The 72,089-nt window shown below is 41.5% G+C and overlaps 2 protein-coding genes across 2 annotated transcripts; both read left to right on the forward strand.

Moving 5' to 3' along the window:
- Nucleotides 1–11,967: 11,967 nt before the first annotated feature.
- Nucleotides 11,968–17,508, forward strand: LOC138895823 (uncharacterized). Its single transcript, XM_070180560.1, has 4 exons — nucleotides 11,968–11,976; nucleotides 12,117–12,308; nucleotides 12,371–12,676; nucleotides 17,356–17,508. The coding sequence occupies exons 1-4, from the start codon at nucleotides 11,968–11,970 to the stop codon at nucleotides 17,506–17,508; spliced, it is 660 nt and encodes a 219-aa protein (XP_070036661.1).
- Nucleotides 17,509–20,032: 2,524 nt separating this feature from the next.
- LOC104105803 (neutral ceramidase 2-like) lies at nucleotides 20,033–38,350 on the forward strand. The gene is made up of 10 exons (XM_009614196.4): nucleotides 20,033–20,237; nucleotides 20,724–21,128; nucleotides 21,284–21,492; nucleotides 22,039–22,383; nucleotides 33,619–33,883; nucleotides 33,984–34,254; nucleotides 34,349–34,474; nucleotides 35,216–35,279; nucleotides 36,843–37,012; nucleotides 37,700–38,350. The coding sequence occupies exons 2-10, from the start codon at nucleotides 20,779–20,781 to the stop codon at nucleotides 38,246–38,248; spliced, it is 2,349 nt and encodes a 782-aa protein (XP_009612491.1). The 5' UTR covers nucleotides 20,033–20,237; nucleotides 20,724–20,778; the 3' UTR covers nucleotides 38,249–38,350.
- The last annotated feature ends 33,739 nt before the right edge of the window (nucleotides 38,351–72,089 follow it).

Genomic DNA, 72,089 nt, shown 5'->3' on the forward strand with positions numbered 1-72,089 from the left:
ATAGCAAACGAGTCAATAGAATTAAGAGGTAGATTTCTATACTATATCATAGCTCCCTTGGACAGAGATTCCCCGAACTTTTTCAGCATGACATACTCGATCTCGTCATCCTCCAAGTTGTTCCCTTTGATGGCGCATGTATAGGAAGTCACATACTTATTTGGGTCGGTCGTTCTATTGTACTTAGGAATCTCGGGCATGCAGAACTTCTTTGGGATCGCCTTCGGCGTACGCTCGGAGGAAACGGTTTTTGAACAAACTTCTTGGAATGCAGGCCCTTCAATATCGGAGGTGCTCTTGGGATTTGGTCGACCCTGGAATTGTAGGTTTTCACCTTTTTGTCATTGGCTTCGATTTTCTTCTCCCCCGATTCTATCAGTTTTGTCATTTCCTCGAGCATTTTTATGTTCTCAGGGTTAGTCCCCGATTCATTTTTATTCCGCCTCTCCGTGATCGGTTTATTTCTGCGGGTGACTTCCTGGGATGGCTCGGGCTCAACCCTGCTTGGCGCTCGGCTTTGGTTCTGCAACTGGGATATCGCTGCCTGTTGAGCCTGTAACATTTTGAAGATAACCCACAAATTGATCACATCATTTTCACCGCTGTGCGTATTCTGGGAAACTGATCGGACTTCCCTACGCTCGCTGTTCTCGGGATCGGTAGGTAAATTTGTGTTGATGGCCACATGCGAACTGGCGTCGATAGGGTCCGCAATCGGAACTCCGCTGTGATCGACTGGGGGCACCTCGTTACTGGGTGCTACATCGTTGTTCTCGCCATGGTGGCCGGATTCCGCATCCATGTTTAGAGGGGCAGACTGGGGGTTTGACATTTCGATTTTAACCTGGAATCAAAGTCACTTCAAAGAACAAGTGTAAAATAGGGTGTGTTACGGGAATTTGTATCAAATTGCATCTATTATCCTTAGCTCCACAGTGGGCGCCAAACTGTTTAACCTCAAAATCGGATAACAATTAAATTTGTAAGTGGTTTTAAGGATACGCGGATTAATTGGATACAAGCGATAAATTACTGTTTACCCTCAAAATCGGATAACAATTAAATTTGTAAGTGGTTTTAAGGATACGCGGATTAATTTGATACAAAGCAATAAATTAAGTAGCTATTGAATAAACAAAGACAAAATAAATTCTAACCACACGAGTTGGATAGTCTCAGCCTTAATGAAATAGCCACTCTCAAACCGAGCTCACTGAGACCAGTATAGACAAAAAAGAACAAGAGCTGGAGACAAAGAAAATAATAATATAATTGCTTTAGAGTTGTGTTACAGTGTGTTTCATGAATTATCTGACCCCCTTTATATAGTAGGAGAGTCCTATTTTAGGTACAACTCTATAAAAGGTAAAGAATCTTTTGATTCACTGATTGCCGGTTCCTTACCGATACGTGCCGAGACCCCGCCGTAATATTCAGCCGGTTACGGATATTTTGGCCTTCTGTTGGCTATGCTGGATTGTCTGACAATGTCTTTCGAAGTTGATCGAGGCTAAGACTGATTCCGAGACCATGGCCGCTATATTCTGGAAGGCAGGTGTCATGCCCCCGGGTTCTGGCCCGGTGAGACTTTGGCTCGATTTCGGTCTCGTGTTACCATATCTCGAGCCTGACTTATTTTGTCGGAGGTTAGGATGCACGATGAGCTCGATTTAACTAGTATACAGCTTTCTATGAAATAAATATAAGTATAATTTTAAGGTTGTTTAGGAATGGATTCCAGCAAACCTAGGGACCCGGATCTGATTAAGAAGACACGTCACATTCCCAGTAGCAGGAAATTAAATGCAAACCAAAAAGTATATGCAACTCATACTTCACTCCTCCGCAACTGCCGTTCTGTTTTTTCCTCCCCCTTCGTATATATAATACATACAAATTTCCCACTCTGCTTCATCATATATATCTCTCGGACTAGCTGAGAATTGCTATTATTAGCACCGCCTCTTCCTTAGATTCTCCTAATGAGGTGGAAGGAAGATCTTCTTTCTTCTCCAATTTGCTGGGTAACTTCTTAGCTTAGTTTTAAATAAGGGTTTTTGGATGTCCGATTTTTTTGCTTTCAGTTGTACCATTTGATTGATTTCATGTGTTGAACTGATTAAGCTGCAAGCCAGTGTCGTTAACTTGATGTGAGTATCTGATTGTCTCAAAATTGAGTTTTGGAGATCCACAGGAGGGATGATTTGGTTGGCTCTGTTGGTGTTGCTATTATCACAAGTGAATGGAAAGGGAGCAGCGGAAGCTTCTAATTACTTAGTCAGGCTTGGAAGCTATGATATTACTGGGTCGGTAGCTGATGTCAACATGATGGGATATGCTAACACGGAACAGATTGCATCAGGCATCCACTTCAGATTGTGAGCTCGTACCTTCATTATAGCTGAACCTCAGGGGAGGCGTGTTGCTTTTGTGAACCTTGATGCTTGCATGGCCTCGCAGCTTGTAACCATCAAAGTTCTTGAGAGATTGAAGGCTAGGTACTCATGCCCTCCTTAACTGAATCTGTCAAGCATGACAAGATGCAATGCTGGGTACCCCAAGATGCGGAAGGGTGTTCTATAGTTTTAGTTCAGTATCTGTAATTTCTATGGTTTTGAGGCTATGCACAGGTTGCTATGATGTTCATGCGTTGTTATCGCACAATGTTGGTGTAATGGTAAGGTGCTCATTTATGTGTTGAGGTAGTGAATGGCTTGAAGAAAGGATTTCTCAGTGCATGATTAAGGGGTTCAACATTTAATTCATGCGGATGAAAGGCAATTGAACTATAGATGTCCAGGTTTGGTTGATAAAGTAATGAGACTTGATATTTTCAAGCGTGGTGGACTTTTCATTGTGATGCGGTGTCACCGTCCTTGTTTGAACGTATTACGGTTGGCCGGTGTTATGGTCTTCTTGGATTTTGCCTTCAAGGCAGGGTGTTATGAAATGGTGCCTGAGGGGCGATTGTCAGAGTTAACGGTGTGCAGTGGTTCAGAATCGAATTGGTATTTCTTATGTTGATGGCTCGAGGAAGATGATCTTCTAGGAGGTTTAGAGTTGGTAGCAATTCCTTAGTTCCGCTGCTATATGTATGGATTTGATTTGAGGCAACATTTGGGTGGCAAAGTATGAGGAAGGACATGGCGGGAGGTATCTCGCGGCGGATGAATTTCTAGCAAGTCAAGCATGAGAAGCGGAGATCAAGAAGTTGCTTAAATGAGATGGTTTGACCGAAGTGGGAGTGGCAGAGTAGCATATGGATTCTGTGGTAGGATAGCCACGTACCTTGAGGAAGATTAGAGCGATTTGGGAGGCATGGTGGAAAGTGACTAGGTCCACAGATTATAATTGGAATGGTGGTTACTGTACTGAGAAAGATTGAATATGGCAGAAAGGAGTTTGCTTGAAATAAAGAGGGATGTGAAGATTTGATTATCGTTTCCGATGCAACATGGCTTCGAGTTGGAATGTGTTATCGCACTTTTAGTTGATGTCAATGGGGAATGAACAGAATGGTATAGTTGGTGGGCGAGCTTGGGCTCAGGAGAGTTTACTAATTTCGTGGTGGTTGTACCTAGTGCATCATCGTTGGAAAAGGTCGATAAGAAATTCCACAGGTGGGTTATCTCCTATGAGCAGGTTAGCGGTTGCGTAATGTTGATAAAGCTTCTACGATGAATACTACTTGCTACCCAGTAAGAGGTCGAATATGTGATTGTGACTGATGATTCAGAATGTTCATGAAAAGCTTAACAAAAGACTTGGAGAAATCTGGCAGATTAACGGTACGAGATCATGGTAAATAAGAAAGAGGAATCGTTGTGGGCTCTACATTATGTTATGGTAGCTTAAACCTAAGTAGGGGAGCCCCACCGTCTATGAGTGGATCGCGTGGTTGTCTGCTTGTGCGGTTTCTGGTTATCAATGCGTTGGTGGATTATTTATGACTAAGAAAAGGAACCATCAGGGGTAATTCAGCAAAGAACTTGATGAATGTATGCTATACTTCGCCTTATCGATTGAGGTGTAGGTTTCGGGAAGACCTATAATTTATGCTTCTTATGGATGTAATGTATAAGGAAAAGAATTCAGCTGGTTGCTTCTTTGAGGGGGGTGTTCATGTGCTAGCAGAGCATTGAAGTTTGGTTATATTCGGGATCAGGTCAGAGTGGGTGACTCTCAACAACGGTCCTAGTGGGCTCCAGAATTTAAATTGCAGTGCTTAAGGATTTCAGGCATGTTGTGTCGTTAAGGATCGAGTTTTCACACTGGATTACGACTGGGACTTGGAATGTTCTATATTATCAGTGGGTATGCGGTGCAGTATTGGAGGAAGTGAAGAGATAGCTTCGGATTCGCGGAAGGTCTTGCAGAATGGGTGTACAAGTTGAAGATTATATTGTGCGCGTAAAGAGGTATGAGATGATTCATGGATATTGAGACGATGTGGTCTCACGATTCGGGTCACTCGGGATGAGTGCATATTGAGTTCGTTATGTTGTGAATAGAGCTATTATATTTCTAAGTCAGGTCAAAGGTAAATTGAAAGAAGTTGGGTCGATTAGTAATGGTTGAGTCGGCGTGATTGTGGCAACGATCAGTTCCTTCGGCATGTGAAGTCATACATGTGGTTGTGGTTGTACGTGCGAGCTTGACAGCCACCATAACTTGATTGATTTAGGAGGTACTTGATTTAAATGGCCTTGTTGTGTAAATGGATTTCGGAAGAGTCATGGCGGTTAAGATCATGTCTTGAGGTGGTATTTTCTGTGGTTTGGGAATTCAGTTACGTGTTGCATGGGCTTTTTGGAAATGAGCTAAGTGAAAGGTTTATAGCCAATGAAGTGTTATTCTACTGGTAGTTCATAGGTTATGATGTATTCTTGCGTAGCGGCATGATAGGTGTAGTGAGCGGCATGTGAATTTGAAAGTTGAGGACCAAGGTTGCAGTTCGGTGTTGACAAGAATGTCACGAGCTCGGATGAGCCGGGAAGAATTTAATGCTTAGAGTAAGCTGACATTATCCTAGTGTCGCCTGAGAATGGTGTTCTGTGGAAGGAGCATTGTGTATTGATTTGCGGATTCTTGATGTGCTTTACAGAATTTGTACAGTTGGTGGTACGGATGTGCGAACTTGGATACCTGGGCGGAAGGTCATGGGAGCGTACCCCACGGGGAAATTGTATGAGTGTGGCACGCTAGTCACTTGATTGTTAAATATCGAAACCAAGTACGAAGTCTTTTGGTACTATCGTTAATGTGAGAGTTTATGCTTGGAAGGCGCTCTATTCCTTTGGTTGTGAACTGCGGGGGGTTGTGCCGGATTGAGACGTCTTGATTATTCGTACATATGTTGAGGTACCGTGTAGCTTGTGGTGTTATATGAGCTGGATGGCTCTCGAGATGCATGTCATTTATCGCACCTTAGTCATGCTTAGGTTTTGTGGCGTATTGCGCTATCTGTCTCCCCAAAGTTGTATCTTTTTTGCACTTGGCGTGCTTGTAGCCGATATTCGGTATTCCGTAGGTATATGCATTATGACTTGATGGGTACATCCTTATTTATTGTTATCTGTGGATCGGGTGGCACGCCTCCACGGGTATATTATTTGGATCGGGTTGCACGCCGCAACGGTATCATATTTGGATCGGGTTGCATGACGCAACAATGAGATGTTGAGTACTGTCCCCTATTCTTATTTTGTGTATTTGTTTCTCATTCTCTGAGAAAGATTCATAGCATCTCTTCGGCCATTTTATTCATTACGCGGGTCGGGTAGTTCTTTTTCCAGAGTTCGTTTTTCCTTATGTATCACATTCGAGTTTGTAGCTTATTGGCGTGGTGGTGGTATCATATGAGATTCTAGATGGTGTTTGAGGTGGCTTATTGCCCGAGCAGCTTGTACTGGGTAAGACGAGATTATTGGGCCTGAAATTAGTGCAATCAGATTTATATAAGGTACATTAAAGAGAAAATATCATTATTCAGTTCAGAATGAGGTAATGGTTCTGGTCAGGGGGAGAGACTCCATGATCTATTGATTCGGCAGGTGGTTATGAGTTTCTACACGTCTCTTTCATCGTGGCAATATTGCGAGAATTTGGAACAGGGCTCACATGAGATATAAGGTGTATTGTAGGCATCGAATTCGTGGAATTTCAGCCATTGTGGTCGGGGATGTTATTATGGACAACCGACTTATGTGGTGCATGGTGTGATTTCAGCATAGATGCGTAATCATGTTTTGGTACAGCGTGTGGTGATTGGTACGGTGTCCGTGTGTTAGAATCAGGCCTTGTAAAGAAATTCGGAAGTCGGAACTTGGTTCTAAAGCTTGATTAGCTAAGGTTATAGGGAGGATTTTCAGTCTGGATCGAGCTAATGTGTTCAACTAGAATGTGGTGGCATGGGTGGGTGCACAAGGTGTTGCACAGTGATTTTGGACAACTCCGGAGCAGTTCTTAGCATGTTCGAGGATGAACGTATGTTTAAGTGGGGGAGAATGTAACGACCCGACCGGTCATTTTGAGCTTTAGCACATCATTCAGGGGTTTAAGGCCTTGAGTAGCTTCACTTCAGGTATTATGACTTGTACATGTGGTCGGAATTTAATTTCGGAAAGTTTGGATTTGATTTGGAAAGAAAATTCTAATTTCGGAAGATTTAAGTTAGAAGAATTGACTAAGATTTGACTTTTGAGTAAACAACCCAGAAATCGGGATTCGAAGGTTCCAATAGGTTCGTATGATGATTTTGGACTTGGGCGTATGTTCGAGTTGAGTATCGGGTCGCCCGGGAGCATTTCGGAGCTTATTGTGGAAAGTTGCCATTTGGAAGGTTTTAGAATTTCCTAAGTTTGGTTTGAAGTAGGTTTGGTGTTATCGATGTCCGTTTGGGATTTCGAGCATTGGAATGGGTTCATATTGTGATTCATACTTGTACGCAAAGTTTGGCGTCATTCCGGAATGTTTTGGTATGGTTCGGATGCGTTCGTCGAAGTTTAGAAGATTGAAAAATTTTAAAAAGGATTTTGGTCGTAGATTTGTAGTTTTGATGTTGTTTGATGTGATTTGAGGCCTCGAGCAGGTTCGAGTCATGTATTGGGACTGGTTGGTGTGATTGGACGGGGTCCCGGAGGCCTCGGGTGAGTTTCGGATTGGAATCGGATCGAAATTTGAAGTTGAGGAATGCTGGTTTTGGCCAATTGCTGGTGCAATCGTACCTGCGGAAACAGGGCCGCAGATGCGACTCCGCAGAAGTGGCAAGGAAAGCACAGATGCGGATTTTGCTGGGGGAAGGCTAGACCGCAAATGCGGTCGAGTGTTCGTAGAAGCGGAACTGCACCTGCGAGTAAGGCGTCACAGAAGCAACCTCGCAAAAGCGAGGAAGTGAGTCGCAGAAGCGACTGGAGGTGATCAGTGTAGAGGCCGCAGGTGCGAAGCATTTCCCACACCTGCGGGAGCACAGAAGCGGGCAGGGCTGTTGGGCATGACTTCGCAGAAGTGTGGACTTCGCCGCAGAAGCGGAAGGTCGTCTAGGCAGAGGTGTTTTTATAAAAAATGGGATTTGGCCCATTTTCTTCCATTTTCACTTGGTTGGGGCGATTTTGGAGAGCGTCAAGGGGAGATGTTCATCAAGTAACACAAGGTAAGTGACTCCAACCTATTACAAGTTAAATACATAGTTTGTATATGGATTTAGAGATGGAAATTAGTAGGAATGTGAGATTTTGGTAGAAAACCTAGAAATTGGTATTTTCTGATTTTGACCGCAAAATTGGACATGGAATTTGGAATAAATTACATATTTGAGTTAGTAATGTTATGGGTAATGTTTATCTTCGAAAATTTTCGGAATCCGGGCACGTGGGCCCAATGGCTGATTTTATAGACTTTTCGAGCGGGGTTGGGAATTATTATGAATTGAATTATTATGAGCATTGGAGTATATTTTGATTGGTTTGCACCTTGTTTGACTAGTTTTGGATCGACGGGCTTTGGTTTGAGGTGTTAGAGAGGCTTTGGAGCCGGTTATGGAACTTCGGAGCAAGGTAAGTCTCTTGTCTAACTCTATGAGGGGGAAACTACCCCTAGATGATGTATTTGTTATGTGCTACTTGTTTCGGAGGCTACGTACGCACAAGGTGACGAGAGTCCGTGCGTAACTAGATTCATGTTATGTCCGGGTAGACTTAGGTTCCCGCCATGTTATAACTGTACTATTTGAATTGTCTCTTGCCTATTAAATTCCTTTATTTTATATTGCGACTTGAGACTAGACTTGTGTAGAGTGATAGACTTGCTATTGTAGAGATTCGATGGGCTTCATGATTTGCCGCAAAATGGTTGTACTCCTCTTACGAATTTCTCCCGCATTATGTGTTCTCATCGAAAGGTTTCCCTAAAAATTTATAACTTACACGTCTATTCGTGAGTGGGGTCAAGGACCCGTCAAGCTTCTTATTCTAATGGGATCGGGCCGTTCTCCTTGGCGGGATAGATACATTTATGGTTCGTGCCGTTCGACCCTCGGCAGTGCGCACAGTATGATGGATCGGGTCGTACGCCTCGACAGGATTATGTACCACACTCTCATGGGAGCAGATCATTCGCCTCGGCAATAAAATAGATGTATCTATGGTTCGGCAATGTTATGATGGATCGGACAGTACGCCTCGGTATTTCTATAAAATATTCTTATGAAATCATGCATAATAATTGGCAAGAAGCCAGCATATCTATGAGCTTTTCCTGATTGGACTGTGACGACCTATTTGGTAAGGTCCAAAATATATATATACTCCGATTGAGGAGGTAACTACTAGCTGAGAGTTTGAGTTATTGCTGAGAGGAGGATTGTGCCATGTATTATACTTGATACTTCGGTTATTTACTCTGACTCACACCTGTTTACTTCTACTGTATCTGTCTTATTGGACCACTAGTAAGTGTTGATGTCGATCCCTCGTCACTACTTCTCTAGGGTTAGGCTAGATACTTACCGGGTACGCATTGATTTACGTACTCATGCTACACTTGCTGCACTTTTTGTGCTGGTACATATATGTCTGGCGCTCTTTTGGGTGCCGAGGCGTGACTATTGCGGGGACTTTATCGTGAGCTGTATTTCATGTTACGATCCGCAGCCTGCAGAGTCTCCATCAGGGTTATTTATATTCTCCTGTCTAATTTGTATTCCAAACATATGTTGTATTTTATTATATTTCCTAGTTGATGCTCATGCACTTGTAACACCGGATTTTGAGGGTTCCTACGGGTTGTTCATTATTGTAGTTTGTGTAAATATTACCCTTTACCCTGTAAATTCTATTTCATACTATTTAATTAATGAAAATTATGATTCCAAAACACTAAAATGGGTAATTATTTGATCAATTACCGTTGACTTGCCTAATGTCGATGTTAGGCACCATCACGATCTTTAGCGGATTATGGGTCATAACAGTAGGGGAGTCCTATTTTAGGTACAACTCTATAAAAGGTAAAAAATCTTCTGATTCACTAATTGCCAGTTCCTCACTGATACGTGCCGAGACCCCCGCAGTAATATTCGGCCGGTTACAGATATTTTGGCCTTCTATTGGCTATGTTGGATTGTTCGACAATGTCCTTCAAAGTCGATCGAGGCTAAGACCGATTCCGGGACCATGGCTTCGATATTCTCGAAGGCAGGCGTCATGCCCCCGGTTTCTGGCCCGATGGGACTTTGGCTCGATTTCGATCTCTTGTTGCCATGTCTCGAGTCTGGCTTATTTTGTCAGAGGCTAGGATGCACCATGAGCTCGATTTCACCCGTATACAGATAGTCCCCTCATTTTTTGGTGAGTAAAAGACGAGAAACGACATGAGCTTCCGATTCTTATTTCGATACATCGTGACAGAAACGACAAAACAATCGAAACGTCTCGTTAATCAAGTCATAATGGCATTAAATGCATGTCAGCCGTAGGTCAGCCATCCCTGGAAGCGAAAAGCCGCTGAACTACTATAAATACCCCCTCATTTGTTCATTTTAACTTTACATCCAAACCTTCTACCCTCGTACCTTTATGATTTCAATACTCTTTAGCACTTTTACCCCGGTTATTCGAGGTCCTTTGCAAGAGTTTTTACCCATCTTCATTCTCAAGCCAAAAAGTCTAATCCTTCAACTTCCTTTATTTCTTCTCCTTTCTCAGATTTTCCTCCATTTTCATTCTCTAAAGAAATGGCAAAAACTTCCAAAACCGCTCCCCAGAAAGAAACTCCTTCATCTTCGCGGCCGGCTATTGAGGCCGAGGAGACCGCTTCGCATGCGGCCGTCGACGAACCAGTACCCGAACCCCCTTTGAAAATGTTCATCCCCGGGGGACGCTCAGTGAACGTCAATTTCAAGGTCAAAAAGCCTTCCTTGGTACAGGGCCAGTGTGAGGAGGTCTCGAGATACATCTGCTCGATCACCGAAGAGGTCCTCCCTACGGTCCAAAAAGATTGCAACTAGGTCGATAAAGACATAGTTATCCCCGATCCCGATGAGGCCATTACCACTTATGTCGAGGGATACTTAATTGTTTACATTGGGCCCGGTGGACCCGGTCATTATAGATTTCTATAAGCGATATGAGGTATGCCTCGATCAGATTCATCCTTCACTGTGGAGGATTGTGATCCTCCTTCGATTCTTTGTGAATAAAATTGATGAGTGCTTGTTCACCATCGACCATCTTCTTCGCTTATACAATCCCTGAATCTTCCGGGGGGGACTGATAAAGCTCATGTGCCAGGCCAGTAAATCCCCGTTCTCAAGTATTAATGAGGACCGGGATCGGGGCTGATAAAGCCGTTTTGTCCGAGTGAGGACTTCGGACTTGATCCCAGCTGAGTGTGGGCCATTCCCCGAGAAGTGGAATACATCACGTAAGTATAACTTACTTTCGAAGCTCGATTTCATACTTACTTCTTTTTTCCTTATCGGTGCTTTGTGGTGGTGTAGCCGTCACTCAGCTCCCAAATGTTGTCCCTCGACTCAAGGAGTGGGTCGAGTTTATCGTATCACAGATGCCCTACTCCGAATGCCCGTGGCGCAAACTCTCGAAGGGCCGTTGGGAGGATCGTTCCCATGGGGAGACTTCTTTCCCGAGTAGGTAGTATTAGGATTCTCCTTTCTACGTTAAGTCCTTACTCCCTTTACTTCTTTTTGCAGGTTTATCTAAGGATGTCGAGCTGAAGCCTCCAGTCGATGGCGAGGACTTTCTTGCTGAGTCCACTGTTCCGAGACAGGTAGAAGAGAAGAAGAGGAAGAGGGCACCGAGTTCCCCAAGCTCGGATAAAAAGAAAACAAGGAGAAGGCTGGTGCGCAAGTCAAGAGAAAAACCAGTGCCCGAGCACTAGCTTCGCATTCGCTCTATCAGCTGAGGGACGAATCCGAAGAAGAAGAACCTTTTGTTCTAGTGGCCCGCGATCCGTCGCAGCTTGAAAAGTAGGGGGCCTCCGAACCAGAGATTCGTGAGGCAGATCTGCCTCAAGCCAGGGAGGTCGATCAGGAGATCAAGGCCGAGGCTTCCCAGGATGCGGGCAGTACCCCGAAGGAAGCACTAAGTGTGATAGACATCACCGAATCACCTCGATCACCGAGTCCATGTACAACAAGGCCCAAACGATGAAAGAGCGCCCCAACAAGGGCCCCACGGAGCAGACGACCCCTTCCGCTGCCCGTGGATTCCACCGCCACCGAAGACATCACCGGATTGGGTGACATAGAGGTATCGAGGAAGAGTCCGACATTGGGGGCAGGCGGGCCTAACTCGATCCCGAAATTGGTCAACTGGTTCCTTGCCTTGAGTGTGGATCCTGATCGGAAGGTGTCATTGTCATTACCATTCTGAAGGATTCCCAGGTTCTTTCCGCCTCGTAGGGGTGGCTAGTTACCTCCGGTGCCTGGTGACCGAAGAAGTCCAGGCCAAAATGAACGAGGTTGACGTGCCCTGCCTGTTCAACGAATCACAATAGGCGCTAAACCGGGTAACTTTAGATAAATCTCGATGATTTCAATTTCTCCTTTTATACTTGAATTGATTCATTAATAATTCTAATATTTTTCTTCGTATTTGTAGGCCTCGGTGCTTCACCATGAAACTTTCCTCCGGTACCGGGATGAGCTGAACCAACTCGAAGCCGAAGTCAGAGAGCTTACTGAGAAGAGAGACACGTACAAATTTCTCAGCGAGCAGCGTGAAGGAGAGGCTAAGAGCCTTCGAGCTGAGTTGGAAGCGGCTCAGAAAGATCATGCCGACCTGGTTGAACAGGTAAAATATTTAAAGTTAGTGACGATGAGCTGGACACGATGTCTAATGGTCAGAACCCATAGGTTCAACAGAAGATTGATCAGATCAACCAACTCCGAGCCGAGATGGATGCAGTCAAGGTCGAGGCCGAAAAGTGGAGAGGCACGATGGACTGCCTGGCCTTGGAAAAGGAGACTACCCAGGCGCAGTTGACCTCGGCGGAGGTCCAGCTTCGAGCGACGAGGGAGAAGGCTGAGGCATGGTCCCAAAAGATTGAGGAGCTCAAGTCTCAGCTAAGCTCGGTTGTTTCTGATCGAGAGACCCTTTCCAAGGAGCTCAAGGCGGCCAAGTCGGTGGTTAAAGTAACCAAAGACGATGTCGACGAGATGGTAGCCCAGTATAAAGCCAATGCCGAGGCAGCCCAGGACCGCCCAAAATATATTGTCGAGTATGTGAAGTGGCAGTCCCGAAGGGAGGCCCTCGAGGAAGTTCATGCTCGGGGTTTTGATTTTTCGGTCGAGGTCGAAAATGCTAAGGGGCTCGAAGCCGAGAGGACGAAGAAGACTCCGATGGTCTCGGCGACGAGGCGAGCTCCGGTGGAGATCAAGCCGTCTAAGTACCTTGAAGATTTTATCTTATTTTTGTACTTTTGTACTTTTTTGTCAAGGTCGTTTGGCCTTTGTAAAGATCTTTTCATATATATATATATATATATATATATATATATATATATATATATATATATATATATATATATATATAAGGCTCTTTTTCCCTTCGATAGGTTTTAAGCTCGTTTCCTTTCGCTTTTTTCCTTGTGATTGTAAAGATATCGAATGCCTTAGCTCGTAGTAATTAGGTCTTGTTCGGAGGTTCGAACAGGCCTTACTCTCGATATTATTTTGTTTAAAACTCATGGGGGGCTCAGTATGGCTGAAAACTTTCCCTAACGTACTTAGAATTTTTTAGATTATAATTCGCCGAGGGTAGCCTTTTGAACCAGTTTAGAAATTACGGGCCTCAGACGTCTCCGGGCCATTTTATGACGGTTGTAGCCTTTCTAGTTCGGGTGTTGCCCAGTGGGCTTGTTACCCCGAGTTATCCGTGCTTAACCGAGATAACTGTTCTCGAATGAGGGTGACCGTAGCCTTTAAAGTTCGGGCACTACCAAATAAGCTTTGTGCCCTCGGGCTTCATTATACCGGGCTATCCGAATCTGCCTTGGGCAGCAGTCCCCGAGTGAGGTGGCCCTTGGGTTCGATGTCTTTAGGGATCAAATGTAAGAAAGCAAATTTTTTAAAGGGCAAATTATTTATCCGCAAGGTAGAAACTTCCTTTCAATTTTGTGCGTAATATACAAAGTTACATATGTGTTCAAGCTTTGTGTCCGGGCTCGGGCAGTCTATGGGCACGATTCATTCGACCGCTTGACCCTTACAGTAAATCCTATCGATCGAGCCTAGACTATTTGAGCACAAAGTTTCTTTCCTTGCCATAATCGTTATCTGAGGGTGATGCCCCCTAGTGTTCGAGGTCGATCATAGAGAAGCCTTGGATACTGTTGACAACCGATCTTCGATCCTAAGTTAGCACGATCCACTGTTGTATCGTTAAAAACCTTGCCGGAAAACCCATTTGGGACAAAACCGGTTCAAGGGAAAATGAGTGCAACGTGTGCTTTCAGGCCTAAAAAATTGTATCGTACTTTGACGGTTACCTGCAAGTGTTAGTCCAAAATATAAATAAATAAAAGAAGTAAACGGGGTCGTACCTCAGTAGTAATATCGTTTCAAGTGAGTTATGTTCCAGTTGTTCGGTAGTCGCTCACCGTTCATTGCCTCGAGTTTGTACGACCCCTTTTCGGTGATCTCGATAATTTGATATGGACCTTCCCAGTTCGGACCAAGCTTCCCTTCGTTCGGGTTCCGGGTGTTTAATGTGACCTTCCTCAACACTAAGTCCCCGACATTGAAGTTTCGAAGGTTGGCTCTTCGATTGTAATACCTCTCGATCCATTGTTTTTGGGCGGCCATTCGGATGAGGGCGGCTTCGTGCCTTTCATCTAACAGTTCCAGCTTGTATTCATGGTCTCGTTGTTTGATTATTCGGGTTCATGTCGGAACCTGAGACTTGGTTCTCCGACTTCGACCGGTATTAGAGCTTCGTCGCCATAAAATAAAGAGAATGGGGTGACCCCGGCTGTGATTATTTTCTAAACTAATGATTCGGTGCACGAATGATTTCCGTATGTGCCTTCGTGGATTTCCCTTAGAACATACTCGTTGTCTCCGGGTACTAGACATATTGTGAGTGGGCCATCGAACGTTCTCCAGAACAATGTACCATCTTCGGACAGGCTGTACCGGGCCGCCTTCGTACGCAGAGTCCTCGATTCCTTAGGGTCCGAAGGCAGTTTTCTGGTCTTCAGATATTCTACATATTTGTTTTTGCAGTCCCAAGTTAGGTTTATTGAGTTTATCTCGGCGTGACCTTCTTCCACTACTGATATCATGAGTTGTACGACCGCTCCCGAGTTGAACTCATCGTCATCGACCGACGATCCCAAGTTAGCAAGGGAATCGACCTCACTGTTTTGATCCCGAGGCACATGTTGTAGAGTCCACTCCTTGAATCGATGTAATGTTACTTGCAGTTTATCCAGGTATCTTTGCATTCGTTCCTCTCTGACTTCGAACGTCCCATTAACTTGGTTCACCACAAGGAGGGAGTCGCACTTAGCTTCGATCACCTCTGCCCCAAGCTTTTGGCCAGTTCGTGACCTGCAATCATGGCCTCATACTCTGCCTCATTGTTTATTAATTTTACAGTCCTAAGAGATTGTCTAATTATATTACCTGCGGGTGGTTTCAAGACAATTCCAAGTCTGGACCCCTTCGCATTCGAGGCGCCGTCCATAAAGATGGTCTAGATTCCCGAAGAAGTCCTCGAGTTCAACAACAACTCTCTTCATACCCACTGATCTCTACGGCCCATTTGGCCAACCGTCCCGAGAGCCCGGGTTTATGCATTACATTCCTCAATGGGTAAGTGGTTATGACACATATGTGGTGACATTGAAAGTACGGTTTTAGCTTCCTAGAGGCGCTTAGCAAAGCGAGCGCAAGCTTTTCTAGGTGAGGGTACCTAGTTTCGGACTCGCCAAGAGCCCTGCTAACATAGTAAATTGGAAATTGCGTACCTTTCTCTTCGCGGACCGGGACTCCACTTACCGCTATCTCCGATACTGCCAAATACAGGTATAGCTATTCGTCTATCTTCGGTGTGTGAAGCAGCGGTGGGCTCGATAGATATCGCTTGAGCTCCTCCAAGGCCCGTTGGCACTCCGGGGTCCATGAGAAGTTATTCTTTTTCTTCAACAGTAAGAAGAAACAGTGGCTCTTGTCGGATGACCTCGAAATAAATCGTCCTAAGGCGGCTATGCGTCCAGTTAACCTTTGTATGGCCTTTACGTTGTCCACAACAGTGATATCTTCGATGGCTTTAATCTTATCGGGGTTGATCTCGATTCTCCGGTTGGATACCATGAATCCGAGAAATTTACCGAACCCGACTCCGAATGTACATTTCTCCGGGTTCAGCTTCATATTGTATTTCTTCAATTTGCTGAAGGTTTCTTGCAAATGTTTCAAATGGTTCTCTGCTCGCAGGGACTTAACCAACATATCGTCAATGTAAACCTCCATTGATTTTCCTATTTGTTCTTCGAACATCCGATTTACTAGGTGTTGTTAAGTGGCGCCGACATTTTTTAGTCCGAATGACATCACATTATAGTAGTAGGTGTCGTACTTGGTGATGAAGGAAGTTTTTTCCTGATCACCCGGGTCCATCCGAATTTGGTTGTACCCGGAATAAGCATCGAGAAAACTAAGGATCTCGTGGCCGGCCGTTGCATCGATCATGCGATCGATGCTAGGCAAAGGGAAAGAGTCCTTGGGACCCGCTTTATTCAAGTCTTTATAGTCCACACACATTCTTAATCTGTTCCCCTTTTTGGGGACTACTACTACGTTTGCTAACCAGTCCGGGTATTTAACCTCCCGGATGGACCCTATTTTAAGGAGTTTATATACCTCGTCCTTGATGAAAGCATGTTTGACCTCACACTGGGGTCTCCTCTTCTGATTTAGCGGGTGAAACTTCGGGTCCAGGCTTAGCCTGTGAATGGTTATTTCCAGCGGGATCCCTGTCATATCAATGTGGGACCAAGCGAAACAATCTTCGTTAGCTATAAGAAATTGAATGAGTTTTTTCCTGAGCTCGGGATTCAACCTTGTGCCCAGGTATACCTTGCAATCGGGCAAGTGTTCGATCAGTACGACTTGCTCCAGTTCCTCAACCGTTGATTTGGTAGCGTCGGAATCGTCGGGAGCTATGAAAGACCAGGGAACCCCGTAGTCGTCGTCCTCATCCATCTCCTCCTTCTCCGGTTGGGATAGAGTCGGTGTCAGTAGTTGCTATTTGGTTTCTCCCTTGGTGACCGGACCCATCTCCTTCGGTGTCAAAAGTGTGGATATCGGGACCACCTCGTCGACCATAAATATCTCTTTTGCGGCTGTTTGTACTCCATAAACTGTTTTTATTCCTTCCGGCATCGGGAACTTCAACACCTGGTGCAGAGTCGAGGGTACCGCCCTCATATTGTGAATCCATGTTCTCTCGAACAAAGTATTGTACCTCATGTCCCCTTCGATCACATAGAACTTTGTTTCCTGAACGGTCCCCGCGGTGTTCATCGGTAACGTTATCTCCCCATTAGTGGTGTCACATGCCATGTTGAACCCGTTTAAAACTCGGACCACATGCACGATCTGATCTTGTAGGCTGAGCTGTTCCACGACCCTCGATCTGATGATGTTGGCCGAGCTACCTGAATCAATTAACACACGCTTAACTCGAGATTTATTCATAAGTACTAATATTACCAGTGCATCATTGTGGGGTTGCACGATGCCCTCAGCGTCTTCGTTGTTGAAGGACAAGTTCCCTCCGGCACATAATCCCGAGTCCATTTTTCCCTTGTGATAGATACTTTGGTACGCTTCAGCATCGGCCCCTGGGGAATGTTGACCCCACCGATGATCATGTTAATGACGTGCTGAGGTTTGTCTTATTCAATCTGTTTACCAGAATCTCTGTTCCTAAAGTGGTTCTTGGCTCAATCGCTCAGGAACTCTCGGAGATGCCCGTTATTGAATAGTCGGGCTACTTCCTCTCTTAATTGTCAGCAATCTTCTATCCTGTGACCATGGGTGCCATGATTTTTGCACATTAAGTTAGGATCCCTTAGGGCTGGATCGGACTATAGGGGTCGAGGCCATTTGGTGTCTTTGATACGTCCAATGGCGGATACGATGGCGGCGGCATCGTCGTTAAAATTGTATTCCGATAGCCTTGGTGCTTCTTTCGGCCCGATGGGCCTGTTGAAACTATTTTTGCTCATGAGTCCCTGGTTGTTTTGACCTCGATCACTTCTTCTTTCACTTTTCACGGGGTTTCGCCCAGATCCACTACCCCTTCGGTCTCCAATGTATGGCCGATATCGATCCCTGTTCGTTCTTGGTTCACGATCAACGTCTCTCCTGACTCTGTCAACTGTTCTGACGGGATAAACGGACCCGAAAGGGGCCCCGAGTTGATCGTCTTTGACCCTGATTTTTGATTGATACTGATTATGCACGTCGGCCTAAGTGACGACCGGGTACTCCACTAGATTTTGTTTCAACTGATGTGAAACCAACGGGCTCCGAGCATTGAGTCCCTGGGTGAAGGCTTGAACGGCCCAATTGCCTGCGACCAAAAGCAAGTCCATCCGTTCCATTTGAAATCGGGACTCGAATTCCTTAAGCATCTCATTATCCCTCTACTTCACTTTGAAAAGGTCTGACTTTCTGGTCTCGACATTGATAGCCCCGGCGTGTGCTTTTACGAAGGAATCTGCGAGCATAGCAAACGAGTCAATAGAATTAGGAGGTAGATTTTTATACTATATCATAGCTCCCTTGGACAGAGTTTCCCCAAACTTTTTCAGCACGACATACTCGATCTCGTCATCCTCCAAGTCGTTCCCTTTGATGGCGCATGTGTAGGAAGTCACATGCTCATTTAGGTCGGTCGTTCCATTGTACTTAGAAATCTCGGGCATGTACAACTTCTTTGGGATCGGCTTCGGCGCTACGCTCGGAGGAAACGATTTTTGAACAAACTTCTTGGAATACAGGCCCTTCAATATCGGAGGTGCTCCTGGGATTTGGTCGACCCTGGAATTGTAGGTTTTCACCTTTTTGTCATTGGCTTCGATTTTCTTCTCCCCCGATTCTATCCGTTTTGTCAATTCCTCGAGCATTTTTATGATCTCAGGGTTAGTCCCCGATTCATTTTTATTCGGCCTCTCTATGATCGGTTCATTTCTGCGGGTGACTTCCCGGGATGGCTCGGGCTCAACCCTGCTCGGTGCTCGGCTTTGGTTCTGCAACTGGGATATTGCTGCCTGTTGAGCCTATAACATTTTGAAGATCACCCACAAATTGATCCCATCATTTTCACCGCTGTGCGTATTCTGGGAAATTGATCGGACTTCCTTACGCTCGTTGTTCTCGGGATCGGTAGGTAAATTTGTGTTGATGGCCACATGCGAACTGGCGTCGATAGGGTCCGCAATCGGAACTCCGCTGAGATCGACTGGGGGCACCTCGTTACCGGGTGCTACATCGTTGTTCTCACCATGGTGGCCGGACTCCGCATCCATGTTTAGAGGGGCAGACTGGGGGTTTGACGTTTCGATTTTAACCTGGAATCAAAGACACTTCAAAGAACAAGTGTAAAATAGGGTGTGTTACGAGAATTTGTATCAAATTGCCGCTATTATCCTTAGCTCCACGGTGGGCGCCAAACTGTTTACCCTCAAAATCGGATAATAATTAAATTTGTAAGTGGTTTTAAGGATACGCGGATTAATTTGATACAAAGCGATAAATTAAGTTGCTATTGAATAAACAAAGACAAAATAAATTCTAACCACACGAGTTGGATAGTCTCAGCTTTAATGAAATAGCCACTCTCGAACCGAGCTCACTGAGACCAGTATAGACGAAAAAGAACAAGAGCTGGAAACGAAGAAAATAATAATATAATTGCTTTTGAGTTGTGTTACAGTGTGTTTCATGAATTATCATACCTCCTTTATATAGTAGGAGAGTCCTATTTTAGGTACAACTCTATAAAAGGTAAAAAATCTTCTGATTCACTGATTGTCGGTTCCTTACCGATACGTGCCGAGATCCCGCCGTAATATTCAGCCGGTTACGGATATTTTGGCCTTCTGTTGGCTATGCTGGATTGTCCGACAATGTCTTTCGAAGTCGATCGAGGCTAAGACCGATTCCGAGACCATGTCCGCTATATTCTCGAAGGCAGGCGTCATGCCCCCGGGTTCTGGCCCGGTGAGTCTTTGGCTCGATTTTGGTCTCTTGTTGTCATATCTCGAGCCTGACTTATTTTGTCGGAGGTTAGGATGCACGATGAACTCGATTTAACCAGTATACAGCTTTCTATGAAATAAATATAAGTATAATTTTAAGGTTGTTTGGGAATGGATTACAGCAAACCTAGGGACCCGGATCTGATTAAGAAGACACGTCACATTCCCAGTAGCAGGAAATTGAAGGAAGCTTCGTAAAATTATATTTTGTAGGATAAATACGTGTAAATGCAAACCAAAAAGTATATGCAACTCATACTTCACTCCTCCGCAACTGCCGTTCTGTTTTTTTCTCCCCCTTCGTATATATAATACATACAAATTTCCCACTCTGCTTCATCATATATATCTCTCGGACTAGCTGAGAATTGCTATTATTAGCACCGCCTCTTCCTCAGATTCTCCTATTGAGGTGGAAGGAAGATCTTCTTTCTTCTCCAATTTGCTGGGTAACTTCTTAGCTCAGTTTTAAATAAGGGTTTTTGGATGTCCGGTTTTTTTGCTTTCAGTTGTACCATTTGATTGATTTCATGTGATAAATCATATACTTTCAGTAGTCGGCTTCAAACCTTTATTTATGTCATCTCAATTAAATTTAACTTTTACACTTCACTTTTAAATGCTGGCATCTTGCTATTGGTATTACTAATATCCTGTATGGTGGTTGGTAATTGCCCGTGGGCCCGGCCCGAGTGTGTTGATATTACTTGTAAAACTTGCATTTTTATGGAATGTTTTGGTTTTTTTTGTCTTCCTAACTACTTGTTCATCGCTAACAGGATTTGAATTTTACTTCTAAAGCTTGTAACTGCTTAGTGTGAAGTTTTCCTTCTATCTTGGAGGATTTCCCATTCCTCCAGCTGATAATGGATAGATCTTTAGCTGCAATCAATTATTTTGTATGTTGAATCTTCAAAAGCTTGTTATTTTGTCATAGGATTAGGAGGATGTGTTGAACTGATTAAGCTGCAAGCCAGTGTCGTTAACTTGATGGGAGTATCTGATTGTCTCAAAATTGAGTTTTGGAGATCCACAGGAGGGATGATTTGGTTGGCTCTGTTGGTGTTGCTATTATCACAAGTGAATGGAAAGGGAGCAGCGGAAGCTTCTAATTACTTAGTCGGGCTTGGAAGCTATGATATTACTGGGCCGGCTGCTGATGTCAACATGATGGGATATGCTAACATGGAACAGATTGCATCAGGCATCCACTTCAGATTGCGAGCCCGTACCTTCATTGTAGCTGAACCTCAGGGGAGGCGTGTTGCTTTTGTGAACCTTGATGCTTGCATGGCCTCGCAGCTTGTAACCATCAAAGTTCTTGAGAGATTGAAGGCTAGGTACTCATGCCCTCCTTAACTGGATCTGTCAAGCATGACAAGATGCAAAAACTTAACATCTTGTTATGTTAACTGGATTCAGTTTCATGGTTGATAGTGTAATAAGCACTATTCTTGTTTGATTACAAATTTTGTGGTATCTGCTGCTTTTGCAGGTATGGGAACCTTTACACAGAACAAAATGTTGCTATTAGTGGGATTCACACCCATGCTGGCCCTGGTGGTTATCTACAATACGTAGTGTATATTGTAACATCTCTTGGTTTTGTCCGTCAATCATTTGATGCTCTAGTTGATGGGATTGAGCAAAGTATCATACAAGCTCATGAAAACCTCCGACCTGGATCAATATTTGTCAATAAAGGTAAGATGATGTTGATTTCTTCTGTATCTTTTGCTGGATAATGAGACATAGGGTTGCAGCTTTAGTTTTCTCCTATTACATCTTAAAAATTGTTCATCATGTGTCATTTTACTTTTTGTTCTGATGGTTGTTTGCCGTCCTCTTAGTTGTTTATTGCATTCTGTTTATGCTATTATGTAACCGAATTGCTAAGTGCTGCCAGGAGAAAGTATATTGGGTAAACATACTGTTTACCTACTTGAATTAGCATGCTGATATTTAGTCTTTTCTTTGATCTTATCCGTCTGGACTATGGTGTTTTTTTTTTTAAGAATATCTGTTACTGTTATATTTATTACTAGTATTATTTAATCAGCTTTTTTTAGTGGATGGGTTGTGTGCATTTGACTAAATTGCTCAAATACTGGTGTTTTTGCTTCTGCTTGTGTTCTTTTCAAGTTTTACAACAGTAAAAAAAACTATATATTCCATGGCAGAAACTTTAACAGTTCTTGGGTTATTAACAAGTTCTTCTCAGCATTATACTAATTCAGTTTTGGCTGTCAGGGGAGCTACTGGATGCTGGTGTGAATCGTAGCCCTAGTGCTTATTTGAATAACCCTGCTGGGGAACGTAGTAAATATAAGTATGATGTTGACAAAGAAATGACCCTTTTAAAGTTTGTTGATGATGAATGGGGTCCAGTAGGCAGCTTTAATTGGTTTGCAACTCATGGAACTTCTATGAGTCGAACTAACTCTTTGATTAGTGGGGATAACAAAGGAGCTGCTGCCCGGTTTATGGAAGATTGGTTCAATCAGAAAAGTACTGAAACGTCAAACTTTAACATATCTCAAGTGCGTGAACTTCCCCGAAGAGTCTCAAACATCATACCAACTGTTCATGGAAAGCGTAAGTGATCTTTTCCTTTTCCATATTACGAATTATCACAGTAGAGCTAAAGTGCTGAATTGTAATTACTAGTAATTATACTTACATTGCACTTTCCTCTGCGAATTTTGCACCTTTTATGTGAATCGATTGGGTTTGATTTCCTTTAAACCTCAATATTATCTGGATTAACATTAACCTTGGACTTGTTTGACTTGTGCTATTCTAGTCCCGTTATTGAAGTAACCAAACACATTGTAACACGATTTAACTAAGTTTCCTGTCCTTAGCTGCTTCTTTTTTTTGATAGGTAAAAGGAAATTTTATTGGTAACGTTCTTACATCCGAATCATTTTCAAAAACAGCAGTGCACCAACTTTTCAAATAATGGATACATCTGTTTTTAACTAAATAAACGTTTTCCTCCTTTCTGTCAAAGCATCTTCGGTTCTTCAAGCCAAATGCTCCACGCTATGCACAATGGAATGGTCATCCATATCTTTTTTTGTCGCTTCCTCATTCTTTAGTTCTTCCAGCTACAGGGAACTTGTCTGACGTTTGCTTGCGTAACCCATTGAACTTTGTACAGGTTAAATCTGCCACACAATACTTGCAATGTAGTAATAAATGGTTCACTGATCCCCTTCCTCTTTGCACAAATAGCAACTGTGACATACATTAAATCCTCTTGTCTGCAGCTTATCCTGCGTCAACAGGCCTCATGTGCAGCCACCCAGCCAAAACAAGGAACTTTCACTGGAGCCTTTGTCTTCCAAATCATTTTCCATGGCCATTCCACACTACTTCCATAAATGCCAGTCATACTCCTTACCAATATTTGGTAGCTTAACTTAACGGTAAATTTCCAGTCTCTGGTGCCTTTCCACACCAAAGAACCATACTGCAGGCTATCCAAAGCAATGCTGTCAGCAATCTTCAGTAACATCTCCACCCTTTCTATCTCCCAGTCGTTAAAATTCCTTCTGAATTCAAATACCCATGAGCTACCATTCCAGTAGTTAGCTCAGCGGTCGTGCCGTTTTTGTTAATACTGTCCTTAGTTGCTTTACCAGACTCCCAATCCTCGTGGAGGTTGGGGAGAACAGTTGTGGTGGTTGAAGTAGAGAGATAGGGTGTTTTTAGGTGTTCGGGAGGGAATGTGGGGGTTGGAGGAAGAGGTAATTGCAGAAGGTTGAGGTGCCAAAGCTAATAGGTTTATTGAATTTGATGGACTTTGCTGGAAAAGACCTGAACTCAAAAGTCTTGCGAAACATGTCGGTTGATTAACATAGGACTCTGAATCATATCTATGAGAACTGGAAGGTTTTTTCCCCAACATGTATGACTTTTATCAAGTAGTCGTGTCTAACTGTAAACATAATTATCAATGCTTCGTTAGAAATTCCCAGGATTGACTATTTACCTAGACATTGGAGTTAATGCTCGGGTTGTTTGAATTGACAGGAGAGAAAAAATCAAAGGGGCAAAAGTTGAAAAAAAATGGAAAGGTTGTTTAGCTATTTTGTACGGAAGAGTTAGGAAATAGAAGTACATTCCAACTACCACAAAATTGGACAAAATAGGAACTTAAACTCTTTATGCTTTACTAAATACTTCTAGGCAAAAAGTAATTGCTGAGTTTGTCTCCCCTTTGCAGGACTTAACATAGTTTATAAGAATAGTTGTACCCCTCGACTTCCATCCTATTTATCATCAAAAGAAAATAAAATACCCCTTTTATTCTAAAATATTTGACCCTTTTCGTCTTCGGTTCTTTCAAAGTTCTTGATGTCATTTCTTAAATGGAATATTTTTCCTTCATAAAAAGTTCATATTACTTCTTCTATTCCATATGAATTTATATGACATAGTTCATATTACTTCCTCTATTCCATATGAATTCATATGACATTCTTTCCATTTAGGGACGTCCTAAAATGTCTCGATAAGAATCGGGTTAGTCGGTTAGAGAACCAAGACTTGGATAAAGAACTTAAAGAAATGCTGATAGCAAAAACAAAGATTGAACAAGAAACAGAAAACAATAAATAAAGGATATGTGGAAATTCTAGAAAAGACTTCAAGAACAGAAGAAAGGGTGGAAAGTGAGGAAGAAACAGATGTAGAAATAGAAACAACTTCAGAAATGAAGTTGACTAAACAGGAACAAGAGGGATCCACTGAAGAAGAATGCAGCTGAGGTATCCTAACAGATCGGTAGACTTGAACCTTGTTCCTACATGACCTGATCAATTCGATCAGGCACTCACCATCTATTTTCATTGTTCAAATCTTTGACCACACGAAAACACCGCTGTTCAACTCTTTGACAGCATGAAAAAACCAAAAGCTATGCCCTCCCTCTCTATCTATCCAAGAGATGGAAGGGCAGAGGCCTTTGGTGTCCCCTCTAGTCAAGAATTGGGGCCTCACAATTACTAATAAACCTAACTCTATCGCTTTTCTTGAATACCTTGAAATGATCTAAGTATTCGAAAATAATTTATTCTTACCACCTTATGTTGAGTCTTGAAGGTTAAAAGAATAAATCCAAGAGTATCCACAAACAAGAGTGCAAGAAGAATCTCTATAATAAATCTAAGTCTAAAAACAAATAAGACACCCTATATATAGGTAGGAGAGATCACGAAATTAAGGCTAAAAAAGCAAGAAAATAAAGTCTTAAACTACTTTGGACAACAAGTCCAACTACTTTAGGAAAAGGAAAAACACTAAAATACAAAAACCAAGTCAATCTTGCAAAGTAATTTCAACAATCTTAAGAAAACGAAAACATAACCTTAACTACCTAGGAAAGCAATAAATCTTGTACCAAAATATATGGAAATAAGTTAAAGCCAAATCTAGGATAGGATCTTGAAAGTCCCAAATCAATCTTGGATAGGATTTTGAAAATCTTGGAAATCTTGAAGGCAACTTGCAAGCAACTTGGCACTGAATTTCTAACACGCCTATTGTATCCTTCTTGGGCAGCAAGTAAGTCCTTTTTAAGTTATAAAAACGTGAATTCATGTAGGACTTCATGGGCTGCAAGTTTTGATACATTTTAGGTGCGAAATTGGTCCAAAAATGGACTGATTTGGACCTTCTTCAAAGAATGTCTCTTGAGCTCCAATCCACCTCTTCTTGGACATTAATTTGGGCCATAAAATAATTGTAGCACCTTGCTGATTTATATCATTTATCCCGGAGCTCTTACTCCCAATTAACAACTTCTTTATTTGCAGTTGAAGTCCAATGACATTGTTTTGCAACTCTTTTAACTTGAGATCTTGGCAAAGGCCCTCTTTGAGATTCCAAAGCTTTATCCTTGTCCTTGAATAGAGTTGAGGTTCCTAGGATGCTATCATTTCCCTCTTCTTGAAGAAAATTCGTCCTCGAAATTTCGGCCTTGCAAGAAAAAGAAGACATGCCCTAGTAAATGGCATCCACTAATCTAAAAAATTGTAGGAATAAAACAAGATAATGACCATGTGTCCACTTAACTCAATTAAGCATGATAGGTATAAATACTCCCCTATGAAGCATATGGACAACATCATCCCAATAAAAATATACCAACTCAGATAAATATAACAAAAATCTCTCTTAGATGCACTAAGGAATGAGACTTGTATGTCCAATTGAATTTTGCCAATAAGTAGTCCAAAATTGTGTATGACAAAGAAATTACAAAAAATTGGCCAAGCATCCATTTAACCAAGTATCTCTACAACTTGTATCAAATAAGACACTTTTATGATATAGCATGTAAGCTATTTAAAGAAGCACATAAATTCTCAAGAAGGCTAGAAGAACCCATAAATCCAAATAGAAATTTCATTACATTACGATCATAACTTTTCCCAATAATATTCCCAACATCAGTGGATTCTAAACAATTTCTCAAACTGTCACAAAATGAGTCATAGATAGGTTCAAGAAAGAGTATTTGATCACTAGCGTCACAATAATCATGTATATCCTCTTTACTAGTAGCAAACACTTTTACAAGTTCATAATCAATATGACTTGAAGAATGACTCCCCATCACATAACAAAAATCATATTCTAGCAATTTATCACATGAAAATCGTTAGACACTTGAATAAGAGATGAAGAAACATTTAACGCATTCGCAAGCCTCTTCTCATATATTTCATGCCTCTTTCCACCAAGTTGGAATACATAATCATTTATGTCATACTCAATTTCAAAAGGAAGCAAATTACTCTTGCACTTGAATTTAGATATTACAGTTAAGGACTTGATATGCATCAAAATATCATCATCCTCAAAAATAATAAAGTCACCAACATAAGAAATAAGAGTACAGTTCATTACCTCCAAAGATACCTTACGTGTTCTAGAAAGCCCAAGAATGCGAATAAACCAATTATACATACTATACTTGGGCTTATTTACCAATGTAACATCATCACCTTGTATTCTTTTATGCATCGGTCCAACTTAGCAATTGTCACGACCCCAAATCCACTATAGGTCGTGATGGCGCCTAACGCCGCCGTCAGGCAAGCCAACGATGATTGATCCACTTAATTACTTATTTTTATTCCTTTTGAGCTCATATTTTTCATTAATTAAATAGTATGAAATAGAATTTACAGGATGAAACAATGATAATTACGTGAACTACCATACTAAACATCCAGTAGGAACCCCCAAAACCCGGTGTCACAAGTGCATGAGCATCAACTAGGAAATATGATAAAATACAACATTTGTCTGGAATACAAATTAGACAGGCGAATGTAAATAACTCTGATGGAGACTCTTTGTGCTGCGAACTCGTAACATGGGATGCAACTCACCTAAGTCCCCGCAATAGTCGCGCCTCTGCGCCCACAAGACCACTAGACATATATGTACCTGCACAAAATGTGCACCAAGTGTAGCATGAGTACGTAAAACACGTGTACCCAATAAGTATCTAGTCTAACCTCGAAGAAGTAGTGACGATGGGGTCGACTTCGACACTTACTATGGGCTAACAATAAAATACCGAAATTATAATTAAGCATGGATTATGTAAATACAGCTGAAAACTCAATAACAAGAAATAGATAAACAATTCTTTCACTGATAGTAAATCCCAAATTAATTTCCATCATTTAACAAATTAATCTCTCAAGCCAATGAAACAATATCAATTATAATTGGACTCCAAGAATTATTACGCACGAATTATGCCGAGGTCGTACGGCCCAATCCAACATACAAATATATAAACTGTGCACTGCCGAGGGTCGAACGACACGAACCATAGATGCATCTATCTGCTACCGAGGCGTTCAGCCCGCTCCACGAGAAGAGAAAATACTTTATAAGCAACCGATTCAAGATTATTAAGAGGCTAATATTCAAAGAAACACCAATTCTCATAACGGTCAAGTGACCCGTCCAAAACTCAAGGAAATGAAATTTAACCTTTTACAATTCCTTTATCAAGTTCCAATATGATTTAAGTGATTAAATTAACAAGTAGGGTGCAAACATCGCAAGTATAGCATGATTTGGGTCCTAGACTACCCGGACATAAGCATAATTAGTAGTTACGTACGGACTCTCGTCACCTCGTGCGTACGCAGCCCCCACAAATAGAAGCACATATTAAATCAATTCACTTATGGGGTTAATTCCCTTTTACAAGGTTAGAAAAGATACTTACCTCACTCCGCAGTTCCATAACCGGCTCCAAAGCTTTTCTAACAACTCAAACCGGCGCCCGTCGCTCCAAAACTAGGAAATAAATGTGAAATTCCATGAACATATACTCCAATACTCATAATAAATCAATTTATAACAATTTCTAACTCCGCTCAGAAAATTGATAAACTCACCCTCGGGCCCACGTGCCCGGATTCCGAAAATTTCCGAAGATAATCATTACCCATAACACTACGAACCCAAATATATGATTTATGCTCAATTCCATGTCCAATTTCGTTGTCAAAATCCAAAAATACCAATTTCTAAGTTTTCCTATAAAATCCCAAATTTTTACTAATTTCTATGTTTAAATCCATATATAAACCAAGTATTTAACTTGTAATAGGTGGGAATCACTTACCTTGTGATGGGTGACGAAGAAGCTCCTCCAAAATCGCCCCTAGTTTGGCTCCCATGGAAGATTGAGATAAAATGAGCCAAAACCCGTTTTGGCAAACTTATACACTGCCCAGGCGACCCTTCTTCGCGTTCGCGTGAAACGTCTCGCGTTCGCGAAGGCCAAATGCCACTGCCTCAAAATTCCTCTTCGTGTTCGCGTCACCTACGCCACGTTCGCGAAGCCTCAGACCCCTGCCCCTTCGCGTTCGCGGTCCAAGAGCCGCGTTCGCGAACGGCAACCTGCTCCAGGCCCAGCTCCCCCTTTCCTTCTACGCGTTCGCGATCGCCCCTTCGCGTTCGCGTAGGTTCCTCAGGCCCTTCTCCGCGTTCGCGACCCCTGTGTCGTGTTTGCGATGAACAAAAATCAACCGCCCAAAAACCCTTCTTCGCGAACGCGGGACTCCCTTCGCGTTCGCGAAGGACAAAACCAGAACTAGCAACAACAACAGCCAAAACATCCAGAATTGGTCCGAAACCACTCCGAATCACACCCGAGGCCCCCGGGACCCCGTCCAATCACACCAACAAGTCCCAAAACATAACACGAACCTGCTCGAGGCCTCAAATCATATCAAACAACGCTAAAACCACGAATCGCATCCTAATTCAAGCTTAGTGAACTTTAGAACTTCAAGCTTCTACATTCGACGCTGAAACCCATCAAATCAAGTCCGATTGACCTCAAATTTTGCACACAAGTCATAATTGACATAACAGTACTCCCACTTCTGGAATCGGAATCCGACCTCGATATCAAAAAGTCCATTCCCGGTCAAATTTTCCCAAAAATCATCCAATTTCCAACTTTCGCCAATTGACGCCGAAACGACCTACGGACTTCCAAATCAACGTCCGGGCACGCTCCTAAGACCAAAATCACCATACGGTCGGGTCGTTACAACAATGACTTTAGGGAACTCCATGTCATAAACCTGTAAATAAGAATCAAAATAGTCAAAAGGTTCAATAATAAAGAATTTAACCAAGCTTTTATCTTCTACCGTCTAACAAGAATTGACTTCACCAAATTCATGTTGGAATCCAATTGGATCCTTTGCCACCATCTTTTGCGATTCACCTCCCTTTTCAAAAGGTCTTTCAATACTTGGCTGCACAAAAACACACGAACTAAAACAAGAGATTTAATGGGTTAGGTAGTAAACAATTTCCTCACTTATACTCCCTTTTGATTTTATCACAAGACTAATTCTTTTCTCACTCTTAGCCTCTTTTCTCTCACCAAAGTTTTTTCCTTTTTCTTCACTCAAATCCTCTTGTTTTTCTCTCTCTACCTCACAACCTTTTTCTATCTCATGTCCTTCTCTCTTTTCTTCTCTGAAGCTCACTTTTTTCCTTACTTGACAGCCCAATCTCTTCACTCAACACAACCTCTCATTTTTCCTCTATTAGGGATATCAACATGCACTCTCTTACTCCACTCCTTGGATTCCAATTTGCTCTTGGCCTTGTCTTTATGGAATTTGGGAGTAGGTTTCTCCTTAGATTTCGGCCCTTGCTTCTTTGGAGTAGTAGTAGGCCGGCTTCTCCATGAGCTAGATTGCTATCTCCTTTTGTTTTGTCTTTCTATCTTTACATCCAATTCAACTAACTTATCTAATTTGCATATTGTTGTAACTCCACTACATCAACAATATCTCTATTTAAACCATTAAGAAATCTAGCCATAGTAGCCTCCTCCTCCATGCGATGAGCTTGGATTATAGCCATACATGGACTCTTGCTTCAAAGTTTGAAGATGCTGTTGTAGCTCTCTCTGAAAGTGTGATGGCTTAAATCTCTTCCTCATCACCCTCTTCATCTAAGTCCAAGTAGCAATGCGTGCTTGTTCCTTTTGCAATCTGTCCCTAGTAAGCTTTTACCACCAAACATCAGCCATAGTAGCCTCCTCCTCCATACAATGAGCTTGGATCATAGCCATACATGGACTCTTGCTTCAAAGTTTGAAGATGCTGTTGTATCTCTCTCTGAAAGTGTGATGGCTTAAATCTCTTCCTCATCACCCTCTTCATCTAAGTCCAAGTAGCAATGCGTGCTTGTTCCTCTTGCAATCTGTCCCTAGTAAGCTTTTACCACCAAACATCAGCCATAGTAGCCTCCTCCTCCTTACAATGAGCTTGGATCATAGCCATACATGGACTCTTGCTTCAAAGTTTGAAGATGCTGTTGTATCTCTCTCTGAAAATGTGATGGCTTAAATCTCTTTCTCATCACCCTCTTCATCTAAGTCCAAGTAGCAATGCGTGCTTGTTCCTCTTGCAATCTGTCCCTAGTAAGCTTTTACCACCAAACATCAGCATAGTTAGAAAACTCAACAACAACAAGTTTAACCTTCTTACCCTCAGAATAGTTGTGGCAGTTAAAGAGGCTTCAATTTTTCTCTCCTAATTAAGGTATAACTCTGGATCTCTTGTTTCCTTGAAAGATGGTATCTTCATCTTGATGCTACTAATGTTGTCATCCTCAACTCTAGCTCGTGGTTCCCTTCTTTCTTCTTTGATGAATTTCTTCAAACTCATCCTCAAAGTCGCCAAACTGATCCTCCTCTTGTTGGACATTAGGAGCTCGAACAACTTGTCTCCTAACTTGAGACCTCGAGTTTCGATTGACCCTCCTTAAGTCATCTATATTAACGGGGTTTGCCCTCCTTAGCTCAGCTATGGTGGCGTTCATCTCTGCCATTTTATGTGGACATCATTCGGAATTGATGGACCATGTTATTCAAGTTACATTGTTTCCCCCCTTAATTCCGCCAACACGTAGGGTCAATCTCTCATCTTCGCTACCATCTTCTTCTTTCCATTCGGCATACTGTAAGTTCGACTTTTCAAGTTGTTGAGTCATAGCTCGCCTCCTTTCTTCATAACTACCTATCTGTTTGAGGCATCTTGAACAAAGATTAGAAGAAATATGTATCTCTCAAGTTTGGCTTTTTCTCAAATATGTATCTCACATCTCTTGCCTTTTTTCACTCAAAGCAATTCTTTGTTGTTAATCTTTAGATTTATTAATGAACATTACTAGTCATAACCCGTAGTGATAAAAATAAGGAGTTAGAAAAACAAAAAGTAAAGGAAAGTGAAAGACCAAACCTAGAAAGAATAGGAATTGGTTAGTAGGAAAAGAAAAAGGAAAGAATTTAAGCCAAAAGAATAAGGAAAAAGTTACTTTAATCTTCAAGAATTAGGATCCCATCTTCTTGTTTCCTTTCTTGACTTGGAAACCAAATGACATTTGAACTCTGAAACTAATTGAGCAATAACACTTTTGATTTTCTTTTTTTTTTGGCAGATATTTTCGTTTTTTTGTTTTTTTTTTGTTCAAGAACCTCCCAAGATTATCAAGGTTGAAATCTTGGTTACCCGATGCTCTGATACCACTTGATAACATCTCGTTAGGGGTCCAAGAATTACTAAAGGAAAAATCAAGAAAATCATGAAACGTGCAGAAGCTAGAAGAAAATAAAGAAACGAAAATTAAAGATAGATTGAATTCAAGAAAGAGTTTCTAAAATTTAAGAGATCTATTCTTGTTGTTGAATCCTAACAACACCAATTAGCCAACGAAGAACTAACCGCCTTTGATAGAAAATTAAAGACGAGTAGATTGTAAAACCCGATCTTTTAGAATAACAAGAACAACAATAAACCTAAATCTATCGCCTTTCTTGAGTACCTAGAAGTGATCTAAGATTTCAGAAAGAGTTTAATTTTGCCACCTGAAGTTGAGTCTTGAAGGCTGAAGAATAAATCCAAGAGTAGCGACACACAAGAGTGCAAGAAGAATCTCACAATTTTTATTGATGATAGTCTGTAATAATCTAATTTTAAAAACAATCTATGTCTAAAAACAAAGAAGACACCTCTTATATAGGTAGGAGGGGGTCATGAAAATAAGTCTAAAAAAATAAGGAAATACAGTCCTAAACTACTTTGGACAACAAGTCCAACTACCTTAAGAAAAGGAAAAACACTAGGAAACAAAAACCAAGTCAATCTTGCAAAGTAATTCCAACAATCTTAGGAAAATGAAAACATGACCTTAACTACCTAGGATAGCAATAAAGCTAGTAACAAAATATATGGAAATAAGTTAAAATCAATCTAGGATATGATCTTGAAAGTCCCAAACCAATCTTGGATAGGATCTTGAAAATCTTGAAAATCTTCAAGACAACTTGCAAGCAACTTGGCACCAACTTCTAGCACGCTCATTGTACCCTTCTTGTGCAGCAAGTAAGTCCTTTTTAAGTTCTAAAAACGTGGCTTCAGTTAAGACTTCTTGGGCTGCAAGTTTGGACACATTTTAGGTACTAAATTGATCCAAAAGTGGACTGATTTGGATCTTCTTCAAAGGATGTCTCTTGGGCTCCAATCCACCTCTTCATGGACATGAATTTGGGACATAAAATAATTGTAACACCTAGCTGATTCATATCCTTTATCCTTGAGCTCTTCCTCCCAATTAACAACTTCTTTATTTGCACTTGAAGTCCAGTGACCTTGTTTTGGAACTCTTTAGCTTGAGATCTTATTAAAGGCCCTATTTGAGATTCCAAAGCTTCGTCCTTGTCCTTGAATAGAGTTGAGATTTCTAGGATGCTTCATTTTCTTCCATTATATCCTTTCTCTAGCTAAGTCTGCATTAGTTTCAAGAATTTGTAGATCTTTCAATACAAATTCTTTTCACGTAATTTTAGGTCTACTCCTTCCCCTTTTAACACCTTCTATCACCATACTTTCACACCTATGGACCTGTGCATATGTAGGCCAAGGCAGGATATGACCAAAACCATCTCAAGCGACCTTCTCTCATTTTATCCTCAATTCGTACTACTTGCACCTTCATCTTATTTAATCTTGTATGACCGCACATCCATCTTAGCATCCGCATCTTTGCAACACTCATCTTATGAATATGTTGGATTTTAACGGCCCAACATTCAATACCATATAACATTGTAGGTCTTATTGCTATTTGGGATAAATAGAATAATGTAAATAAGAGCAAGCCCAGAAGCAAAAAATACTATATTGCTGGTGAAGAAGTTGAGAAAGTTAATCGTTTCATAACTAAGACACTCGTTAATCAGATTTTAACAACATGCAGATCATGAGCTACTAGAACTTGCTGCTTCTTTCCAGTCTTCTCCAGGTAAGCCAGTCACCAGGTTGATGAGTGTCGCCAGACGTGTCAGGAGTGCCTTCAGGTTGGCTGATAGGCCGAGATTTGTTTCTGCTTTTTGTCAAACCAACTGTGGTGATGTCAGTCCCAATGTGCTCGGTGCGTTCTGCATAGACACAGGGCTGCCTTGTGACTTCAATCATAGTACTTGTGGTGGAAAGAACGAGTTATGTTATGGTCGAGGACCAGGGTATGTGTTAATCTATTACTTTTGTTTAGGAAAATTTCCATCTTTGCGTAGTCCTATTTTGGTATTTTGAGCATAATGCCATCCTTTGCTTATGTGGCAGATACCCAGATGAATTTGAGAGCACACGCATCATTGGGGAGAGACAATTTAAAAGAGCTGTGGAGCTTTTCAATAAAGTAACAGAGCAAGTAAAAGGGAAGGTTGACTTTCGTCACACCTATGTGGACTTCTCCAATCTCGAGGTGACAATTCCAAAAGAGGGTGCGGGTATTGAGACGGCTAAAACCTGTCCTGCTGCAATGGGGTTTGCATTTGCTGCCGGTACAACTGATGGACCTGGAGCATTTGATTTTCAGCAGGGAGATGACAAGGTATTGAAAAGAATTCTCTTCTTTATTTGACCTATATCAATCAGAGTGAATGATCTTATTTTATGTTTGCTCATCTTCTGGAAAAAATTTTCAGGGAAATGTTTTTTGGAGGTTGGTGCGAAACTTGCTTAAAACACCAGGCAGTGAACAAATAAAGTGTCAACATCCCAAGCCCATTTTGCTTGATACGGGTGAAATGAAGGAGCCCTATGATTGGGCAGTAAGCAGCTTTCTTCTTCTGTCCCATACTTTGTAAAATATTTAACAAATATCTGTTCTTCTGCCTCAAGTTTCTATGGGTAAAATACTTGTGTGCTTGTGGTTTGAAGCTAAATTGAATACTTGATCTTTTTGTCAGGAAGGGTTTCCTATTAAGTTGCTAAACCAGTGCCTGATTCAAAAAACATTGTTCAGAATCTCAAATATGTTAAAATACTTTAGCATTATTGAACACATATTGCTTGCTCTATTGTTCACATTTCAAAATTTGAGGGCAGAAGTAGAAATTTGTTTATTATCCTACCACTATCAGTTGACAACTTAGCCTGTACAACTTGAAATCCATAAACTGTGTTACTTTACCATTTTAATCTCACTCTAACCATATGCACGTGCACATATAAGAGGAGAGGGAGAAATAATTGTGCTGTCTGTATTTCGTGCTAATGATGAGAAGGTTTGGACTCAGTACTGTTGCTAAGTGAGTAAAAGAAACATTTGGAGTTTGATAAAAGAAAGAGAGTGATGGGCTGTCCTGCTCAACAATATGGTATTTTATGAATTGCTGGTAACATATGATTCATTTGTCTTGCTAATTACTTGCCATACTTGGCCTTTTGGCTTCAACACTTGGAACAATTGCTAAATGAGAAAACCACCTACTACAATACCAGAAGCCTTCTACATGATTTCCTGTTCATAATGTTCAATGATCAGTTCCTTTGTCCTTTTTTTTTTGCAGCCTTCAATACTTCCTGTTCAGATTCTAAGAATAGGGCAGCTGGTTATTCTCAGTGTACCTGGAGGTATCAACCAATGATTCGAATCTCTTTTCTCATTGGGTTTTCTTTAGACATAACTCGAACTAGCAAGAATGCTTATATGGTTTAGTTTCCCAGTTCCTTACCTTGAACTGATTACATACTGTACATGTTTTTCCGCTTCGTTTTGGTTCCATCAGCTACCATATAATAATTTATTGTATATTGAATGAGTAACCCTTACAAGTGATCTTTAGTAGGTTCCTCTGACCTTAATTCTGTCCTTTCCATTAAATGCTGACTCTCTGTGGGCGCTGCATACTGTAATGAAGTAATTAATATCACGGAAAAGGGTCATATTTAGCCCTCTACTATCGAAAATAAGCTATATTGACCCTCCGTTTCTGTTTCTTAGTATAACTATCCCTACCGTTATACTTTTGGATCATATTTGCCCCCACCCGTTAAATCTTGCATCTAAACATATATTTAACACGTGGCACACCTACAATGAGTTAAAAAGACTCGCCCAAATTTAAATTAAAACTCACTCAGCCCTAATTATTAACCCAGCCCCATCCAAATACCCCTCTCACTTAAATTCCTTCCCTTCTTCTTTGTTCATCTACTTAAGTTCAGATGCAGCAATTTGTCTACCATTAGAATTATCAGCAAGTCTATGAACTCCAGTTTACTAAACAACACCATTGATGTACTCAACACAAAAATAGAAAAGCAACCCTATACCGACTTTTTCTTCTTGATGACTCACATCTCTATGAACAATATCCCCACTAAAGAATAAAATCTCACCATGGGAGAAAATGAAAAGTAATAAAATGAAAACTAGAAAATTGATGATAGTAATATTATCAATCTTCAAAGAGAAGGAACTCTGCGGCTCATGCTTATCCTCGGAAGAACAGCCCTCACTGTGTAGATGCTTGGGATCCTCTTGTGGTTGCCGCTTCATGACATTATCGAAGTCTATAAAAGGAAAAGAAAGCAGCATTTTCACGCTTAATGAAATTCCATAAGTTGAAGCTACGTGGTGGCGGCACTGAAACGGAAGATGATAACTCTGGAGTATTTCTATTTGTATTTGTATTTGTTTTTTTTGTTGGGGGGGTTGTTGTGGGGGGGGGGGGGCAAAGAGGTGGATCATTAGTATGGGTTGGGTGGGTTTAAATTAGAACTGGGGTGGGTCCTTTTTATCCAAAAAGGGCCAGCCACGTGTCTTTTTTAAGATGGAACCAAGCCATTTAATGGGTTGGGGGGCAAATATGATCCAAAAGTATGACGGTAGGGGTAGTTATACTAATAAATTGAAAAGAAGGGTAGATATAGCTTATTTCCGACAGTAGAGGGGGTGTCATCTAAGAAATTGAAACGAAAGATAGATATAGCTTATTTCCGACAGTAGAGAGGTAAATGTGACATCTTTCCATTAAAATAATGCATTTATCATCCTTGAAATTTCTGCCAAATTGTTCAGTATCACCTAGGGCATCTAGAAAGAAAGATGTTTTTTCTGGTGATTTCTTATGCAGAAGATTCTTAGATTTCTTCTCACACTTCACATAAATCTTCTTTTTATGCACAAAACAGAATTCAGTACCATGGCGGGAAGACGTCTGCGAGATGCTGTGAAGATGGTGCTCGCAAGTGGGGGTACCAAGGAGTTTGATAGCAATATTCATGTTGTGATAGCTGGGTTGACTAATACATATTCGCAATATATAACGACCTTTGAGGAGTACCAGATACAGAGATATGAGGTCAGTTGATTAGATAATACAGTGCATTATATTATAAATGTTCAGAGGAAGTCTTATATAATTGCACATTAGTACAGCCTTCTATACTCGTTGTACATTACTAAACCTAAAGCAATTAAACCCTCTATCCCCATCCAATTTGAAGAATCAAGGAAAAAATAAAAGGAATTGGTATCCCATAAAGTAAGGTTGTAAATACAGTCAACAATAAAACTGACTCCAGTGATATCTATTCACAATGAGATTAAGCATAAGGAAAATGGATTTTCTTGTGTGGGAAATAAAACGTCTATGATTCTCATTTCATAAAAAAGTTTCTTTATACGGCACACTCCTATGACTACACCTTGATGCTCTTCAAACTCTGAAATCTAGGTTCGTCATTTTAGTTGCAATCGCTCTCTGCTGCTAGCTTATTTTCCCCCGGTCTTATTAGGCAGTCTGTCAATATATCTGGAGAAGATCTCTGAGGAGTTGATTTGTTATCAGAATGTTTGTGGTTTTAGCAACACCAAAAATTTGTTTTTCTGCTTTTCTCTTCTGAAATTAGGACATTATGGCTAAAAATTAAAGAATCTCTTTTGGCATGTTAATATCATCGGTTGGTTGTCCCTTGGAACTAGCATTTCAAATGTTCAATAAGTTGCTGTACTGTTGATCTAAACTTTCTTTGTGAAATTTTTTTAGGGTGCGTCTACACTGTATGGTCCACATACACTTAGCGCTTACATCCAACAGTTCAAGACGCTAGCAGCTGCTCTCATCACAGGACAGACCTTGCAAGCAGGCCCTCAACCCCCTAATTTGCTAGGAAAGCAGATAAGCTTGTTGCCGCCAGTTGTAATGGATGCGACACCACTTGGTTCCAAATTTGGGGATTTAATTACCGATGTTCCTCAAAGTTCTGCCTTCAAGAGGGGTGACCTTGTCACTGTTTCTTTTTGGTCAGCATGCCCCAGAAATGATCTCATGACTGAGGGTACATTTGCTCTTGTTGAGATTCTTCAAGGAAAGGACACTTGGGTTCCTGCTTATGATGATGATGACTTCTGCCTTCGCTTTATATGGTCAAGACCTGCTAAACTCAGCACTCGAAGTAAGGCGACAATCGAATGGAGAATACCGGATTTAGCTGCTTCAGGTGTATATAAAATCAGACATTTTGGTGCTGCAAAGGCTCTTTTGGGTTCAGTTAAGCATTTTACAGGTTCATCTAGTGCTTTTGTGGTTGCCTGAAAAGAACCTTGGGGAATTTTCTACGTCATCCAAATTATGTGGTTTCAAATATATTACTACTATATAATTATAATAAGAGACGAATCATTCGTTGTCTTCCAACCATTTCCATTGGTTTTCATAAACCAGCTTGCTAGTTTCGACTTACTTCTACTATATCTTCAGTACAATAAAAGACGGTGATTTAAGCGAAACGTAATCTGACAAGTACTAGGAGTTTTTACCATTTTGTCTCTTGTTTTTTTTTTTTATCTTGAGGAGAAATTAAGCAACCCGACTCTTTTAACCAAAATTCTCTTTTGCACTTCGTCCTCCACCTGTTACCGAAGAAGTTGTATGGACCATGTGAAGCTTGAAAATGCTATATTGATGGCTACAATGATGAGAAAGGCAATGTAGTATTTAACCTATAAATACTAGCTAGGAGACTTACGAGTTTTTCTCGCGGAAGCTGATCGTCTGTTTCAACCACGTCTTAAATTACCGGTCAATTCAAAGTGAAAAATTCATTGGTTTCGACAACCTAGATATCCCCTCAGAGATGCAAAGAGTTTTTTTTCATAAACCCTAGCCGTCGTCATATAGAATGGAAAAGCGTTGTCTTTTCCAATACCTATAATGCTGTTATATATAAGTTTTAGGAGGAGCACTAGCTAATGGGCTAAGGGGCCAATTAGCACCCTTTTGGGTGGATCCGGCCCAATAGCTTTTTCCAACATCTCCTACTAACACACAAGAGAGTGCGCTAACTCCACCAAGCTAAGGAAAACATACTCTCCTTTAAATTCTTTTGCATCATTTCATACTAGATAAATAGACTGTGCAACCAACATACTATGAGAGCACGTCTATACATCTATTAGGAATATATAGCTTCTCGTTGTCATGAAAATCTTCAAGTAGATCATACAAAGTGTGCTCAGTTCCCTAGATCACTTGAATTACATCGATACCTTCTCGAAATCTCATGTATCACAGTTTCTTGTGTTCACAATCATGACCCGTAAGTCATAAACCGGTACCAGCAAACACTACGAAATGAGATTCCATCAGTGATCTTCCTCTTCTCACGAGTCTGTTAACTTGAATTCAAGTCGCTTTTCTTGTCATGCTCCGCTAAACCGAATCTCTCATGGTCATTTGGTAGTATGCTAAGATAGCGAACATCGAATCAAGCTTTCAACCACTGATAGGAGTCGTGAGGGTACTCAATTTGGGGTCTCACACAACAATAAGTCGAGATAAAACTTATGTTAACCGTTTTGGTCGACATTTACACACATTGTATGAAAACATGTGCTACAACATTTTCTCCTTTCCCATGGAGTGTATGTCTTTATCTTACAAGATAATGTTGTACAGATGATATTCATATACCATATTGTTTACCCGTAAAATGGTACAGTTGAATTTATATGTGGTTTCTAGACAAATGAATTAATTTGATCCTGAAATAATAAAATAATCGAAGAATTATGCAATACTTAGCCTTAGGATATAGACGAAACAACAGAAGCAACAGTTCCGGGAACAAGGTTTCCGGGCACAACAACAACGAAATCAAAAAGTAAGAAGATAAGATTGTATTGAGCTTTGTATAGAATGTAGCGTAAGTTTGCCAGAAAATTCGTGTCCTTTATAATGACAATTGAGCTCACTATTTATAGCTATGAAGGAGGTCCTATGATCGTGACCTTCTTTAATGTCAATTATGAGGGGCATTGATGAAATTGTGTAACGATGAACATAAATGCCAAATTCCCTGTAACGGGTAATTGCTCTTAATGCCATGGAATATTCTCTACTAAATGCTACCGGGCGAAGAGCATTTATCACACCTTTATGAGTGTTATTCTTTCCGGTGACAAACGAAACGGTTGCCTTCGGTCTTTGGCCATCCCCCCGTCTTGGGTTCCACGTGTCCCTTTTTTGGACGGCCACGTGCCATAGCATATTTTACCATATACAAATAGTCTCCCTACTTTCCGGTGACATAACTTTGTGTTACCGGAAAGTTGGTAGAAACACTCTTTTGGCGGGAATTATTATAATTCTCTCTAAAGGCTTCTGACGGTTGATTAGACGCACGTCTCTTCGCATTTAATGTCCGAACACGCGTCATCCCATGATTCAACACAACTTTTACCGATTATCGAGGTAATCATGGCCATGAATTTAGCCGCCAAAACTTTTACTTATACGTATCAACTTTCTCCCTTATACTTCATAATTTTTCAAGCTTCCCTTATCTAACTTGCATCTTGCTCTTCATTTTTTTTTCTAATTCTCTTCAAACGAAAAACCTTCTCCTTCTTCCATACAATGGCTTCTTCCTCAAAGCGTACCGGTTTTTTAAAAAGCAAGAACAAGGCCGAGGACTCTGCTCCTCCAACAGTGGGCTCCATCATCCCTAGAAGTCTTATTACCACAAAAGACTTCGAAGAGAAATTCCCTACTGCTAACTCTCATACATGGGTCGTCAGTAGGTATCCTTCTTCCATACGTCCTTTTAGCATTCCTGCTATGATGGAAGATTGCCGTTGCCATGACTTGGATATTACTGCTCCTGATCTATCAGAGCGAGTCACCCTACCCAAGGAGGTTTTTACATATTTTTACACGTATCCCTTTACTTTGGGTGCGTTCTCTTTGAGCGGAGAGCTAGACACCGTAAGTAAGTCCTTATGTGGGGAGGACAGTTGCTTGCCTTCGGCGTTTGTGCCAGGAGACTGGAGAGGAGCTAACCTTAGCTCATATGATGAATCTCTATTCTCCCAAAATCTTCCGCGGGGGAATGATAAACCTCTCCAAGCGTTGCCACTATGCTCTGTTGTCTAGCATGGATGATGACAACGACCGTAGGTGGATGGAACGGTTTGTTGCAGCTGCCACCAACGACATCATTCCGGCAATAGCTCCATCCTTTCCGGGCGCTTGGAACCACACTTGTAAGCTCTTTGTTTAGTATTTCCTTTTACTAAATATTTTTCTATAGCCGTATTGATCCTCCATCCTTCTCCTATTTCAACAACTCGATGGATCCCACCGGTGGTTGAAGGTTTGGACTGGTGGGTACAAAAGATCTTGGACGTTACGACGCCTGAGACTCGCTTGTGAAAAGAACTGGCCCCTAAATACGGGTGGAAGGCCAAGAATCATGGTAATTCAAACTCACCTTGTTTCAATTTTTCATGTGAAGAACTTGATTGATCCATTCTAACCTGTCTATGAAATTAGGTCTACCCGCGGGCTCTGTTGCTGTTCCCGAGGAGGATGTCTTGGTTGATCCCGTTGATGCAACGAGGCTGCTTCAGGAGGCGCTTACTCGAACAGGTGGCTCCGGGCCTGCTTCGGGAGCAAATGTTTCTTTACGGAGTCCCCGACTGGAAGATAAACAACCAAAAAGAAGACGCTTCTCTGCAGCCGGGGAAAAGAATAAGAGGGCGAGGACCGATGCCCCCGAGTCATCTCCGGTAGCGATGTGACTGGCCCTCCTTCCGGGCCGGTCATAGACACCGTGACTATCGACGATGATGAAGAAGCTAGTGATGAGGGAGCTTCTCTACATAGAAGACGACGATCCTTATCGTCTCAAATGGATGCTCGACCTGTTGAGAGAGTTACACCAACCGAGGATGATGCCTCAGCACTTTGGGGAGAGTTTGATTTGGTAGATAATGTCAATTCCCGTTTTCAGGCCCCAATTGTTGTGCCCGATACTGTGGGGCTGAGTACCGGGTCCATGCCGTCTTTGGTTGGCGAGCATCCAACAACTAGCATTGCATTTGATGCTGCTGCTTCTCACTCTTCAACTCCATCAGCTTCATCTCTATCTTCACCAACACCAGCAACTGCTACATCGCTTCCATCTTCATCCACTCTTCCACCAGCAATTGCTACATCATCTCCACCGGCCGCACCTGACCATGAAGAAGGTGTTCCTATTCCACAATCCCCAGTTCATGGGAATTTGGGGCAAAATTATGCTGCCTCTTCTGAAGATCCACAATGGAGGAGGAATGTTACTTTTTCGGTCTCTACCGGATGCAACTTGCTATCCCGGCCGGTGGAGCTTGCTAATTATCTGAAGCCTTTGGCTTCAGAGAAAGATTGGGAAAAGATTCAGGCACTCTCGGGAGAGTGTTTGTTGAACAACGCCATGCACAACGCCGCAACGGTACGTTCCTTTCTTCCTTTATTACTCCTTCTATTTTTGGGTGTGAACATATCCTGAATTTTACCCTTCTTACTGTGTAGGCCAACTTTCTTGCTTCCGAGGGATTTCAAAGGTTGATTCGTGAAAAGGAAGAGATTACCTCTGCACGGGATCAACTTTTGGCAGAGCAGGAGCAACATGTTGCTCGCCTTTCGGAACTAGAAGCCAAAGTTGTTGAAGCTGTTGTATTGGAAGCTCGTTTGTTGCAAAGTGAGGAAGAAGTGGTAACCCTTAGCCAAGAAATTGGCCCGCTGAGGGTTAGATTTGACGAAGCCAGGGCCAAATGGGTTGAAGTCCATAACGTCATTCTTGCTGCAACCGAATGCGAGGCTGCCTCCGCTGAAAGAGTGATCAACTAACTTAGAGGCAGCCTTGAACTCCAAAATTGAAGAGATTGCTACTACGGGGGCGAAACATGCCCAGCTGAAAGAGAAGTATAGGAAAACTATCGAGCATAATAGGCTTTTTAGTTCAACTATCCGCGACCTTGATGTTAGCCTCAAATCTGCTAGGTCCGCCCGGGAAAACCTTTCTGCCGAGGTAACCCAACTCAAAGAAGAACTTAAGCGCCGAGCGGCTTCCCTTGTTGTTGAGAAAACTTAAGCGATGTACAGCATGAGGAGAAAAGACTTGGAAGAGGCCAAAGCTGGTGTCATTTATTTTGATGCCTAAATTCCTAAGGCCCGTGAACTTTAGTTAGCTGCTAAAAGTGGACTCCGAGCGAGGTCTGATGCACCTGGTCCTTCTGGTTCCGGTTCCGAGTTCTCAGGAACTGAAGAAGAATCGGAGGATGATGATGCTGAAGGCCAAAATGGTGAAAATGTTGAGCCATCGTTGGGTCTGTCTACTTCTCCCGGGGGCGCGGATACTGCAGTTTAGCTTTTCTTTTCTTTTTCCAATTCTTGTACCTGTGCCATTTTGACATGTTTTTATAAATAAAAATATCTTTTGCTCAAGTATTGTTTGAGTCTTCCTTTCATTTGAATATTCATGCAAGTCTTTAATCTTTGCATTTTCTTCCTTTTAAGAATTTTGCGCAAGCTGTTTTGCGCCTTATTATGTGAAGCTTTAGGTGTATTCTCCCCGAAAGCATTTTTGGCTCTGGGCATCAGCCCTTTTTCGTGAGGGCTTTGATAAGTATTTGCGCAAGTTTACTCTTTGCGTCCTTTTGTATACGACTTCAGGTGTATCTTTCCCCGAAAGCATTTTTGATTCCGGACATAAATTCTTCTGGAACCAACCCTTTAACATGAGTGTTTTTATAAGAGAGGGCCCTCTTATATTTATAATGCTCTTGAAGAGGACGTCTCATGTTCATTACGACACTAGCATTTGAAGTACTTGTTTAACTTTCAAATGACAAAGTTAATTCATCGTTCAGACAAGAAACAAGATAAAAACAAAAGGATTTTATTTTATTCCTTCTATTTTCATAAAGTACATACATAAGCATTTGCTATGCTGAAAAGAAATTGCCATTACTTGTGGCTAACTTGTACAACTTGTTTTACGGGGCTGGCCGCGTAGTCCCCGATCCCCGATGATGCAATTGTATTTCCGATTTTTCATTTTTCGGTCGACGTGGCAGTCATTATTGCCGTATTCTCATATTATTTCCCCCAGTGTTCGAATGTGAAGAGTGCAAATTAGAACACTGGAAGTCTTTTATCTTCGAAGATTCCACTAATGCATTGCTAGATAATCCTTAACTTGGTAACACACTTTACTTCCCTTTAGGAATTTATGCTATCGTACGAAGGACTATCTAACAATACTCTAGTGGTTTGTGCTCGTGAACGATCATGTAACCTTTGCTCAATAACAAACTTAACTTCCCGGTGGGAATTTTCTTTAGAGCAAAAGATTATCTAACCATCCCCGAGTGGATATTTGCTTGTGTGCCTTGCTATTAAAAGTCTTATTGCTGCTGTCTTCGTAGTATGCTTTCTGTTGCTGCCTCGTTAAAAACCTTGCCAGAAAAACCCAATTGGGAAAAAAACTGAACGAAGGAAAAAATAGTGCAACGCATACTTTCTAATCGGATAATGTTCATCAGCAATAATATCTTTTGAGGTATGCCACATTCCAATTGCTGGGCAACTTTTCTCCATTTTGGTTTTCCAACTCGTATGAACCTTTCCCGGTGATAGCTGAAACCAGGTAAGGGCTTTCCCACGTTGGACCTAGCTTCCCCGCATTGAGCTCCCGGGTGTTTTGAGTTACTTTCCTTAGGACCAAGTCTCCTACTTTCAAATAACAGAGGTTGGCTCTTCGATTATAAAACCTCCCCATTCTCTGCTTTTGAGCTACCATTCTTACATGCGCCAAGTCCCTGCGTTCATCGAGCAGTTCCAAGTTGTCTAACATTGCTTCGTTGTTCGATTCTTCATCTGCCTAGAAATATCTCAAGGTAGGTTCCCTTACTTCCACCGAGATTAAAGCTTCTGCACCGTACACGAGGGAGAAAGGGGTTTCCCCTGTGCTCTACTTGGCCATAGTTCGATATGCCCATTGAACTCCAGGTAATTCGTCGGGCCAGTTACCCTTAGCCGTTTCCAACCATTCCTTGAGGTTTTGAATAATCACTTTGTTTGTCGACTCCGCTTGACCGTTTGCACTCGGATGGTAGGGTGAAGATGTGATCCTCTTTATTTTTAAATCTTGGAGGAACTTTGTAATTTTTGCGCCGATAAACTGTGGCCCATTGTCGCATGCTATCTCTTTTGGTATTCTGAACCTGCAAATTATATTTTCCCACAAGAAATCCACCACTTCGCATTCTCCGATTTTCTGATAAGGACCTACTTCCACCCATTTAAAAAAATAATCAGTCAAAATTAATAGAAATCTTACCTTTCCGGGAGCCGGTGGCAGTGGTCCGACGATGTCCATCCCCCATTTCATGAATAGCCACGGGGACAGAATCGAATGTAAGGGTTCTGCCAGTTGATGCACCAGTGGTGTGTAACGTTGACACTTATCACATGATCGTACGAAGTCTTTGGCGTCTTGTTCCATATGGGGCCAATAATATCCTGCCCTTACCAACTTCAGCACTAAGAAATCTGCGCCCTAGTGGTTGCCGCATATCCCTTTGTGAACTTCTCTCATGACATAATTAGCTTTGGATGCCCTTAAACATCGGGCCAACGGGCCTTGAAAAGATTTTCTATACAATTGGCCTCTCTTGAAGCTATATCGCGCTGCTTTGGCGTGCAACGCCCGGGGTAGTTTGGGTTCTTCAGGTAACTTCCCGTGTTCGAGATAATCGATGATTTCATTCTTTCAGTCCCACACCAGATTAGTCGAATTTACCTCATAGTAACTATCTGTATCCAGGACTGAGTTCATCAGTTGTACTACCGCCCAGGACTCCGATCCCTTTATTTTTGTCGATGATCCTAGGTTTGCCAATGCGTCTACTTCTGCGTTATCTTCCCTTGGGATATGAGTAATTGACCACTCCCGGAATTGCGCTAACAGAGCTTGAACCTTTACCACGTATTGTTGCATGCGCTCCTCTTTGGTCTCGAAGATCCCGTAGACCTGATTTACCACCAGTTATGAGTCGCATTTGATTTCGATGACCTCGGAGTCAAGTCCCCGAGCCAATTCAAGCCCTGCAATCAAAGCTTCATACTCTGCTTCATTGTTAGTTAAATGGACCGTCTGATGACTTGCCTTAGGTTTTCCCTGAAGGTGTGATTAAGACTATACCGAGCCCAGACCCTTTTAAAATGGAAGCTCCATCCGTAAATAAGGTCCAAACCTCTGATGTCAATTCCGACACCATTACTGCTTCCTTGGTTGCCAGAGGCTATAATCCTGGACTGAAATCGGTCACGAAGTCAGCCAAGACTTGCGACTTAATTGCAGTCCTTGGTTTATATTCTATTTCGACGGCCCATTTGGCCAATCTACCCGAGAGCTCGGGTTTATGGAGGATGTTCCACAAAGGGAAAGTAGTCACCACGACTATCGAGTGGCATTGGAAGTAGGGCCTCAGCTTTCGAGCAGCGACTACGAGAGCTAAAGCCAGTTTCTTCAAATGTGGGTAACGAGTTTCTACTCCCATTAAAATTTTACTAACATAATAAATGGGAGATTGCGTACCTTCGTTCTCTTGGACTAAAACCGCACTTACGTGACTTCCGAGACCGCGAGATAAACCGGCAACGTTTCACCTTCTTTTGGTTTTGAAAGCAATGGAGGGCTTGGAAAGTATTTCTTTAAATCCTTAAAAGCCTGCTGGCACTCCGGGGTCCATTCGAAATTATTTTTCTTTTTGAGAAGTGCGAAGAAACGATGACACTTTTTCGATGATCGGGAAATGAACCCGCTCAAAGCTTCCAATCTCCCAGTAAGCCTTTGGACTTCCTTCACGTTTGATAGTTGGTCCAGGATATCTTCTGTGGCCTTGATCTTATCGAGGTCTACCTTAATTTCCCTTTGTGATACCAGAAATCCCAGAAACTTACCAGAGCTGACCCCGAACGCACATTTCTTGGGATTAAGTTTCATATTATGCTTCCTTAGGATGTCGAAAGTTTCTAGCAGATGTTTAAGATGATCACCTGTATTTAAAGACTTAACGAGCATATCATCTATATAAACTTCCATAGTTTTTCCTTTTTGATTTTCAAATATTTTGTTCACGAGCCGTTGATAAGTGGCTCCGGCGTTTTCCAACCCGAAGGGCATCACATTATAGCAATATATACCAAAATTTGTTATAAACGAAGTTTTTTCTTGATCCTCCGAGTTCATCTTAGTTTGGTTGTACCCGGAATAAGCATCGAGGAAACTCATTAACTCATGCCTGGCTGTGGCATCAATCATTTGATCGATGTTTGGAAGTGGGAACGAGTCTTTCGGGAACGCCTTGTTAAGATCTTTATAATCTACACACATGCGAAACTTATTGTTCTTCTTAGGAACTACTACTACATTGGCTATTCAGTCTGGATATCTTACCTCTCGGATCGAACCGATATTAAGTAAGCGGATTACCGCTTCTTTGATGAATTTATTGCTGGCTTTGGCAATCGGGCATTTCTTTTGTCTTACCAGAGGTATGTTGGGATCCAAGCTTAACTTGTGTACGACTACCTCTATCGGGATGGCTATCATATCTTCATGCCACCATGCAAAACAATCGGCGTTAGATTTAAGGAATTTAATGAAGTCAGACCTGAGTTCCGGGTGCAGTTCTATCCCCAAGTGGAATTTCCTTTCTAGGAATTCTTCGAACAATGCCACTTGCTCCAGCTCTTCCGCTGTGGACTTCATTGCATCGGTCTCTTCTGGAACATGGAAATATCTCGGCACCTGACAATATTCTGATGCCTGGCTAACTTCATCTAGTTCGGGAGTAGGTTCTGGTCCATGTAATTATTATGCAACGTGTTCCTTTCCTTTGCTACTGGAGACCGAAATTATATTCATCTCCCTTGCCGCCAATTGATCACCCCTTATCTGCTTAATTCCTTCGGCCGCTGGAAATTTCAACAATTGATGATACGTTGACGGTACAACTTTCATCTCGTGCAACCATGGCCTTCCCATAATGATGTTGTATCCCATATCACCATCTACTACTTCGAAAAGAGTTATTTTTATTACTCCTTCAGCGTTCGTGAGTAATAAATTATGGTCGGAATAATGCTTCTAGTGAGTTTAGCTTGCTCCAATACTCTCTATTGTATGATATTAGCCGAACTTTCTGGATCCACTAGAACATGTTTAATCTTAAAATCTAGCACATTTAAAGAAATTACCAGTGCGTCGTTGTGTGGTAGCAACAATCCGTCTGCGTCCTCCTCCCTAAAAGTGATATCGTCTTCCCGAAGCCTTTTGCTATGCATTATTGATACTTTCATCTTCTTTGATGCTGAAAAGGTGACCTCGTTAATCTCGTTCCCTCCGAAGATCATGTTGATTGTTTGTCGCAGGGGATCTTCTCTTGCTTTCGAGGATTCCGCGTTGTCCCGGTTACGACCATAATTGTTCTTAGCTCGGTTACTCAAGAATTCTCTAAGGTGACCATTCTTTAATAATATTTCCACTTCTTCTCGTAGGTGTCGACAATCCCCTGTCCGGTGGCCATTCGCCCGTGATATTCGCACCACAAGTTGGGATCCCTCTGGCTGGGATTAGATCTCATCGGTTTTGGGAACCGTGCTTCTTTGATGTTTCTCATGGCTGACATCAATTCCACTATATTGACGTTGAGGTTGTATTCCAATAACTTGGGGTAAGAAGGATCCTGCGATCCCGACACTTGTTTATCCTGCAGTGATCGATTGTTCCGACCGCGATCAGTCCTCCTGTCATCGACGAACCTGTCCGCTGTCCGAAAACCTTTGCTGCGGCCTTTGATTTTTCTCTATTCTTTTCTCGTCCTTTGGTTGATGATGGAAAACCAACCTGATCATCTTCGATCTTTATTTTTGATTCGTACCGGTTGTGGACATCCGCCCAGGTCGTTGCTTGAAACTCGAGTAGGCTTTCCTTCAATTTCATGAAAGCGTCTGAACTCCTTGTATTCAATCCCTTGGTGAATGCTTCAGCCGCCCATTTATCCGGGATAGCCGGGAGCAACATTCTCTCCTTCTGGATTCGGGTAACGAACTCTCGTAGCAGCTCGGACTCTCCTTGCGCAATCCTGAATATGTCGGCCTTTCGGGCCTGTATTTTTCTAGCCCCGACATGAGCCTTGATGAAAGAATCCGCGAGCATTTCAAAGGAGTCTATGGAATGCTCCATAACAGCAAATACCACGTCAAGGCTCCCCTCGTAAGGGTTTCTCCAAACTTCTTTAGCAACACAGATTCAATTTCCTGAGGAGCTAAATCATTTCCCTTTACCGCCGTTGTGTAGGTGGTAATATGCTCTTGGGGGTCTGAAATTCCGTCATACTTTGGCACTTCAGGCATTTTGAACCGCTTCGGGATTAACTCTGGTGCCACACTTAGCTTGTATGGCAATTGAGTATACTTTTTCGAGTCCGGACTTTTCAGCACTAGTGGTGCGCCCGGATCTGGTCCATGCGGGCGTTCACTTCCTTCATAAACCTTAAAAGTTCATTCTTGAAAGGATCATTCTCGTTGTTGAGGCCAGATCCGTTCCCCCCTACCCCATCAGAGCCAATTTCACCCCTGGGAGTGTTGTTGTCGACCCTATGCGTTGTTTGATTCCTGGGAACCCCGGGAGGAATCGGATCTCGTATGTTTGCATTATTTGAAGCTCCCGACAACGCCTGCTTCAACTCCGTCATAACCTTAGACGAAACAACAGAAGCAACAATTTCGATAACAGGGTTTTCGGGCACAACAACAACGAAATCAAAAAGTAAAAAGATAAGATTGCATTGAGCTTTGTATAGAATGTATTTGAACTGAGTTCCTTGATCTTCTACTCAATAAATGCGAAATCACATCCGGCCTCTTAATAAGATAGATTAGGTGAAATCTATTTTCACCATTAAAATACTATAATGATCCTTTGTCATTACTTGTGCGATGCTAACTATCTTTAAGACATGTGCTCTCAAATTATCCATTTGATAATTTGCTTAAGATCTTGTCTCATCTCCCATCAACACTACCCGGCATACTAAAAGTGAGAACAATCATATCATCCTATTATACTAAAAGTAAGAATAATCTACTTTCAAAGTCAATTTACTAAAATGTCCTTAAAAAACTGAGTGATCATTTTATCCTTGAGCCATTCCATCAATTTTTGTAAGAATAATTAAGTTAATTAATTATGTTGCCTTGATTGTTGGTTTCTTTATCTTCCACGGTTATAATTTTTTTGCATTGCAGCTTTCTGACCCATAGTAATTGTAGTCTGTCAGTTTTCTAAGTTTAAACTTCTTAATTATTCAGCCTTCACTGCATTTGTCTATTCTATAGCTCAATATAGACCAAATTCAAGTGGTGGCATATTTCAATAGTCAATCTTTTTTAATGTATTCATTGATGCGTTAAAAAGGAGTTTCAAAAACGTGTAGGACTTTCTTTATCAGAAGCACAAAGGAATACCTTAACAAATAGAATCTAAAGCGACTCTCTTTATAAACGAAATTAGACCACAAATCGGTACTTTATTGGTTAACACAAAGCACAGATACAAAACTGCCCAACCAATTGAATGTTTGATTTGGTGCATAGAAGAATTGTTGGTTTCCATGAACAGTAATATGGGCAAGCTGTTACAGTCTTTTCCTCTATCCAAGCTTGAATAATCACGTGTAGATTTTTTTCCATATATTTGAAACTATTCATATGTTATCTTCTGTTATTTTTGTTTTGGGTTATGTTTTTTCGTATTTTGAAATGTCGATAGTATTTTTTGGTTACTTCAATTGATTCTGTTAATATCTATATCTCTCTGCTTTTCTTTTCAAGTTCGAGCAATGGATGAAGTAGTTTGTCGCTCTTAGGGTCCTTGGTGCTTAAAATAGCAACTTGACTACAATAATATATAGTAATATTACTTTTATTTTTAAAAGGACAATAAATTGATAGAATATCCCGTTATTTGAAAAATAAGACAATATCAATAAATTATTTTAAGATTAAAAAAAATGTCCAAAAGTAGTGGTATTTAACTAATTGCAATAAAATGATAAAAATTCTTATATTTTGTGATTATGAATAATTTTCAATAAATTACATTTAAAGCTAAATAATATGCTAAAATGCTATATTTTATTATTTAATGACTAGGAAGCCTGCAAAAATTAATTTTAAATACGAAGGGTCAAAATTGAGTGTCAACACACATTAACTCAACTACGAGACATTAGTACAGAGAAAAGTACTCTGACTATATCAATATTAATTGATGTACCAACAAATAGTCTAAGGCCCTTTTTTTAACCAAACAATTGCTACGCTACTGAGGAGAGAGCCACAAACTTAGCTCCCATCAAAGATAAAGCTACATTGACTACTTTTCATCCTCTCTATGATATGGCGCCATTACAAAGCAGAAAATACATTTGGAGGTGGACCTAATCTTATTCATAACTCCTCCACAATCAGCATTAGTGTATCCCCTCAGTTCATGTTATGCCCTTATGGCAAAATGCATAATGAGAAGTTCCCCTGTGGTACCTCATGATTCTCTTAACTGCTTTGTGATGCGCTAGTTCTAGGTTGGTTTCATATTTGTTTACAAGCCAATTAAAAGTAGATAATCAGGTCTAGCAAGCATATCTTACATTAGACTACCCACCACACTGGAATAAGGAACTCTACTCATTTGTATCTTTTTTTTGGGTCTTAGGACACAGTCTAGCATATATAGCATTGTCTTTGTCGATCGGAGTATTGATACCGTCACAATGTTGACCCATTTAAAGAATAATTTCTTTAAATATTTTGTCGAAATCTTTATTTCAAGAATGTTTTGCATGTTTAACCATATCTTTCATCTCTAAGTGAGGAGATAATAAGGTCTTTGCCTTATTTATATACTTTAAATTATTTTCTATCTATATATATGTCATTAACATATAACAGCATAATTACAAAGTTGTTTTAAGATCTTTTTGGTATAAGTGTAATGATCCCTTATGAATCGTTATTAAGTCAATAGATGTGATCACACTAGGAATACACATATACCACTGTCTTGAAAATTGTTTAAGGCCATAAAAAGACTACAAAAAAGTCTACAAACCATATATTTGTGGCCTTCTTGGATGAAACCCTCAAGTTATTCAATTTAATTCTTCACATAGTTCTTCATTGAGAAAGACAGTCTTTACATCCATTTGATGCAATTTTAGATCCAAGCCAGTACTAATAGCCAGAATTAGACAAATACAGGCGATTCCACATAAAAAGTGAGAATGTCTCATTGTGTAGTCTTTCTCTTATGTGGCGTATACCCCTTAGCATCAAGTTGAGTCTTTATTTCTCAATTGTGTCGCAACCCATATGCTTAACTTTGAGAACCCATTTGGTTCCAATAAGTTTTGTTTTCTTTTGGAATTCCAACTAGTTACTGAACTTGGTTGCTTCTTTTAGACTCCATTAATTCTTCCATTGCATTTATCCTTTGAAGGGTAGGAAAGAGCCTTTCTAAATTTCTCATTTTCATATTTAATACCATGTATTGGTTAATTCATGTAATCTTTTATTACTACCATGTAGATCAATTTCACTCTTACTCAGACCAGAACTATTCATCTCGCTCTCACTTGGAGAATATTTATATTTGCTCCCACTTGAAGCAGGATCACTTTCAGTCGCATCCAATGATAAAGGTGGATCTTGATGCGAAACTAATTCATCATCGCTTAAAAACCCTCCCACTCGAATGAAAAGACACTATTTGATTTTGATCCTCAATTTATAAGTAGACAAGTCTTAACATATCTCACCCTTCTTAGAAAATTCATTCCTAAGAATATGACATCTTTTTATTCAAATTCAGTTACGCTCCCACTATCTTGCAGCCCCATGAACAAGTAGCCTTTTCAGGTTTTAAAGTATCTTATATAAACACACTTGCTTCTTCTCTAACCCAATTTGTTACGAGAGGATTGTTCACTTTGGCCACACATCCTAAAATCTCAAAACGCTTTAGGTTAGTTTCCTACTAGTCCACAGCTCATGTGAATTAGGTGTAACTGATTTTGTTGGCACATGGTCATAAATTTAGGCAACAAACAATCAATAATGTATCTCCTCAATAGAAAAACAAATTTGCTTCAGCCATCATCGATCTTACCATTTGAGGAGATTCTATCTCCTTCACTCTGCAACAACACTTTGTTGTAGAATTTTAGGAATGGTCAACTGATGAACAATTCTTTTTTCATCATAAAAACTCGTTTAATTAATTTTCAACCATATTCACATATTTTTTAAAGCAACTAATTGCCATAGATTAATGTGACACCAAATATATATAACCAAAACGAGTACTTTCTATCAAATAATATGATGATATTAGAAGCTCTACGCCTTACTTTTACATTTATAGGATGGCAGATGTCCTAAAGTCCTAGTATTATTATCAAATGATTTTCTGGTTAGCTTTATTTTTCGGTTATGTTCACAAGTGGACTTATCCACATGTTCAAACTTAGCCAACAAACTTCCTGTGAGCCATATGACCAAGTCTAGCATGCCAAATTTCATATTATCCTCATGATTACGTGACAAGGCAAATGTGAAAAGCTAACAAATGGATCAAAGGAACTAATATCCAAATTCATTTAAAATCATTTATGGTAAAACTAGAACAAAAATGAGTTGTTCCTATGCCTCAATGTCATGAATTGTTTTTAATTATAAAATCCAAACATAATAAAACTAACATAGAAACAATATTCTTCATATCTAAGGAGCTAATATGTCACGGCCCCAATTTTTCACATTAGGATGTCGTGATAGCACCTAGTCTCTAAGACTAGGTAAGTCTAACACATGTTGATTTAATAACAGAATTGAACTATTTAATCATTTATCATAAACCATTAAATGACATACATAGCCGCAAGTGCTCAATAGTTATACATTTCTCCAAAATCGGTAGTACGGAGTCATAAGCCACTACTAAAACACACTAGAATTTCTAAACACAATACTGTTTTGAATTACAATTTAACAGTAGTATAATGTAATAAGATGGCGACTCCGAGACCTGCGAACGTCAAGCAAGTATACCTTGAAGTCTCCTGCCGCGTAGACATAACTCTCAACAACACAATCAGAATACCTGGATCTGCACAAAAATATGCAGAAGCGTAGCATGAGTACACCACAACGGTACCCAGTAAGTATCAAGCCTAACCTTGGTAGAGTAGTGATGATATCAGGTCAAGACACCTACTAAACATAGAAACATGTTTAAGATATACATAAGCTAACAATGGAAAGAACATCAATGTAAGACCAACGACGGAAAAATTATTGATTTACAACCAATAATAAAGTAATAGGAACATAAATGGCAGTAAGTAGTAAACGAGTAATACAGAAACAACATAATCAGAACATCGATGAGCTGTAAATGAACTCAAATAAGAAAAAAAAAATGGATGACAACTCAAATAATCGAACCGCTCCCAACGCATGGACTTACAACAAGAATTACCCCGAGGCACCTCAACTCATAAACCATCAGTCATGAACCACAATTTCTAAATCTTACACATATGGTACATCGTGCCCACGATAACAATCATCTTTGCACGGCAAAACTCACGTGCTACCATGTACTTTGCAACTGTGATAAATATTAATTTAGATGAACGAAATATATATTTAGACATCATAAAATATAATAACAATCTTGAATAAGGTAAGGTGTCAAATAAAATAATGAGTTTATTTTAGAAATCAAGTGAAGTAAAATAATATACAATTTGTACGAAACAAAGTATAAGATGAGTTTAGTTTAGAAATCAATAAAATTAAGTAAAAGTATCATTTTTAAACAAAGCAAAACATAAGTTTAATTAACGAATTAAATATAAAATTTATTAAAAAAAAATATGATAACAATTTTAAGTAAGGTAAACATCTAACAGGGTGATGAGTATAATTTGAGAACCCAATTATAGTGAAAGTGCGACAACCATTTAGAATAATAAGGCGCCGAGTGAGATAACAAGTTCTATCTTAAGAGGCACATAGAATAAAACATGTTAATAGTTCTTTTATTTAGACCATTATGTTACCAGCAACTCAACAGAATATGATATAGTGACTCCATGCAATTAAATTCACATTGACAATCAATTCACCAAGTTATAACGGAGGCACAGATTGGCATGTTAAAGCAACACAACAAATCACGTAGAATGCATGACTCACACAAGAAATCATAATCGTTCCAACACCAAGATAACAATGAATAACCAAAGACAATAAAAATACAGATGAATGATTGAAGTAAGAACAATGCCCGTCCAAATCAACAAGTTGTCCTAACGTGGAATGTACAATGAAAATCACAACCAAGGTACCGCCTCGTTGTAAGGCCCTGCAAACTTTGACCTAGAACCAGGGATTTCGTGATGCCAAGGTGGACTTATGTGTTGATGATTGTAGTCTCGCTGCGGTACAGACTTTTTGGGTTGAACAGTGCGTTGGGGAGTTTGAGGAAAATTTTTGGCAGAGCAGGGCATTTCTGCGGTCCACTATGCGACCACATAATCACTCTGCGGGCTACAGATCGGCCGCAGAGTACAACAGAAAATGGCCAATTTTGGAGGGTCATTTTGTGGTCCAATATGCGACCGCATCATGCTTTCGCGGGCCGCACAATCCATCACAGATTCAACATGAAGATTTCCGTAGGGGAGTTCTGCGACCGCAGACCTGCCGCAAACCTGACCCGAACAACCCAGTTGTTAACATCACTTCTGTGGCCCATTTTGCGGACCGCATATCTATTTTGCGGTCCACTCTGCGACCGCAGAGTTGTGTTCGAAGGGTCCATTTTTTGGATTTTATAACCCGACCCTATTTCGATATATAGACGTTAAAGACCATTTGTAAGGTAAAAATCTAATATTTTGAGAGTGAGGAAGTGCTCTAGAGTGAGAGGGGGTTCTTAAACTAATTGTTCATCAATTCTTGCTCAAGGCTTGGAGAATTAACAAGGAAAACTCACTAGGTCTTCATTCTAGAGGTAAGATTCTACTCCCTAGCCCTCAATTTCGGGATTTAACTGAAAATAGGTAATGAGAAAAGCAATTATTGGGTGCGGGAGTTGTTCATTATGCATGCATGTGCTATCAAGATTTGTGGGAAGATTGTTGAGCGCTATTGGCTAGACTTTCGGTAGTGGGATGAAGGAATCCACCATAGGAGGACCTTGAAATCATAATGCCCACCTAGTGTTTGATAAAATGCTCAAATGAGTTGGAACCATAAACTCCTTCCTAATTATTCAATTTTGTTATATATCCAAATAGATCGAAGTGGCTAAGATTTTTAAATCATTGTAGTAAATTAAGGAAGCTCAAGACGAGGTATGTTGGCTAAACTTCTCTCTTAAAATTGAATCCCACGATGTTCTTGTAAGTCCCGAGTTATTCATTATAAATTGACTATTCCGAATAAGCTTAGTGTCAAAAGATATATATATATATATATATATATATATATATATATATATATATATATATATATATATATATATATATATTCAAAATGTGTTCCGGATATTTTTATCATATTATGTAATTCTTCGGGAGCGTGTTCAAAGTATGAGTTATGTATTAAAATGTTGTGACTTCATGTTCAAGCCGAAATAAAAATTATTATGCCAAATTGTGTAAGAAATCTCTATGTGCCTAGGACTCTTATTTGCTCACATGTGTATTTAAAGTCTTAATTTGAAAAGCCTTGTTGTTGATGACCCATGATGATATTTGAAAGTGAAAGAAGGGAGTATGAAATATTAAGTACGACCAACGTGCCAAGAATGATATTGCGTTATGGCCATTGGTGCCAATGACATGAATGATTTGTAAAATATTATGAAATGAGTGGTAAATCCTTTAAATAATAAGTGCTTTGGGAGTATAGTTTATCCACCGAGGAAGGGTAGGTCGAAATAACCTAACCCCAAAACTACACGTGCCGGTGTAGGGGTGATTGAGGAGTAAATCCCCGTGTTAATGTGATGAGGTTGTTTCCTCTTATATGGGATGAGATTGATGTGTTGAGATGTTTCCCCTTAAATGGGATGAGATTATTGCTAGCGAGATGTAATGTGATGTCGACCCACACAATATTGTGGTGAGACGGCTTAGCCGGTTGGGCCGAGATCGGATGCCATGCCGCGCACATGGTGGTGTTGTGAGTGGATGTCTCGGGGTGAGACGGCTTAGTCGATCGGGCTGAGATCGGACTCCGTGCTAAAAACATGGTGGTATATCGGTACTAAAGATCTCCCAACTTAAAAAGATTGAAACTTACTTGAAATTTACCTTTCCCCTAAGTCGACACCTTGATACTGTTTGAGTCTCTTATTGATTTCATGTTTCCTTCTCCATTTACTGTTACTCGTTCTATTGAGAGGGTGTTTAGTTTTACATACTGGTACTATTCCATATGTACTAATGTCCTTTTTTCCGGTGGCGCTGTATCTTTGATGGATGCAGGTGATTCCATAGCAGGTGGTATTGATCAGTGATAGCAGCACACCCTCTCCTCAGCTGAGCCCTACTTCATTTCGGGGTCCTGTATTTCTTGTCCTTTGTACATAGGTGTCACGATCCAAAATTCTAACCTATCATGATGGCGCCTATCATGGTACTAGGAAAGCCGACATTTCGAAATATTCCCAACACTTTTAATAGAAAATGAATTAAAGTAGTTTAAATAATAAAAGTTCTCATAATCTGGGATAGAAACCCAAAATTTAACGCTGAAGTTCCCAACTATCGGGGTGTCACAGAGTACATGAGTATCTATACATCACAAGACTAAACAATACTGTCTATGATAGTCTGAAACTAAATACAATAAGCGGAAAGATAGGGAAGGAGAGACAAGGTCTGCGAAATGCGGGGCAGCTACCTTGGAATCTCCAGAAGATCAACTGTGCGCTGAAATCAACACCCACTGCGTCTGGAAATACTTGGATCTGCACACGAAGTGCAGGATGTAGTGTGGGTACAACCAACTCAGTAAGTAACAACTAAATAAAGAACTGAAAGTAGTGACGAGCTTCATAGTTAAAGTTCAACTACAGTGATTTCAACATAGGAAGGTAGGCATGCTTTCAAGTTTGACAATTAAGGCCAAAACAGTTAATTCATGTCAAGTTCAACTGAAATAGAAGATAATATCCCTCAGAATTTTCAAGACAGTGATATATGACAGCTGGAATGCAACAATAATGAAGTCAAATGCATCCTCAAAGAGCAGCATTCACTGAGTCCTCCCATTCACTCCAATCTCACAATCACTCATGTATTACAGTCACTCATTCCTCTCAGTCGCTCAGCACTCGGCACTCGCACTCAGTAGGTACCTGCGCTCACTGGGGGTGTGTACAGACTCCGGAGGAGCTCCTTCAGCCCAAGCTCTATAACAAGCCAATCAGGGCATATATCAATGAAACATGCTGCGGCGTGCAGCCCGATCCCATAAATATCCTCACAATCAGACCCTCGGCCTCACTTAGTCATCAACCTCTTGAGTCTCTCGGGCTCTCAGAAATCATGATAAGCAGCCCAAACAACAATGATAAAATGCATCAATAATGAACAATAGAGACCGAGATGTGATATGCAAGTAAAACTGTGACTGAGTACAAAACAATAATTTAACAGATAATCCAATATGTACACGATATTTGTGGGTCCCTACAGTGTCAACACATGGTCTAAATATGACTTCTAACATGATTTGTAGTTCAATTCCTCTAATACGTGAAAAAATATACGGATAATAGCAGATTATTCAACTACACAGTTCCATAGAATTTGGTCGAGCCACAATTCCTACGGTGCACGCCCACACGCCCGTCACCTAACATGTGCGTCACCTCAAAACCAAACACATGACACAAAATATGGGGTTTCGTACCCTCAGAACCAAATTTAGAATTGTTACTTACCTCAGTCCGAGCAAATCTCTACTCCAACACACCCTTGCCTCGCGAAAAGGCCTCCGAATGCCTCGAATCTAGCCATAAACAATTCGATATAATCAATACGGGCTAAAGGAATCAACTCCATAAGAAAATGCTAAGTTATTAATCAAAAGTCAAAAATCGACTCAAAAGCTGGCCCCCGGACTCACATCTCGAAATTTGATAAAAGTCACAAAACCCAAAAGCCCATTCGACCACGAGTCCAACCATACGAAAATTATCAAAATATGACACCAAATCGCCACCCAAATCCCCAAATCAAACTCTCCAAATCCCTAACCTCAAACTCTCAATTTACACCTTAAATACATACCAACTAGGTGGAAAAATCAATAAGGAAGCAAGATTATTGATTGAAAATGAGCACAAGGGACTTACCTCAAGAATCCCTTCGAAAATCCTCTCAAGAATCGCCAAAACCCGAGCTCAGAATGTTTAAAATGAACCAAAATCGCAAACCCTTGTATTTAAGTGTTCTGTTGAGCACTTCCGCTTCTGCGGAAACTTAACCGCTTCTGCGGCGTCGCAGAAGCGACCTCTCACCTGCATCTGCGGCTCCTTCTGCTCCTTCGGTCCCTCACTCCGCTTCTGCGAGCATCCAAGCCGCTTCTGCAGACCAAGCTCACCTGCCCAATTCTGCTTCTGCGGTCCCCCTGCCGCTTCTGCGGTCACGCAGGTGCGGCAATTCCCTCGCACCTGCGGCCACCTGCACACTCCCATCCAAACTCGGACCTGTGCATTCCAGTACGCACCTGCAATCAAAGCTCCGTAGGTGCGGTTACACCAGCAGAGCCCAGCTTTAGCAACCTTTCAATTCCAACTTTCGATCCGTTAACCATCCAAAATCAACCCGAGGCCCCCAGGACCTCAATCTGTTACACCAACAAGTCCTAAAACCTCATACGAACTTAGTCGAGCCCTCAAATCACATCAAACAACTTCAATAATACGAATCGCACCCCAATTCAAGCCTATTGAAACTAAAGAATTCCAACTTATATAAAACGACGTCGAAACCTATCAAATCACGTCCGATTGACCCCAAATTTTGCACACAAGTCACAAATGACATTACGCACATAATCTAACTTTCAGAATCGGAATTCGACCCCGATATCAAGAAGTCCACTCCCGGTCAAACTTTTCAAAAATCCAACTTTCGCCATTTCAAGCTTTATTCCACTACGGACCTCCAAATCACAATCCAGACACACTCCTAAGTCCAAAATCACCCAACGAAGCTAACGTAATTATCAAAACTCAATTCAGGAGTCATTTACTCATAGATCAACATCCGGTTAATCATTTCAACTTAAGCTTTCAACCTTGAGACTAAGTGTCTCATTTCATTCTGAAATCTCTCCGGACCCGAACCGACTACCGCGACAAGTAACATAACAGCTATAAAGTACAAAATAGAAGTAAATGGGAGAAATGGGGCTATAACTCTCAAAACGATCGGGCGGATCGTTACAATAATATTTTGAGGTATAGCCGGAGCTTTGTTGCCGGCACTATCATAACGCTCTTTTGTTTCTATTAGAGGCTCTATAGACATAGTGTGAGTTGTATCTTATTTTCGGGAAAGTTAAACTAAAATTATTGTAATTGTATCTCATGTTCCACTTCAACTACGAACGTATAGTGTACTATTTTGGAGACTTGTTAATGGCAAAACTAATGAAAATGAACTAGTGTTATTCACATGACCTCTTACTGTCTAATTAATTAAATGTATCTTCTCTTTATTCAGGGGTGAATTGGGTAGATGACATTATGCAGGCTTGCTCGACCGGGATATCTCGGTTGAGCACCGGTCGCGCTCCCCGAGGTCTGGGTGTGATACTCGTATTCACATTTCATAATTTCAATCACAATCTTTCTTTATACCGCCGCGTGAGCCTTACATTTGAAATAGGTTTTGAAAATAGTTTTCCCGAAATAGGTACACGCACTTTAGCCCATCTTATGACGCCACGTGACTTCACATAGTTCCCCTTCAAGCAACACGCATATAAGTCCCTCCTTATACAACCGCATGCACATTAACCCCAAGCCTGATACCGCCGCATGCGTGTTAATATCACATCACAATAACAACTCGCATCACAAGTGCCCACATATCACAATATGCCAACAATCAACAATATCAATATTTCCACAACAATAGCTCATGGCTCCACCACAATGGGTTCAAGAATAACAAAAACAACAATGAATGTAAAATGCCCAACAAGGAAGATGTTTCAACAATAACAATTTTGCCTCAACATGCTAGCGGCCTTCACAACCTCGACACTAACAACTCAACAATGAGATAATGAGTCCGTTTTGATTGGCTTATTTTAAGTACTTTTAAGCCAAAATAGCTAATGTTTGGATAAAGTAAAAAAATACTTTTAAACACTTATTTTTAAGCAAAAATGACAAAAATAAGCCAAAAGCCAAAAGTTAGAATTCCTAACTTATGGCTTAAAGGCTATTTTGGCTTAAAAGTCACTTAAAATAAGCTCATCCAAACGGGCTCAATGTATGACCACGATATTAAATAAGAATGACTTACAATGGAAGAAATAACGTATAACAAAGACTTTAAATAGTGGAAATCAACAAGGAAAGAGTTAACTTGAACAATAACTTCAAGTAATGATAATCAAGAATGAAGGGGATAACACGAACAATAACTTCAAATAATAATAATTAACACTGAAGAGATAGCATGTAACAATAAAAGAGGCATCGAGTTCTCTCTAATGATATTCTGTCACGTACAATGCACGACTAAGTAAATTTAAGATAAATTAAACACGTTTTTACTGGAATTAACAGCTCAATCCAATAATGAGTTCCAATAAAAATACAAATAGAAAATGGGAACAACTACTGCTATTACAAGTAACTAAGTATTCGATGACTACTCCAGTTACCATATCCGACAAGCTTTATGAATTAATCTGGAATTGTAGAAAGAAAAGAGAGGTGGGTAAGGACCAAGTGAGAGAATAGAGAAATTTAAATAGGAAAAGTGGGAGAGAAAAAAATAGCAGAATTAGCTAAACAAAATCTACATTGCTTTTTCCTGGATATGGTATTTATAAGTGCTCTTCCCATGAATCTGGATTCTTGATCTCTCTAAATGAAAAACGAATCTCCACCGTCCACCTATCCAGGCTTATTACTTAACCAACTCATTACGTTTCTCTTAATCCTTAACTTATATTTTGTAAATGGTGAGTCGTGAAATTCCCTTCACTTAAAGGAGTTCTTTTTCTCCTATAAAGCTAGCTGCAAAGGCTGAAAATTTGGCCCTGATGAACTCAAAGTCTTCCCACTCGCCTCTTCTGGTGGCAAGTAGACCACTGTACTAGCACATTTTACCCTTACTTTGTTGACTTACTTTAATACTTATCTATGTAAAATGGCCAATGGTTGGACCAGGGACGGATCTATTAAAGGCCCGAGGGGTGGTACGTCACCCGCAGGCTTCGGCCGAGACTGTATGTTTTGTTTACCCTCAAAATCGGATAACAATTGAATTTATACGTGGTTTTAAGGATACGTGATCTAACTCGATACAAAATAAAAAATCAGATTAATATTGAAATAATCGATGAAAAGGTAAATGCAAACCATACAAGTTGAACAATCTTAGCCTTGAAGGTTGATCACTTCTGAGTCAAAAATGCTTTAATCGAGGCTGAAACAGAATAATGAGATAATAAAAACTAGAAATAACAGTATCAGACTCCCCTTTATATAGTAGAGGAGTCCTATTATAGGTACATTTTTATAAAAAGTAAAAATCTCTTGATTCGCTGATTACCAGTTCCTTACTGATACGTGCCGAGATTTTCGCCGTAATATCCGTCCAGTCGCGGATATTTCGGTCTTCTGTTAGTTATCCTCGAGCTCGTTTGAGGCTAAGGTCGACACCGGACTCAATTTTTCTCAAAGACAGGTTTTCCGACCTCGGGTTCTAGCTCGGTGAAACTCGAGGTCGATCTTCAGTCCGTGGTCGCCATGTTCCAAACCTAATCTACCAAGTTGAAGTCGAGCTTGACTTCGATCGTATACAGATAGTCCCCTCATTTTTCGGAGAATAATCAACGAGAAACGATATGAGCCTCCGATATCTCTCCTCGGTGTTCCTCGTCAGAAACGACAAATTGAATAAAACATCTCGTCAGTCACATCTTCATGGCATTAAATGCTCATCAGCCGTTGGTCGGCCACTTACGGCTTTGAACCGTTATTTGGGAACTATAAATATCCCCTTCTTCATTCATTCAAACTTTTTACATCCAAATCTTCTCTACTCTTGTTTCTTAGAAATTTCAACACTTTTCCAGTATTAAATCTTTGGCTATTCTGAAATCTTTTCACAAGAACTTCAGATTTGTTTTTACCATCAAACTTAATCTTTAAATTTCCTCTCTTTCCTTCACCTATCAAAGAAATGGCGAATACTTCAAAGTCCGTTCCCCAAAAAGAAACTCCTTCTGCCTCACGATCGGCTGCAGAGGAAAATGTTTCATCTGCTGCTACTGAGGAACCGACATCGGAACCGACACCGGAACTTCCTATGAAGATGTTCGTTCCTACGGGGGGACCAAACGGTGCCGATTTCAAGGTCGAGAAAACTTCCTCGGTACCGAGTCGGTGTGAATCGGTCTCGAGATATATGTGCTCAGTTAGCGACAACTTCCTCTCCAAGGTCAATGAAGACTGCAACTGGGCTGATAAGCATGTAGTGGTTTCTTCGCCCGAGGAAGCGATTACTACCCACGTGGAGGGTTTTTAAGTGTTTACACTTACCCCTTCACGTTGGGCCCCTTGGATCCGGTCATAATCGCCTTCTGTAAGAGGTATGAGGTGACTCTAGGTCAAATTCATCCCTCTTTCTAGAGGATAGTAATTCTCCTCCGCTTCATCGTAAACAAAATCGAAAGGTGTCCTTTCACCATCGATCATCTCATGCGCCTGTACAGTCCCCGACTCTATCGAGGGGGACTAATAAAATTTGCCCGCCGGGCTAGTAAGGCTCCATTCTCGAGCATCGACGAGAATCGGGACCGAGGCTGGTTAGGCCAATTTGTTCGAGTGAAGACCTCAGATTTAATCCTGGCAGAGGATATGCCATTTCCCGAGAAATGGAATATGAAACTTAAGTATAACCTTGCCTTCAAGATTTCATTTATCTCCTTTTCTTTTTCTTCCCTTCTCACCGATTTTTCATGGTGGTGCAGCTGTTGCTCGGATGCCGGATGCAGTTCCTCGACTCAAGGAGTGGGTCGAGGGCATCGTGTCCTAGAAACCATATTCCGAGCGCACATCGTGCGAACTTTCAAAGGGCCGGTGGGAGGCCTGTTCTCATGGTAAGATTCCGCTCTCGACTGAATAACACTTATGTTTCCTTCGTGCTGTCGAGCCTTTACTTCCTTTTCTATTTTTTGCAGGTTTTCCCAAGGATGTTGCAATGAGGCCACCCTCTGGTGATGAAGATATCCTCCCCAAACCATCTCCTTCGAGGCAGGATAAAGAGAAGAAAAGAAAACGGGATCCGAGTTCTCTGAGCTCCGAGAAGAAGAAATCAAGGAGGAGGCTGGTGCGCAAATCCACCGAAAATACTAGTGCCCGAGATCTCCCATCGGACTCACTCCGTCAGTTAAGGGATGAGTCCAAAGAAGAAGAAGAAGAAACGTCGGAACTGGTGGCCCGCGTGCGACCACAGTTCGAGGGACGAAAGGGCCCCGAATCGGAGAGGGGCAGCACCGAATCACCCCGAACCAGGGGGCCGATGGAGAGGCAGTGTCCGAGGCCTCAAAACCAGAGAGGGGCGAGGTCATTTTGCCTCAAGTTAGGGAGACTGATAAGGAGGCCGCGGACAATGTTTCTCGGGCAGAGGACAATGCCTCGAAGGACGCACTTAGAGTGATAGATCTCTCTGAGTTGCCTTCGTTTACCGACTCTATGATCAACGAGGCCCAAAATCTGAAAGGTCACCTTGGTGAAGGGCCCCAAGGGGTAGCAGACTTTTACAACTTCTTTGATGGTTTAGATTCTACCGCCTCGGAGGACGTCACCGGGTTGGGCGACTTACCGGTACCAAAGAAGAGACCATTTTCGGGAGCCAGCGGGACTTCTACAAGTCCGAGACTAGTAAATCGGTTCCCAGCTTCGAGTGCAGATCTTGAACGGAAGCGGTCGATTATCATGTCCATTTCGGAGGATGCCCGGATTCTCTCTACCCCCATAGGGTTCTCCAGCTATCTTCGGTGCCTGGTGACCGAAGAGGATAAAGCTAAGATGGACGAGGTGGAAGCGCCCTGCCTTTTCAACGAAGCACAACAGGCGTTTAATCGGGTAATTTTGAATGCCTCTTTATTACGTACTTAGATTAATTTGCAAACAATCGTAACTCTTTTCTTTGTGCTTGCAGGCCTCAGTGCTTCATCACGAGACGTTTCTCCGATATTAAGAAGAATTAAACCATCATGAGGTCGAAACTCGAGAGCTCACTGAGAAGAGGGCTGTTTATAAGCTTCTCAGTGAGAAACTCCAGGCCGAGCTAGAAGCGGTTCGGAAGGAGCATGCCATCCTGGTCGAGCAGGTAAGAATAGTATTCAAAGTTAGTGACGATGAGTCAGACACAATGACTAATGGTCCGAACCCGCAGGTTCAAAAGAAACTTGACCAGATCGAGCAGTTCCAGGCGGAGGTGGACACGGTGAAAGCTGAGGCCGAAGAATGGAAAAGAAACATAGACCGCTTGGCCTCATAAAAGGAGACTGCCCGGGCACAATTGGCTTTGACTGAGGTCCAGCTCTGGGCTGTAAAGGAAAAGGCCTCGGTACAGGCCAAAAAGATCGAGGAGCTCCAGACTCAACTAAGCTCGGCGGTCTCCGGTCGAGAAAATTTGGCCAAGGAACTTGAGGTGGCCAAGTCTGAGGTTGCCGTGGTCAAGGACGAGGCCGAGGCCAATGAGAGGGTGGCCCAGCACAAGGCTGATGCTGAGGTGACTCAGGACCAAGTGAGAAATATGGTGGAGCATATGAAGTGGAAATCCCGAAGGGAGGCCCTCGAGGGAGTTCATGCTCGGTGTTTTGATCTGTTGGCTGAAATCGAGAATGCCAAGGTATTCGAAGCCCAGGCCAGGAAGCTGGCTTTCCCTGAGGAGGACGATTCTGAGGGGTCTGAAGATTCGGGTGAGTCCGAAGGTGACGGAGACCCCGAAGGCGATGATGCGGCCCCCGACAAAGACTAGGCCATTTAGGATATTTTTGTCTTTTGCTTTTTGAGGCCGTTGTAAAATTTTGTATCGGGGCTATTTGGCCCTTGTAAAAAGAATTTTGGATATGAATATATAAGGCTTTCTTTCCCTTTTACAACTTTTGAATTTTTCCCTTTGCTTTATTATTTGTATTCACAAAAATTGAAATGCCTTAGCATGAAATAATTAGGTTATGTTCGAAGGTTCAAACAAGCCTTGCCTTTACATTATTCTGTTTAAAGGCATCCTGGGAGTTCGGTGTTCCAGAAGACTTTCTCCCGAAGTAAGCAATTTAGATTATAGTCTGCCGAGGGTAGCCTTTAGAACCAGTTATGAATTCTTTTTCGAAGGCCTTGTTTTTGTTACGGGTCTTGGACGTCTCCGAGCCGTATTAATATGGCCGTAGCCTTTTTAGTTCCAGTGTCACCCAGTGGGCTTGCTTTTCCGAGTTATCCGGGCTTGCCTAAGATAACAGTCCTCGAGTGGGGGTGGCCGTAGCCTTTGAAATTGGGGGGTTGCCTTATAGGTCTTATGCTCCCGAGGTCAAATAGTTTGGACCGTCCGAGTTTATTTTCGAACGGCAATCCCTAAGTGATTGTTCGAACTCGGTTTAAGGCGGCCCTTGGGCTTGAAACCTTTAGGGGATCAGAAGTAGGGAATTCTTAAGAAATGCAAAGAAATTTTTTTTAAAGGATAAGATGTTTGTAAAGAAAAGACTTTTCTTAATTCTTGTGCATAATAGTAATACATGGGTTCATGCTCTGTGTCAGGGTTCGAGCAGTCTATGTGGGCACAGTTCATTTGACTGCCTGGCCCTTACATTGAATCCTATCGATTGAGACCCTTCAATCCCGAAGTCTATTTCCATGCTAAAGTCGATATCAGAGGGCAACGCCCTCTAGTGCTCGGGGTTGATCGAAGAGAGTCCTCGAATGCTATTGTGATCATCGTCACCGATTCATTATCGGCCTTTGATTCTAAGTTAGGACGATTTACTTGTTTCCTTGTTAAAAATCTTGCCGTAAAAACCATTTGGGACAAAACCGATTCAAGGGAAAAAGAGTGCAACGCGTGCTTTCAGACCTAAAATCTCGTATCGTCCCTTGTTGGCTACCTGCAAGCGTTAGTTTAAGATGTAAATAAAAGAAAGAACAGGGCCGTACCTTAAGAGTAATATCGCTTCAAGTGAGTTATATTCCAGTTGTTCGGTAGTTGCTCGCCGCTCATTGTTCCGAGTTTGTAGGATCCTTTTACAGTGATCTCGATAATTTGGTACGGTCCTTCTTAGTTCGGTCCCAATTTCCCTTTGTTTGGGTTCCGGGTGTTCAGTGTCACCTTTCTTAGTACCAAGTCCCCGGTATTAAGGTGTCGAAGGTTGGCCCTTCGATTGTAATACCTTTCGATCCGCTATTTTTGTGCGGCTAACCGGACAAGGGCGACTTCACGCCTTTCATCTACTAGCTCCAGGCTCGTACTCATAGCTTCATCATTTAATTTCTTTGTTGCATATTGGAATCATATACTTGGTTCTCTGACCTCGACCATTATCAAAGCTTAGGTGCCATAAACTAAAGAGAACGGGGTAGCCCCGGTAATAGACTTCGAGGTCGTACGGTATGCCCATAGGACTTCGGGTAGCACTTCCTTACATCTTACTTTGGCATCGGCTAACCTATTTTTGAGGTTTTGGAGTATGATTTTATTGGTAGATTCAGCTTGTCTATTCTCACTAGGGTGATAAGGTGTTGATAGGATCCTTTTGATCTTGTGGTCTTCAAGGAATTTCGTTACTTTGTTGCCGACGAATTGTTTCCCATTATCGCATACAATCTTGGGCGGCATTCCGAATCGGCATATGATGCGGTCCCAAATGAAATCGATGACTTCCTTCTCCCTGACCTTCTCGTACACTTGGCTTCCACCCATTGAGAAAAATAGTCACTCATAAACAATATAAATTGAGCCTTACCGGGTGCCCATGGGAGGGGGCCAACGATGTCCATTCCCCATTTCATGAACGATCATGGCGACAAAACCGAATGTAGTAGCTCCCCGGGTTGATGAATCATCAGAGCGTGTCTTTGGCATTCTTCACATTTTCAAATGAACTCCTTCGCATCTTTTTCCATGTCGATCCAGTAGTAACCGGCTCTGACTATTTTTCGGACCAGCGATTCGGTGCCCGAGTGATTTCCACATGTACCTTCGTGGATTTGCCACAAAACGTACTCAATATCCCTCGGCTCTAGACATATTGCAAGTGGTCCATCAAATGTTATTCTGAACAGAGTTCCGTCTTCGAACAGGCTAAATCGGGCTGCCTTTGTACGCAGGGCCCTCGATATTTTTGGATCCGAGGGCAGTTTACGGGTCCTGAGATATTCTACGTACTTATTCCTCCAGTCCCAAGTTAGGCTCGTTGAGTTAATCTCGGCATGGCCTTCTTCCACCACCGATCTCATAAGCTGTACGACTTCTCCCGAGTTGAACTCATCGTCTTCGACTGACGACCCCAAGTTAGCGAGGGTATCGACCTCGCTGTTTTGATCCCAAGGTACATGTTGCAGAGTACATTCTTTGAATCGATGTAATGTCACCTGTAACTTGTCCAAGTATCTTTGCATTCGTTCTTCTCTGACCTCGAATGTTCCATTTACTTGGTTTACCACGATGAGGGAATCACACTTGGTTTCGATCACCTCTACCCCCAAGCTTTTGGCTAGTTCAGGGCCTGCAATCATGGCCTCATATTCGGCTTCGTTGTTAGTCAATTTCACAGTCTTAATAGATTGTCTAATTATATTACCTGTTGGTGGCTTTAGTACGATGCCAAGTCCGGACCCTTTTGCGTTTGAGGCGCCATCCGTAAAGAGGGTCCAGATTTCTGAGGAAGTTTCTGACTTGATGGCAGTCCGAGGTCGGTATTCAATATCATACCCACTTATTTCTACGGCCTATTTGGCCAAACGGACCGAGAGTTAAGGCTTATGCATAACGTTTCTCAACGGGTAAGTAGTTACGACACATATGGGGTGAAACTGGAAGTACGATTTTAGCTTCCTAGAGGCACTTAGCAAAGCGAGCGCTAGTTTTTCTAGGTGAGGGTGCCTAGTTTCGGCCTCACCTAAGGTTCTACTAACATAGTAAATTGGAAATTGCGCACCTTACTCTTCTCGTACTAGGACTCCACTTACCACTTTCTCTGAGACCACCAAGTACAAGTACAATTGTTCATCTGTCTTTGGTGTGTGAAAGAATGGTGGGCTCGATAAGTACCTCTTGAGTTCCTCCAAAGCTCGTTGGCATTCCGGGGTCCACGAGAAGTTATTCTTCTTTTTCTTCAATAGTGCGAAGAATCAGTGACTCTTGTCGGATGACCTCGAAATAAATTTCCCCAGGGCGGCTATGCGCCCGGTTAACCTTTGCATGGCCTTCACGTTGTCTACGATCGTGATATCTTCGATGGCTTTGATCTTATCGGGATTAATCTTGATTCCCCGATTGGATACTATGAATCCGAGGAACTTACCTGATCCAACTCCAAACGCACATTTTTCCGGGTTCAGCTTCATATTGTATCACTTTAGTATGCTGAAGGTTTCCTGCAAATCTTTTAAATGGTCCTCTACTCGCAGGGACTTAACTAACATGTCATCAATGTAAACTTCCATTAATTTTCCTATTTGTTCCTCGAACATTTGATTTACTAGGCATTGGTATGTGGCACCAGCATTTTTAATCCGAACGGCATTACGTTGTAATAGTATGTGCCATATTTAGTGATGAAAGAAGTTTTTTCCTGATCACCCGAGTCCATCCGTATTTGGTTGTACCCGGAATAGGTGTCGAGAAAACTGAGGGTCTCGTGTCCAGCCGTGGCATCGATCATACAGTCGATGTTGGGCAAAGGAAAAGAGTCTTTGGGGTATGCCTTATTCAAATCTTTGTAGTCTACACACATTCTTAGTTTATTCCCTTTTTTAGCGATTACCACTACATTTGCTAACTAATCCGGGTATTTAACCTCCCGAATAGACCCTATATTAAGAAGTTTAGATACCTTGTCCTTGATGAAAGCATGCTTGATCTCAGACTGAGGTCTCCTCTTCTGTTTGACCCGGATGAAACTTCGGGTCCAGGCTCAGCTTGTGAGTAGTTATCTCCGGCGAGATCCCTGTCAAGTCAAGGTGGGACCAAGAGAAACAATCTTCGTTAGTTATAAGAAATTGAATAAGTTTTTCCATGAGCTCGGAGCTTAACCCCATGCCTAGGTATACCTTTCGATCGGGCAAGCGTTCTCACAGTATGACTCGTTCCAGCTCTTCGACCGTCGATTTAGTGGCGTCAGAATCATCGAGGGCAATAAAAGATTTGGGAACCCCATAATCATCATCCTTGGCTTCCCTTTGTTTGTTTGAATCTGCCGAGGATGGTATCGGTGATTGCTATTTGGCCCCGTCTTTGACCATCTATTTCGGATCCTTTGGTGTTGAGCTTGCAGATGCTGGTATCACCTCCTCGACCGCGAACATTTCCATTTGTAGCCGATTGTTCACCGTAGACTGTTTTGACTATGCTAGGTGTTGGGAATTTTAGTACCTGGTGCAGTGTCGAGGGCACCGCCCTCATGTTGTGGATCCATGGCCTTCCGAATAAAGCCTTGTACCTCATGTCTCCATTCGATCACATAAAATTTAGTCTCATGGATGGTCCCGGCGGTGTTTACCGGTAACGTTGTTTCGCCCTTAGTGGTCTCACATGCCATGTTGAATCCGTTTAGAACTCGAACTGCAGGCATGATTTGATCTTGTAGACCAAGTTGCTCCATGACCCTTGATCGAATGATGTTGGCTGAGCTACCTGGATCAATTTACACACGTTTAACCCGGATTGTATTTACGAGTACTACTATTACCAGTGCATCATTATGGGGTTGCACGATCCCTTCCGCATCATCGTCATTGAAAGATAAAGTTCCTTCCGGAATGTAGTCTCGAGTTCGTTTCTCCCTAGTGATAGATACTTTGGTGCGTTTTAATGTCGGCCCCTTAGGGATATCGACCCCACTGATGATCATGTTAATGACGTGTTGAGGTTCTTCTTGTTCTGCCTATTTGTTAGAATCCCTGTTCCTGAAATGATTCCTGGCTCGGTCACTCAAGAATTCTCGAAGGTGCCCATTGTTGAATAGATGGGCTACTTCATATCTTAGCTGTCAACAATCTTCCATTCTATGACTGTGAGTGCCATGATATTTGCACATCTGTTTAGGATCTCTTTGGGTTGGATCGGACTGTAGAGACCGAGGCCATTTGGTATGTTTGATGCGCCCGATAGCTGATACAATGGCGGCAGCATCGACATTAAAGTTGTATTCCGATAGCCTCGGTGCTTCCTTAGGCCCGTCGAAGCCAGTTTTGGTCATGAGACCCCGGTTGACTTGACCTCGGTAATTTTTCCTTTCGTTTCTCATAGAGTTCCACCCGGACCCACTACTTCTCCAATCTCCATCATATGGCTGGTACCGATCCTTGTTTGACCTCGGTTTACGATCGATGCCTCTCTTGACTCTGTCGAGGGTTCCCCGAAAGGCCCTCGAGTTGATCATCTTCGACTCTGATTTTTGATTGATACCGGTTATGCACGTCGGCCCATGTAACGGTCGGGTATTCTATCAGGTTCTTCTTCAGCTGCTGTGAAGCCACCGAGCTTCA

This window comes from Nicotiana tomentosiformis, chromosome 7 (assembly GCF_000390325.3).
Source record: "Nicotiana tomentosiformis chromosome 7, ASM39032v3, whole genome shotgun sequence".
NCBI classification, from domain to species: Eukaryota; Viridiplantae; Streptophyta; class Magnoliopsida; order Solanales; family Solanaceae; genus Nicotiana; species Nicotiana tomentosiformis.

Excerpts from the sequence above, each read along its gene's own strand:
- LOC138895823 (XM_070180560.1), top strand. Across the intron at positions 12,309-12,370 it reads ATGCCGACCTGGTTGAACAG|GTTCAACAGAAGATTGATCA; the intron begins GTAAAATATTTA and ends CAGAACCCATAG. Across the intron at positions 12,677-17,355 it reads AAGACGATGTCGACGAGATG|CATCGGCCCCTGGGGAATGT; the intron begins GTAGCCCAGTAT and ends GGTACGCTTCAG.
- LOC104105803 (XM_009614196.4), top strand. The coding sequence starts at position 20,779 with ATGGGAGTATCTGATTGTCTCAAAATTGAGTTTTGGAGATCCACAGGA. Across the intron at positions 21,493-22,038 it reads ATCAATATTTGTCAATAAAG|GGGAGCTACTGGATGCTGGT; the intron begins GTAAGATGATGT and ends TTTGGCTGTCAG. Across the intron at positions 37,013-37,699 it reads ACCAGATACAGAGATATGAG|GGTGCGTCTACACTGTATGG; the intron begins GTCAGTTGATTA and ends AAATTTTTTTAG.